Raw genomic sequence first — 72,089 nt, 5'->3', positions numbered from 1 at the left:
ACTTAGCATAATGTTACTGAAGTTCATCCATGTTATAGTATGTATCAGTAGTTAATTGTTTAAATTGCTAAAAAGCATTCCACTGTGTAGATAAACTACATTATTTTTACCCATTCAACAGTTGACAGATACTTGTAATGTTGCCAGCTTGGGACTATTATGAACGACGTTGCTGTGAATATTGCTGTACAAGTCTTTAAGCATGTTTTCATTTCTCCTTGGTAGATTCCTATGAAGGGAATTGTTCAGTCACACCATGAGTTTAAGCTAAATGTAAAAGAAATTGTCATACTGTTTTCCAAAGTGAATGTACAATTTTGTGTTCTCAGCAGTAATGTATGAGGGTTCAAATTTCCCCACATCCATACCAATGCTTGATATAGCCTGTCTTTTTCATAGTATACATTCTAGAGGGTGAGTGTGTATTGGTATTTTATCATTGTTTTATTTTGTATTTCCATAATGACTAATGATATTTAGCATCTTTTTATGTGCTTATTAGCCATTTGTTTATTTTCTTCAGGGAAATGTCTATTTAAATCACTATCCAGGTCTTTAATTGGGTTGTTTGTCTTCTTGTTATTGAGTTATAATAGTTCTTCATAATTCTGGATAAAAATACTTCAGCGGATATATGATTTGCAAATATTTTCCTCCTGTCCAGGCTTGTCCTTTCATTTTCTTAACGTGTTTTGAAGCTCAAATGTTAATTTTAATGAATTCCAACTTATAAATTTTTTTCCAATTATGGATCATTTTTTTAGTGTTGCATCTAAGAAAACTTGGCCTAACCCAAGACTAGGAAGATTTTCTCTTATATTTTTTCTATAAATTTTGCAGTTTTAGATTTTAAATTTAGGTCTAGGATGCACTTTGAGTTAATTTTTGTGTATTATGTGAGGTAACTGTCTAAGCTTTCTGTTTCTAGGCTGTTGAGTGCTTTTATAATGAAAAAGTGATTTATTTTAAATCACTGATCCAATGCTTTTGCTGTGTCTATTGAAATGGTCATATAGTTTTTGTCTTTTAATCTGTGGTTTATTACATGGATTTGCAAATATTAAACCAACCATTTGTGCCTGGAATAAATTCTACTTGGTCGTGATATATAATCCTTTTTATGTGCTACTAGATTCAGTTTACTACTATTTTCTTGTGGATTTCTGCATCCAGATTTATTAGGGATATTGGTCTGTAGGGTTATTTCTGATGTCTGCTTGATTTTGATATCAGGTTAATATTGGCCTCACAGAATGAGTTAGAAAGTGTTCCCTTGTCATCTATTTTTTGGAACAGTTATGAAGAATTGGTGTTAATTTTTTAAAAATGTTTGGTAGAATTCACCAGTAAAGCCATCTTTTTCTGAGCTTTTCTTTCTTTAGAGAGTTTCATTACTAATTTAATCTCTTTACTTGCTTTGTATCTGTTTGGATTTTCCATTCCATCTTAAGTCAGTTTTGGTAGTTTGTTTCTAGGAATTTGCTCATTATCCAGGTTTTCTGATTTGTTTGTGTACATGTTTCATAGTATTCATTAAAATCCTTCTTATTCTGTAAGGTTTTGTTTTTCCCTTCTGGCTTCATTCAAGATTTCCTCTTTGTATTTTGTTTCTGTGGTCTGAATACAATATGCCCAGGTGTGTGTGTGTGTGTCTGTGTTTTGTATATATCTTGCTTTGTGTTCTATGAGCTTTCTGGATCTATGGTTTGGTATCCATCAATTTTTGGAAAGTTTGTAGCAATTAGTGCTTCAAATAGTTTTTCTGCTTTGTTCCATCATTTTTCTATTTCTAGTATTCAGTCACATGTACATTACTCCTTTTGATATTGTCCCAGGATTTTTCCATAGTTTTTCTACCCACTGCCCCACCCTTGCACTGTCAGAGCCATGAAAGGATGTTTTCTGATGCTCACTGTAAGAATATTATGGAGTTCCAGGAGGAAAAGTCCACAAAATTGTGGAATACCCCTAGGTTTGTGCTCTCCAAGAGTTTTTCACTCCCACACTAGTCCACACTTAACCTCCAACAATTTTTCATAATTGCTAATGAATTAAGTAGCCATACTGCTGATGGCTTCCAGAAGGTCTCCTCTAAGTAAGTACATCTGGATGCATGTCTCCAAATTTTGAGGTCTTTGGAGCCCTGCCACCTCAATTCTCTGAGTGCAATAAAAGTCACTGATTTTCTATTTGTCCAGCGTTTTCTTGTTGTAAGGATGGGAATGGCAACTTCCAAGCTTTTACATGTTAAGGCTGACTCCAAGAGTTCCCTGTATATTTTTAATTCAGAGAAAAAGTCTTTTATGTTTACTAACATCTCTACTCTTTTCAATAACCTTTATTTATTCCAGAGTATCTGAGTTTTCAACCAGTACTATTTCCATTTTGTCTGTAGAAATTCCTTTAGCAGTTCTTGTAGTATAAGTCTGCTGATGACTAATTTCCTTAGTTTTCTTATGTATGGAAACATTTTTATTTTGCTTTCATTCTTGAAGAATATTTTTACTTGATATAAAATTCTTGGGTGATTGTCTGCTTTTGTGTTTTAGTTCTTTAAGATTTCATGCCACCATCTTTTGGTCTCCATAGCTTCCGATTAGAAGCCCATGGTCATTTGAACTGTTGTTCATCTTTATGTAATATGTCATTTTTCTCTGGTGACTTTCTAGATATTTCTCCATATCTTTGGGTTTCAGCAGTTTAACTGTGAAATGCCTAGCAAGCAGTGGTTTTCTTGGTATTTATTCTGATTTGGGTTCATTGAATTTTCTGAATCTGAAAATTTATGCCTTTCATCAAACTGCAGAAATTTGGGTGTATTATTTCCCTAAATATATTTTCTGCACCTTTTCCATCTGGCACTCTAATTAATTAAGGCTCTGTCAATTTTTCCTAAAATTTTCTTTCTTCTTCATACTGGATACTGTCTATTGATCTATCAACAAGATTATCGTCTCTTTTTTATGTTATTGTCCTTCAGTGAATTTTTATATTTCAAATACTGTGTTGTTTAGTTCTGGAATTTCCACTTGGTTCTTTTTTATAACTTATATTTCACTGCTGAGATTTTTTTCCTTTTTTATAGACATATTTTCTTTTTATCGAGTATACAGATAACAATTTTTTTAAGAAATCGTTTTCTGATAATCCAACATCTGGACCATCTTGGACTTGGTCCTCTTTATTATCTTTTCTCTTGTTACTGGGACACATTTTTCTTGTTTTCTGTGTGCCAAGTAATTCTATATTATATTCTGGACACATATTATGTCGTAGAGATTTGGATTATTTCACATTTCTCTGAAGAGGATTGATATTTCTGTTTTAACAGATATTAACTTATTTAGATTCAAATTTTGAACTCTGTCACTTTTATGACAGGTCAAATCTCAATTAAATTATCTTATCCTTAACTATTCTTCTTGAAGTCTACTCTACACAGATATAGTTCAGTGATCAGCCAGAGATTTTTTTAATTAAGATTATTATAGTTAACAACCTTGTGAAATTACAGTTGTACATTATTATTAGTCATGTTGTAGGTACACCACTTCACCCTTAGTGCCCTCCCCCTACGCCCCCTTTCCCCTCATAACTACCGATCAGTTCTCCTTGTCTATAGGTTAACTACCAGCTATGAGTGGAGTCATACAGAGTTCGTCTTTCTCTGTCTGGCTTATTTCACTCAACATAATACTTTCAAGGTCTATCCATGTTGTTGTGAATGGGACGACTTGGTCCTTTTTATGGCTGAGTAGTATTCCATTGTATATATATACCATATCTTCTTTATCCAGTCATCAGTTGCTGGGCACTTAGGTTGGCTCCATGTCTTGGCTATTGTGAATAATGCTGCGATGAACATAGGGGTGCATGGGATTTTTGGAATTGCTGATTTCAAGTTCTTAGGATAGATACCCAGTAGTGGGATGGCTGGGTCATAAGGTATTTCTATTTTTAACTTTTTGAGAAATCTCCATACTGTTTTCCATAGTGGCTGCACCAGTTTGCATTCCCACCAACAGTGTATGAGGGTTCCTTTGTCTCCACAGCCTCTCCAACATTTGTCACTCTTGGTTTTTCAGCCAGAGATTTTAACAGAGATTACATACAGACTTTTGGACTCATCATCTCCTTTATGGAATTTTCCTCACACTTTTCAGTGTCAGTGTTTCCCCTAAACTTTGTGCTGTGGTTTTTCAAGCCAGAAGGGGCGTGGGTTCTCTGTTAGAATTCTGGTCTTCCTACTGTATTTGACCCTAAGGCTAAAAGTCATGAAAATAGGTAACTCATCCTATGCTATCCTCTTTTTGCAAGTGTCAATTCCTAGAATCTGCTTGCTTTTGTTCACTCTACAGAGCTTTCAGGTCACTGTTTCTTGTATTTTTCAGAGTTTATAGTTGTTATCTATATGAGGGTAAGAACTTTCTTGACCATATCAGAAATGGAAAACTTTGATCATTGTTTTGAATCTCTATTTTTCCTTTGGTGTTATAATATGACGTAAAACTCATTATGACACCACTTGAGATCATATCAATCTTATGATCTCATCCAGCATGGGATTTCTACTTGCCTCTTTTAACTGATAGCCACAATCCTCTACTATGCTATACTGTGACTTGTCTCTGGGACTTCATCAGTATTTCAACCAGATTAATTTACCATAATGTTATTTTTCTGATCTGTACTATTGTCTTCCCAATTATAAACCCAAACAAGGGTGTGGGAGAAGTTTGTTAAAAGAGTAGTCAGTGAGGGTTTTTGAGTGTGATTTAGGATTCCAAACTGGCTTCAATATGACCAATGAGAGGCCTTCATATTTGTTCGGAATAGTCAATGTGAAACAACTATGAGTAAATAATTTTAACTTTTTTGCTGTTTTTATACAATGTTTATATTTTATTCAAATATCCAGACCTCCGTTAAGTTCTGATAATGTGCCAAGTACTATGCTACCCTGGGACTCTGTATTAGTCTACTTGGGCTGCCATAACAAATTACTACAAATTAGCTGCCTTAAATAGTAGAAATTTATTTTCTTACAGTTCTAGAGGCTAGAAGTCCAAGATCAAGGTGCCAACATGGTCAGTTTCTGACGAGAGCTCTATTTGTGGCTTGCAGATGGCTGCCTTCTTGCTGTGTACTCACATGGGGAAGAGAGATAGAGTAAGCTCTCTGATGTCTCTTCTTATAAAGATAATAATCCTACCGTATCAGGATCCCACTCTTATGACCTCATTTAACCTTTGTTACCTCCATAACAGCCCCAATGCCAAATACAGCCAGATTTGAAATTGAGGTTTCAACAATTTGAATTTTAGCGAGACAAACATTCAGTCCATAGCATACTCCAAGATAAATATGACATAAGGATCACTGTTATGTACAATCTTCATGTACCCAACAGAAATAGGCCAGTGAGCTTCAATAAAGAGACATGTAATGTATTAATCTTAACTTTTAAATTTGATAAAATAAATAGGAAGAGAGGGAACTTAAATTGCACATTGAAGTTTTCACCTGGTTCCCACAGATCATAGCTTAGCAACAGTGCATGTAAAAAATGTAGAGTCAGAAGTCAATACTCATTCAGTGTATAGCCACATTAGCCACAGATTAAAAAGCTGCTATCAATTTAGGTTATATTTATAAGAGTAGAATAGCCAAAATGAGGGAGATGATAATCTTGCTGTTTTCTGTCCTTGCAAGATGAAGACTGAAATACTTTACTCAATTCTAGGTGCCAGAATTCGTGAAGATTATAAATAAATCAGCACACACTTAGATGAGTGACCAGGATGGGTAAGGAACACAAAACTGTATCATACAAAGTGTGGTTGAAGAAACTGGTAAGAATGGCCCAGAGAACAGAAAACCAAAAGGGCTATCATCTCAGCTTTTAAACAAGTAAGTGAATAATGCATAAATGAAGCATTTTACCTTTTGGAGACACAATTAGATTGATTATAAGGAAGAATACTCAAATAATCAGAGTTATCTGAAGATGGAATGGGTTGAGTTGGGATATAGTAAGCTCCCTGTCATTAATGATATTTAAGTACCAAGTAGATGACCACCAGCAGGAATGTAGTAGAAGGAATTCTAGCATCAACTAGGGACTGGACTAGAAAACCTTTCAGGGTGCTTCCAACTTGAAGATTCTTAAAGAGTATGATTCTTAAGATCACCAGAGAATTATCTCTTCTACAAAATAATCTATCAAGTTCTCTCATTTAAATATTAAGCAATTCTGATTAATTTCATATGAAATTCAATTTTCTAATTGGGTAAACTGAGACAAAAATAAACCACGAACCCATGCCTTTCCTGCTATATTTATTTGTTATTTGTACTGGAGCTATTCTTTATCACTAACCATCTTCAAGAGTGGGTATGACGCAAGCCCACCTATAAATCACATTTTATTGCCCCATGACAGTATTCAATTGATTGGCAAGTGTTTTTGAAAATTCATTCTATGCTTTGCACTGGATATGGCCTGGGAGTGGCGCAGCGGTTAAGTTTGCACGTTCCACTTCTTGATAGCCTGGGGTTCGCTGGTTCAGATCCTGGGTGCGGATATGGCACTGCTTGGCAAAAGTCATGCTGTGGTAGGCGTCCCATGTATAAAGTAGAGGAAGATGGGCACGGATGTTAGCTCAGGGCCAGTCTTCCTCAGCAAAAAGAGGGGGATTGACAGTAGTTAGCCCAGGGCTAATCTTCCTCAAAAGAAAAGTCTCAGACAGAGCCCCTCCCCCCAAGGATTTCCACTGTTGTTAGGGAGTCTATAGGAACACAAAGACTCAAGGGAATGGACCAGGCTCTGTGATTTTACATAGGTGGGTGAGAGTGGTCAAGGGTACAAAACATGAGCTAATATTCCAAGAATGAACTTGTATTTATCACACCTTGGACACCTGTTCCTCTTTCCTGTGTCCCTATCTCTGTGAATGGAATTATTTTTCACCAAGTTTTCCAAGCAGAAATTTGAGTCATCTTTCACGCCACTCTACCCCTCTGCCCAAATCATCAAATCTGTTGGCAGATAATGTCAATTGAACCTTTATGTCTTAAATATTTTTTCTGTGTTGTACCTACTACCACCATAGTCAAGACTGCTTGAAAAACTGCAACTTCTGCTAACTGGTGTCCCTGCCTCTCTTTGTCCTGCTTGATTCTCCACGCTATAGATGGAATGATCTTTCTCAATTCCAACATGAGGATGCCACTCTTCTACTCAAACCTTTTCATTGGTACCTCATTGCTCTAAATATAAATTTCGTACTCCTGATACGGTGCAAGAAGCCCTTCATAATCTGGCCCTAGCCTCTTTCTCCAGCATCACCTCTTGCCTCTTTTACCCTCTATGTTCCTGCCATACTTAAATCATTTAAAATATTGAACTTCCTTTTCATGTTCTTGCTTGCCTCCAGACCGTTCAGTATTCTAGATCTTTCTGCATGGAGCACTCATTCCCCTGTGCCTGGAGGACCCCAAAATATTTTTCGTGTTTCCCCTTAGATGTTATTTCCTTTGAGAAATCATTCTTGACCACTCCCTTTTCAAACCTGGGTTTGGTTCCTTTCCTCTGTTGTACAAATAACCTGGATTTTCCAGTATCATATGCCCCTTTCCATACGGCAGTGTAATGGCCTGCTCACTTGTCTCTATATTTCATTAGCCTGTGAGCTCTGTGAAGGCAGAGACTTTAGGAGTCTTGTTAATATATATCCAGTTATTAACACTTTACTTGGCACACAGTAGGCACTCAATAAATAGTTGAATAAATGATGGTAAGGTGTATCAGAACATGGAGGGAGACCAGTATCAGTAAAGACAAATAGATTGAAATAAGCATGATACATGTATTCTAGGGGAGTAAGCGGGGAGGGTGTGTTTCATGAAGTGAGCAGAACTGCCTGATAGTAGTCAAGAGTATATGTGTATATATATATGAATGGTGGCAGTCAAAGTTGGAGAGGCAGAGCAGGGTCAGATTATGGAGGACCTTGAATGCCAGAGTGAAGAATCTCAACTTGATGAACAAGGCAATAAGAAATTCTGGGAACAAACATCTTTAAATCTCTGCTTTAGGTCCCCAAATATCTGCTTTTTACACACTGCTCGTCCTGAAGTATAAGAGAAAAACAAGTGAAGGCAGCACCACTTATTAGTAGGTTGACCTTAGACAATTCTTTTATTTTTATCAGCCATTTTTGAGGTATAATTTAGAATTCACTAATTGTAAGCATACAGTTCTAGGAGTTGTGGTGAATGTATATAGACATATAACCACCACCACAGTCAAGATAAGGAACATTACCTTCATCCCCAAAAGTTCCCTCATTCTCCTTCGCAGAAGTCCTGTACTCCCAACCTCAGGCCTTGGCAACCACTGATCTGTTCTCCATACCTTTAGTTTGCCTTTTCTAGAATGCCATGTAAATGGAATCATATGATATATAACCTTTTTGATCTGGCTTCTGTCACTTGGCATACTATGTCTTTAAGATTCATCTATGTTTGTTACGTGTATCAATAGTCTGTTCCCCTTTTTTGCTGAGTAGTACTCTATAGTTTGGATGCAGCACAGTTTATTTATCTATTCACCAGTTGCTGGGCGTTTGTAATGTTTACAGTTTGGGGCTATTATGAATAAAGTTGCTGTGAACATTCAAGTAACAGTGGTGCTGTGCTTGCCTAACCCCTCTACTCAGAGCAAAGGCTCCTGGCAAGAAATGAATGGGTCCTGGAAGAGACTGTAGGACCAAGCACCCATTAGGACTTGAATTTCTCTCCTCCTCCACCTGGTCTAACTCATCAGAACTATTATAAGGAAATTGTTATTGGTGACCACAAGTTGGAAAAAAAAGTGATTTCTCACTTCTTATTTGAAGATTTTTGTGAATACTGATAAGTTACTGTCACTCAAATTTTGCATCTTCTCTCTCTCCCTCCTGTTTTCTGTATTATCCTATTTGAATTTATTTTTCCTCTATTTCTGTACCTCTTTTCTCCCCTTCTTTCTCTTTTCTTCTTTTCCTCCTCTTTCTATCTTTTCCACCTGTCCTTCCTTTTCCTTATTACCTCCTCCTTTCTATTTTCCTTTCTATTCCCTCTTTCCTTCCCTGTCATCTTCTAGCATACAAATTTGTATTTAGGAAATGTTTAAATCAATCATGTAGCCAATTTACATGAACTGTTATACAACATAAGCATTTTGTGCACTGCCAACTCATTTTATTTACTTGTTTTAACTGTGAGGTTACTAAGCACTCAGTCCCATTTCTATTACATGAGATCACATCAGTCAATTACACCTAATTTCCTATAGTGATTCTGAGAATTTCAGTCAGATAGAGCTTTTATGTTTTGCTTTAAAGTACATAATTGTTGATTCCTATGCTGCATACCACTGCCAACCCTTTCTGCCCCCCATTAAAACTCCTATGTTTTGACAAATTGGAGCCATTAGTATTTCAGCCCTCTGAAATAGGTTTAATCACTCAGGTGGTAATGTTGTATGTTCAAACTTTTGTATTAACAAACTCCCTCATTTCTTTTTCTTGTTAAATAGGAACCTGATATTTAAGCATCCTAAATTAGTGTTACAGGTGCACTTTCAGCCCACCCGTGAAGATCTGCACTCAGATTTCCATGTCTAATGCCAATGAGCATTAGGGGGACTAAAGAAGTTCATTTTATAGCTTTATTAGAACTGCTCCTTTTGTACCTTAGGCCTTTTTTCACAAGGTCTTGGCTTAAGAGCCTGTGCTAGTTAACTCATCTGCTGTTTCCTTTCCCAGGCTCATGAAGCCCTTCCTAAAAATGAAATGTGGAGGTGGGGGCACTTACTGTGGTCCAGTCCTGCTAGCTATGAGTGAGGAAGCTCAAGAACAAGGGGAAAGTGAAAGGGGCTGCAGAGAAATGTGCTGTTTAGGGTATGCAAGGAAATGATACCAGTGTCAAAGAACCAAATTGGAACATCACTATCTTGGGAAATAGCTTTAGGAACAAAAGAGAGGAAAAAGAAAGAGGGAGGAAGAGAGGAGGCAAAAGGGTAGGAGGAAGAGATAATGTAGAAGAATTCAAACCCAACTTACATCTCCTGTTACTCTTCAAGAATTCTTATTTCCAGGCTAAGGAAGCCCAGACCTCTGGGCAGTCCCTCAACCAGCATGATTTCCGGACTCTTCAGCATCCTGCTCCCTCCCTTCTAAATGCAGTTCAGCTTGTGGCTGCTACCCAAATGTTCCACCCATCCCGTTATTTTCATTGAACACTTCAAGTACAGGTTTATCAAGCACAGAGCCAGGCTGTCCTATCACTCCCTTGTTTCTGACTCTATCTTTGTATTAACGCAAATGAAGATGGATTTAGTTCTCTGTGCAGCCACAACACACAACTGAGTAGTATTGAGCTTACAGTTCCTGAAAACCCGTAAATCTTTTTTTACATGTGTTGCTACTTCGCCACATCTCATCCTTTGCTTGTGCATCTGGTTGTTTTTGGACTCAAATGCACGATTTCACATTTATGTTCCATAGTTTGTGAAGATTTAAAAAGTATTTTTGATGCATGTATTGTTAAGTTTATTTCAAAGGTTTTTGAAAATAGCTCTCATCAATTCTGCAGTCAAGTAAATGTCCTATTTTGTTTTGTTTTCATTCTGAAAATTAATTTTCAGAATGAAGGCACAGATAATTAAGCTTTCAAGGGCATTTAGATTTTCAAAATTCATCTTTAAAATGTAAATGTCCTCCAATTTAAACTGTTGACAAATAATAGATTTAGATTTTTCATTTTTCTTTTCTCTTCAGCCTAAGGTGGAAAAAAAAGTGGCATATGCCTAGACTGTCCTTAACCTCCTAATATGGCGCAATGCTGCAAAATAATGGACAGTGTCACAAATCAACCCCCTTCATTTTTGCATCTACTTGTCTACCTTAATGTTGAGATGTTCACAAACAAGGTATTTGTTATATAAATGGGATGGTTAATGTATTTCAGTAAATTTTTAGATCTTACCTAGTGTTTATGTGTACTTTCTGTGTTTTTAACCTTGGAAGAGACACAAGTTATTTAGAGCCAAAATTAAAACTACATTGAAAGAACTCAATCTAACCTTATTATCTTATGATAAACATGAGTCTTAGAAAAAACTATCTGTTGATGTTTTCCATTTGAATGATTTTCAGCATATGACATTGTTATAAGGTGATGGACTTATAAAATCACAGACTGGTCTTCTCACTTGAAGGGAAAATTCAGGTTGTTGGCTTTTATTTCTCTCCCTAAACTCAGAGGGAAACCAAATTCAAAGAAAACTTTCTCAATCTAGGATGAATAATTAGTATATTTTCAGTTCTGCCCAGTTTATGTCTAGTCCTTTATAACTGCTGAGACCACTATTCAAGAACATCTTTCAAAAGTATCATAAGTTGTTATGTCCATTATCAGTTATAGTAGCTATATTATATATGGCCTATCAACATTCAGTCCAAAGACACCATTGCCTCTCAACAGGTTGTTTTTTCTGCAGTTAGGTGCTGTATACTAAGCTAGCTAAGAAAATAAGCATTGGCCCCATGTACCTAGGCTCTATTTAACAGCATTGTTGTGAAAGTAAATGAACAAAATGGATCTAGAGCACTTTAGGGGAAAGGAACAACGGTGCTATACATAGATAAAGAATTATAATAAAAATAATAACAGTCATCAGATGTGACCTAATGGAAATTGGACAGCAGAACTAAAAGCAATTTCACAAACCTTTCATAACTATCTTCTTTTTCTTCGTTTTCTTTGGTTTCCATGGCGATCTGTATTTTCGTAAAAGGCTCACCATTTAGATTAATTGCCCCATTAGTCCAACCTTTCTCTCCACCTCACTCTCCAAAATCCCTCTACCAACTATCTATTTAACCAAATACCCAGGTAAATTCATCTAAACAGCTAGCTAGCTCAGTAGAAATGACCAAAATACATTAAGACTTAACTATCTCAAGATGATTTTGAAGAAGTTGAATGGAAGTTTATCTTTGAAGTGATATTGTAGGTAACATGGTCAATTATGCATACTAGAAATGGGTTTCTTCTGGTACAATTGGCAACTTTATGAAGGATAGGTTGGCAGTGCCAAAAGAAGGAGAATCAACAGAAATAAGTGCTATAGGAAAAGTGGAAATTTTATGATTCTGATATTTTTTCTTTATTATATCTAAAAGTGTAATATGTATACATATGAACTATAAGCTATATATATACATATATATATAGCTATATATATACACACATACACACACACACGTTTCCCCTCGGTTTTTGTACTTTGCCTATTCAAACTAGTGTTTTTCCTAATTTTTAACATAAATTTAGACTTAGAGAAATGTTGCAAGATTGGTATAAAATATTCTCAGATAATACCTTTCACATTCTCTAAATTTTGACATTTTAGTATATTTGTTCTCTCTCTCTCTATATATATATATATTAGTCTCTATATACTGTACTACTCTCTCCATATATATATATATATATATATGCTTTTTTCTGAACCATTTAAGAGTAAATTGAAAATATAATATCCACATCACCCCTAAATATTTAAGTGTATATTTCCTAACAACAAGGAATTCTGATTATTTTTTACATATGCCTTAAAATGTTACACAAATTTTTAAAAGTACTTTTTTTCATCATAAATTATTTGTTGTCACAGTAGAAAATATAGGGATGAAGAAAAAAAGAACAGTATCACCAATAATTCTCCACCACATAAAATAATTACCAGTGTGAACATTTTGTCTGTTTTCTTTGAAGTGCTTTCTATGGGACCTTTATGGGATATCACCATATGTATGTAAAACATATCATAATATTTCTCAAATGCTACATAAAAATAATTCTTAAAAATCCAATGCATGGTAGCTCATGTTTTACAGGGGAAAAATATTTACATTTCTTAGCCCAGGATGAAAAAATGGCGGAAGTTTTGCCTCTCTCACTCATTCTTCCCCAAACAATTTACAGATTCAGTGGTTTCTGTCTTCACAATATCGCTCTTCCTTCCTATTTCAATTTTCATTCACTCGCTTATTCAAAATTTCTGACGCCTTTATAGATAATAGGTACTGAACTATGATAACACAGGTTTTGGAATCAGATGACTTGGATTCAAATTTCAGCTCTACCTCTGACTAACTTGTATTATCCAGCAAAAGTTGCTTAACCTCTCCGGGCCTCAGTTTTCTCATGTGCAATATTAACATATAGCTATTAAGGCAGAGCCTGGCTCACAGTCAGCATTCAACAAATGTTGTCGCTCTTGTTTCTGCTGCTGCCCCTTCTGCTACTGCTGCTGTTGTTATGTAAGCATCTCACGGGAGTGTTGTGAAGGTAAATGTGACAATGTATGGAAAATGGTGCCCAGCAAATAGTAAGCATGTGATAAATAATAGCTATTATTAGCGTTATTTCTGTGTTAGGCACAGGAGATACGCAGATGAGTAAGTCACCCTCTCTACTCTTGGAGAAGTAAGCATCTAGTATTCACAGCTGCCAGATTAATCTGACCATATTTCAGAGTTCAGTTCAAATGTGACCTTATCCACAAGGCTTTTACTGATCCCTCGGCTGAAAAGAATATTAACAATATTGCCCTTTACTAAACTTCCATTACCATTTTTCCTGCACTTTTCTTATCAAACTTTAGCACATTGTACTTTTACTTTTACTTGTTTACATGTCTTTGCTCCACTTCTAGACTTTTAGTTACTAGAATGGGAGTGAATGTGTTATATTAATCTTTGCACTGCCAACGTATGTGCAGAGGATTTTGCATTCTTTTGTCCTTCCTTCCTTCCATCTTTCACCCATCTTATTCCACTAAATATTTGACAGTTCCTTGTTTATAGTGGACATTAAATAAAGGTTAAATGAATAAGCATTGGAATTAACCATTTGAAATTCAAGAAAGTATGTGTTATTAAGTCTATATATTTTCAAAGAGTATAAAATTTAAACTACTTCCTGAGGTCATAAGAACAAATTTCCACTTCAAGTCTGTGCTATGTTCCACTTGGTAACTTTTTGGCGCCATCTTACAGCTATTTCAAGTGGGATTCTTTCATGGTGTACATATTTTTAAAATATTGTCATGCTGTGCCCAGGATAGTCACAGAACTTCCACAGCAAGTGCTCCTTGTTGAAGTACAGAGTTATTAATAATGACAAGTCATTTGGATACTTTAATTAGTGTCCTGCACTATTTCCATTAGTTAATATATATTTTTAACATCATAGTGCCTAACGACAATTGTAGCGTAGATTTCCTTGTCACTGCAATTTCCCCACTGGATTATGCCATCCTACGTTTCTGGAGATCTTGTGAAAAATACTAAGAAAAACTTTTTTGCAGGGAAAGGTTACACAGTCAATCAAAAAGATCTTTAATGCCAGTGGCCAAACCTTTTCCTTTCCTCCTTTCTAAACATGTAGAAGGCTTTTCATAATCTTTCTCTTACTCTCCAACCCTTCCTCCCCTACTCACTTGATTCTGAAAAAAGTGGTTCAGAGAAAGGAGATTTGATAAGGTCATCCAGAAATCTCTTCAGAGTCATTTACACCCCAACCAATCCCAGACACTACTAAATGACGTCCAAAAATTCAGTTAGCATAATTTGCAGCAAAGCCCAGCTGTGTATCTTTAGTAAAGTTGTGAAAATAGCTTCTTATACTCATGCATTAAAAAATTTATTTACCCAGATATTTAGAAAAATTATTCATTGATTTATATGTGGGGCTTTTTCTGTTTGGTTCTTTCACGTATCCTCAGAACCAGAAAGCAAAGTAGATGTGCAATAAATACTTTTGAATCAATGCACAATGAATAAATTCTATTTGCTTAAGATCTCATAGTACCTAAGTATTCTGAGCACTAAAAGCTGTTTTTTAGTTGTTTTCAATGTAGAGGTACCAAATAGCTGTTCTAATTTTTACTAGGCAAATCCCATCAAATGCTTATACTAATTTCCTGTAGCAATTTTGAGTATTACTGAGAATTCAGATGAGAACTTGAATTTGAATTTACGGCACCTTTTGCATTTGAATTTATTGCACCAAATTTTGATTTTCTCTTCCCTACACATCATCTTCCCCTCTAAACTGTCCTCCTCCAAACCCCATTGACAGTTATCTTCTTGGACACATTGGAGTCTAGGACAGACCCTGATTTAAAAATTACCAGACCTCTGAAAAGGGCCAACCTTTTTGTACATGGATATTTAATTTAAGTAACTCTAATTGTAAAGTACCCCATCTCCAGTTTTTGTTTTCTTTTGAAACAGAAACCTGAACTACTAGGAGCCTGAATTAGAGGGACAGGTGGACAGTCAGCTCAAAAAGTGGCCTCTGAGCCCTGTCCCTGAGGATCTGTGCCCAGGATAGCATAACTAACGTCGGGGAGCATTAGGAGCTAGATAAGGTCATTTTCTGCTTGGTTAGAAGCTCTCCCTTTGCAGCTAGATCATGACCTGGTCTTTCAATTTGGCTCAAATAAGAAATTTTACTAAAAAGTACTATTGGGCACACATGGCCCTTAACTATCTGGATCCTGCCCATGTCTCTAGCCTCATTTCCAATCACTCTCCACACACTTTGTGCTGCCATACTTTGCACTTCTTTGCCCTGTATTCCAAAAAAAGTGAATTATATGGTGGAATGTCAGGGAGACATCAGGTGAGTGAGGCAGATGTTTTGGAATAGGAAGCCTCATAGGTGCCCTCACCATGCATAATGATAGGGATGCTTGAGACTGGGGAACTTGGATGAAGAACTTCCTAAGTGCTGCCAATCAGAATGAACTGTTTTCTCCTCTCTGCTTCTGTAATGCTTTGTTTGACACTCTGTCTTTTAATGCTTACCATGCTCTGTACTATATTATACTTAGCTGTGATCATGGATAAATCTCCTACTAGATCATACTCTTGAAGGCAGAGTTTATCTTTATTTTCTTATCTCTCACCACTTTCTACAATACTTTGGATATAATCAAACTGAATACATATTTTTTAATGGTTCAAAAAGAAAGATAGCACTATAGGACCCAAGAGGGTATCCATTTGAGTTCTATTCAAATTTCCTCCTCCCCATCACTGTCCTGTCTCCACTCCCACCATCATCATCAATCTAAACCCCAGTTACCACTGTAAAGAGATTAAAAAAAAAACATAATTAGGCTGAGGATAACAGAGAGTTCTAGATTCAGATTTAACTCACAGTTATTCAATACTCGTTTGACTGATGAGGAGAAGGAGACTTGCCAAATGCCACACAATTACACAGCTAGTAAGTGGCTCTGCCAGGACTGAAATTCAAGCCCCCTGACACAAAGTCAAAATCTCTCTCCACAACCACTGAACATGTAGAAGAACTCCTCTCACTTTCTACTTTATAATTCTAAAGAAACTAGTTGCTAATCAGAAACATATTCTGTGTACCCCCAGACAGGGAGAAGCTAAATATTCTAACTACATGAGGCTCATTTTATGTACATATTTATTTCCATGTTTATATATTTGTGCCCTTATTTATATTTGTATGTGTATATATTTATGTATTCAGGTATTTAGTGCACTTACGTATTTATATATGTGCGTTTATTTTTTATTTATGTATTTCTTTATCTTACCTGTAGGGCTATGAAGCTCTTACTCCCAATGCTATTAGAGGAAAGCACATCAGTAAATCATACCTTAATTTCCTATAGTGTTTCTGAAGATCTCAGTTTAAAATAGGTGCTGAACTTCGATTAAAATACCCCAGGTCTTAAGCTTCTAGAACAGAGGACAGAGAGAACAGCTGTGTGCAGAACCAAATTTCTGAGGTTCAGGAAGCACCTCGAAAGCCAACAGAATCCTCAACTATGAGAGCAGAAAAAAAGAAAACAAAAACTACTTAAGCTTAAAAGAGAATTAGAAAAATGATGAAAATAAGCTTAGGAGCGAGCGAGAAGTATTGTGACACTGCAGAGGAAGCAGGGACCTCAGAGAGTTCAGAGATATAGCTGGACCAGAGGAGCAGCAGGCAGAACCCAAAAAAAGGCCCAACATGCGGGAGCTGATATCTTCCACTCTCAAAGTGATACAGGATCATGCAGCTATTTTAAAATGCACACAGGAAAAGCTCGTCAAAGACTACAGGATACTGATGAATGAGGTCGCAGGATTGGAAGAAATGCTGAGAGAGGAAAATTACCAAATAAATATCATGGAAGAGAGAATCAGTACAAATGAGGACCAAATTGAGCTTCAGTCTCAAAGGACAAAAGTTTTAAGCAAACAACTCTTCACAGTACAAGAAAAGATGATAGATCTTGAAAACACATCAAGGAGGTATAATATTCGTGTATCTGGCACCCCTGAAGGTACAGAAAATGAGAATAATCTTGAAACTATTATTAAGGAAACTACTGAAAAAATTTTTCCAGAGCTAAACATAAATCTCAACTTACATACAGAGAGAATTTACAGGTCCCCACTCAAATATACCTCTCAAACTAAAAGTCCACATAATTGTACAGTTCTTAAACTTGAAAGAAAAAGAAATCATCTTTCAAGCTGCCCAGAAAAAAGAACTGATTTTCAACAAGGTAAACATAGGACTGACACCTGACTATACCTTACTTACAGTGGAAGAGCCAAAATTGGAACAAGCTCTACTACCAGCTGAAGTTCCTGGGTCTGAAGCCCTGAGTGAACCATCCAGCCAAGCTATCTTTCCTATCTGAAGACGAGAGAAGAATCTTTGACAATCAAGATGACTTCGAGGCATTTGTCAGTAAAACTCCAAAACTACTGGCTTTACCACAAACAGCTGCAGCCCTGTGAGAGGGAGCTCCCGGAGATAAGTGACTAAATTGACTTACAAAGCCAAGTTTCTTAATAGAATGTAGATCTTAGTTTTATGATTAATTGCATTTTTGCCAGAGTAATTAGTGAAAAATGAAGTAAAAATGTAATGTTGACCAAGTTGTTATTAAGTGTCTCTCTCTGTCTCTCTGTCTCTGTCTCTGTCTCTCTCTCTCCTGCATGACAAGGGGAAACAAGAAAAATAAAAAAGAAGATGGTAAGGGATGGAGGAGGGATAAATGGGAGAAAAGATGTGAATACAGCAAGAGAATAATTAAAGGTGAGTGGAATAGGGAGACATTGAAATATGATAGATAAAATAAGAAAAAATAATTTTTATGGCAAATATGAAAGCAACAAACTATATGAAATTAACAGACTTGTTATGAGAAAGAAAGCCTTCCACTGCCCTCTGTCAAGGGTACTTGGATCTTTTAGAAAATTTGACCATGTTCTAAAGCATAAAATAAGTAGAACTCAAAGAGATGTATGTACATTGAAATGCTTGCCTGCAAACTGATATTTTTAGAAACAGATTGTAAACAGTGGGTGATGTTGCAGTGATGTGTTTTTAAATTGCTAATTTGTGTTGCTCTTGCAGTTTAGATGTCTCCATTTAACTTTAATTATATAATTGGTAAATCATACAATAAATGGTAATAAAATAAGCCAATTGTTGACTTCTATGCTTTGGTTTGGACAAGTGAATAAAAGTTCCCGAATGACATTCCCCTCCCACATCCTCTTTACCATGCCCATGAAGAATGCCTACAATTTGGACACATTGGAGGCAAGTCAGACTCCGAAGCAGAAAAGAGCTTTCCTGGCACTGGCACTTTAAGGCATCCTACCTGTGTCAGACCTAAACTGCTCATAGGAGCCACTCTGCCTGCCCACCCCAGGCAGTGGAGCTGAGCCCACATCTTCCCTTCTGTGGCCATCAACTTCTTCCAACACAGGAAAAGGGAACACTGAAACACTTTGAAGCCTACCCTCAGAGCCCTCTTTCATTTCATAAGTCTATCCCTGAACTCCCATCCCCGTGTACTCAGATGTACACAACGTATAAGCACACACATATCTTCTCGCTGTTTCTCACATAAGTAAAAGGCATCTTGTGATGCTAGAAGGATTATTATTTGGGGTCAGTGGGCCAGTAGTTTACCTTTTTGGTAAAGGTTACATGGGCCAAACAGAACTTTGTGGCCCTGTTAGATTGGAACACAGCAAAACCTCATTTTCTCTAACCACACATTAACCTTAAGTTAAATTCACCTATGTAATCATACTGTTGGTTTGCTTTGTGACAGGCATCCAGAAGCCTGATCACACAGACTTCTATGCCTTTTGGCTCACAATGAGAGTATTTTGATTAAATAAGTTTCAGTTCTGGTTCATTATTTGTATTTGATTTATTCTAGGTATCTTCCTTCACAGTCCTGAAAATACCCTCAGTTATAGATTCTGGAAGTGACTTAGTGTCCCAACTTGTGCCCTTAATAATTGAAATGTTTGATAAAGGATAAGTTGAAACCCAAGCTCTGTGGGCAGGTCCCCACTTGCCTTTGCACCTCCAAAAGGAGATACTTCCCACCTCCAAAGCTCAAATTCCCACCAAGTCTTGCTGTTGGAACCTAACCTGTCTGGTTGGGCCTCCTCACTGTCTCAGAACACCACTTGTTTAGTCCCATCTCAGTTCCTTACTTTTCTACTTCACCTACCCTCTCCATTACAGAAGATGATGGCTGAGACTTACTGGGGAGTTGGGAGGGTATTGAAACATATTAGCAAACTTTGAATGCATCAAATTGTCTAGAGATCTGACACAGTCCTTAGGTGGCTTACACAGCAGTGAAGTAGGGGGAGGAGGAGTGGACCACAATGCTCCTGACTCTCTTGAATGTAAGAAAATTACCAGGATTCTTGGTAGTTCTTGTTTACCAGTGAGAATCAGTATCCTAAAACGTAAAGCTGGAAAAATGTGGTTTGCTACTAAATGTTTAAGAAACAGCACTCTGGAAAAAACTGATTTGTTGCATTTGCTTATTCAGTGGTGTAAATTCTCTGACCATGGACAATTTTAAGCTACCAGTGTGATATTACTGAATGATGAGTTGATAAGATGCACACATTCAGCTCTCCTGAACTAGTGCTAGCCAGCTCCACCACATCACTGGGAAAAGGCTAGCTTTGGCCTGTGCTTCTCCTGGTTGGGCTACTATAAGATAGATTTAGCTTTAAAAATCTCGTCATCCTACACTGGACTCAGTTATGGAGAAAGGCTCCCCAGATCACCCTTGGTGCCTCACCTCCTTTGAGTTCGACCTTCTTGAAGTTTATTTAGCACTCCTCTGGCCCCCAGTACAGCTTTAGTAAGATAGTTGCTCTTTCCTTCTCTCCAGGCTGAGAGTCTTTGGAGCTTAGAAACCTTGTCTTACAAATCGCATTTAGTCCCAACCCTACAGTCCACCACTCTCTCTACTTCAATGTGTATAGTATGTACTCAATAAAATCTTGTGTTTAACAGTTGTCTCATAATCCATAAGAGGTGATTATGAAGCTTTTTCAGGAGAAACCCTCTTCCAGCCCTTATGCTCAAGGTGTGAAAGTGAGAAGGGGTATGGATCAGGAATATTTTCTGGTATCACCACCTCCCAGGACAGTGAGGGTGGGAACTTCCATAGCAGCCCCCTCCTATTCTTCCCACCAGTTTAAGGGATGGAGAGTCAGAGAGGCCCTGACCGTTAGGAATAAGATGGTAATTCTCAAAATATTTCCTACAAGAAAAGTTGTTTAATATCAGCCAACTCTAGAGTAATAAACCAGAATAAAATCCAGGCTTCTTGGAATGTGTATGCATGAGAGATTCAGAGTCACAGAGCCACAGGCCTGCTGTATTCCTCATGGGGGAAGCCCAGAAAAGCCAATGTCAAGAACTCCATCTCAGCTAAGTCACAGCCCCAGGCCCTGTTGGTCTTTACTACCAGCTTTAAAATATTGGGCCATTCAAATTTTCTCTAGGGAGATCGGCCAGAGAATGTTTCTCCTTCTGTAGGCAGGCTGCAAGTTTCAAGACCCACAAAGGTAGCTTGGAGGTGGAGCTTCTAATATCTCAATTGCCAGCCAGAGTTTGAATGAGGGGCTTCTATGAAGCCTGAATAATAACTCCCTTCAAGATTTTACAGTGTCCCAGAGCAAAAGGCAAGAGTGAGTGATCTTCTCACTTACACAGCCCCAGGACCTTTTTCAGGTTTCCATGGCCAGTTAGTGGCGGAACTGGGCTCTAGATTCAGGCTGCTGGTCCAAGAGCACAATCTTCAGCCCAAAGACTTGCAGAGAGCTGGGGGACACTATCATTGCTTTTTACTAGGCTATTAACAATATATTTGATTGGTGCTTTTCTGTTTCACTAAGCACTTTCACAGCTGTCTTTTAAATTTTTTAGTTTTAGTATTCCAAGCGTCCAATGCAGAGGCAGCATAGGGTAGTGGTTAAGAATATGGGACTGCATTTTGCAGTATATACAAATCAAATCATTCTGTTGTACACCTGAAACTAGTATAATGTGTGTCAATTATACCTCAATAAAAAAAATGAAAGAGCTAGATTGTTCAGTTACTTTGCATAAAAAGTTTTAGAAACCTTGTCTACATAAGACTTTTTATAGATGTATTAAAATCAATAAAGTGGTTTAAGTAGGAAACAAAAGGATTTGGGGCTGTAGTACAGACTACCTGGATATGAATCCTAGCTCTGCCACTTGCTGGCTGCGTTGGCCTTGAGTGGTTTGCTTAATGACTCCGTTTCAGTTTCTTCATCTGTAAATGGGGCTGATAATGATAGCTATCCCATAGTGTTGTTATGGAAATAAAATGAGTTAATATTTATAAAGCACTTAGTGCCTGGTACTATCATAATGATTTCTTTATAAATGTTTTCAAATTGACATGGATATTTCCACCCTGACAGATAATAATTATCACTACTGTATTCCAAATAACCATCATGTTTGGCCAATTTTACCTCCTAAATGTTTTAGAAATCCTGACTCTCCCTTCCTTCTCTGCTTCCACTGTGCTAGTTTAGGCACACAGTAACAGCAAACAGCTTGCAGTTCTCCATACCTTACTTGCTGGCCTTTCCTATGTCAATCCTCTGACTCTCGCCGCACCCCCTTCTCTGGCTATCTCCTACTTGTTCTCTATCACTGTTTATCCTTGGACCACAAACTTCTTAAGAGCAGAAACTACCATTCTCTGAATTATCAGCAAATAGAACAATGCTTGGCACAAAGAAAATGCTCAACAAACATTTATTAAATTAATAGATGCTTGCTGTGTCCCAGGCACTATGTAGTGGTTTATAGGAGGATTTTCATTCAATCCTACCCAAAACTCTGTGTGACGGTAAGCACAATTATTATCCCCATTTTATGAATAAGAAAACTGAGACTTGAAGAGGTTAAATAACTTTCACAAAAAAGTCACATATTTATATTCATATGGCTATTCTATTCCTTATGCGATAATCTGCAGTTTATTATGATGTGTAGGAATAGAGGGTGTCAGGAAGACACAACTGAAAGCACTTGACTCATGAAGATATAGTATTCAATTTGCCTATTAAAAGAACTGTTACTTCATTTTTACATAGTTTGTTTTTAAATTACAGTATTTTTCTTTAGATAATTTTTAATCTTTTATGAGGGTAGAAATGCACATGAAGAAAAAATCTAGCTATTTCTTGCAACAATCAATTGATCTGTGAGTCCATCGGATGCTATACTTTAATCTCATCATATAATGTATTTCAGGAGCTTTGGTTAGTATCTTATCCATACATTATCATTTCAAAAAGCCTTTCATAGTCGGCTAAATTTGTGAAAGGTTGTCCACATCATTGAAATCACCATACTTTAAGGCATTTTGGGAACGCTTTACAGGTTAATAATAATAAGTAGAACTAGTAGTATGGTAGCAGCAGCTGCTACCATTTATTAAGCGCGTCCCATGTACCAGGCCTTCTGTGCTATAAGTTTTATTTGCACTATCTCATCAAACTCCTGTGCAGTAGCTTCTGTTGTTTTCTTTATTTTACAGATGGGGAAACTGGGACTCAGAGAGTTTAACTCACTTACTTGAGGTCACTCAGCAATTGAATAGTAGAATCTAGACTGAACTCCAAATTTGTATGTCTCTGTCTCTAAAGCTTGGGCTTTGGTTCGAAGCTGGACTTTGAAGGCTGTCCAAGTTACTTAACCCTCTCTGAGCTTCAGTTTCCTCATCTGTAAAAGTGTGGGAAGTAACACATCTTGTAAGGTTGCTATGAAGATTAGAAAAAGTAGGTGCCCAGGGCCCAGAGGCACATAGTAGGCATTTAAACCATGGTGGCAATGTTTCTGCATAAGTGGGACATTAAATGGGCAGAGGAAGATCTGAGATCCCTTTAAAGGCATTGGGGAGCTTGAGAGGAGGGATCTACAGCTTTGGCAGTCTTAAGAGCTGGTCCTCTCCTCTCCAGAATACAGTGACCCAGTGAAACTCTGAGCGACAGGCGAGGTGGCAGGGGCCTGAATTTGGCTCCAGCAACCTCTGCAGGGAGTCAGGAGAGAGGCGGGGATCTGGGAGGGGCGTAGAAATCCCGGTCGTCAGAGGACTGCAGGTGTCAGGCAGAGTTGGTGTAGGTGGACTGCCAGAGCCTGGCGGAGAGAGGGGAGGAGGTTGGAGCCGGCCAGCGAGCAGGCGGGGGAGAGAGGGAGGCGGGGCGTGGAGCCTGAGAGGCTGTCCTTAGACAGCTCTTCTCATGCCGGGCAGTTTGCTGCATCTGGAGGAGCTCACTGGAGAATCTCCAACATCGGAGCGGGCCTTCAACTACCGTAAGTACCTGCAAATGAGCGCATAGTCCTGTGGCTGAAGATTAAATACTGGCCATCAGATCCTAAACAAAACCCCAAAATAGTCTCCCTGCTGTAATTAATTGCCGTAAATCAAACTGCTCCCCAGTCTGTCCTCCCACCCCCTTTATCCTTCCCTTTCTCCTTCCCTCCCCGGAGCGCAGCCTTGCCTCGCCGAGAATCCCTGGGCACTGTAGATATCTTCCCTTTTCCTTCTCAGTCTTCCCTCCAAACCCTTAGCGGAGCATGTACCCAGCACCCCGCCGAGCCCAACCCCTTTGATTCCTAGAGCCCTCAAAGCTATTCAGGGGGCGAGCCATTAGACATCTCGGATATGACACCCTCAGAAGCACTGCGGCGCTGCCTAAGGGAGGGGAAAGTGCTTGGGTTGGGGTAGAAGCAGAGGGTAAAAAGGCTAGACAGGCGAAGTTGGGGGTGGGGGTTCGAATGTGAAAGGCCAAAAATGGGCGTGGCCAATTAACCTGAACCTTGCGGCTGCTTCCCACATTCCCTGGGTATAAGGTTCATCATTTTGGCTGAATATAAATGGTATGGTTTCCTTAGTGATTTGGGGACGTGTCAGCTATGCTGAGAAGCCTAGCTTCCATGATTCCACTCAAGCCCGGAGGAGGCAAAACTCTGGTTTAGGGGTCCAAGTGGCAAGGCTGGATCTCAGATGAATTCCTGGGCAGAATCCCAGGTTAAACCCTTCCCTTGACAGTACAATCCAGCTTCCCCAATAAATCCTGGCCCAAAGCCTCAGGGGAACAAAGCAACAGGGTGGCGCCCTAGCCTGGGCCTGGGCCTGGGCCTGGCCCTGAGAGGAGTGGGGACAAGGGGCTCTAGGAGCTGAGACAGAAAGAGCAAACTTAGAGTCCTATACCAGGTTGATGCCTCCTTTGGGAAGAAGAAAAATAGTCACCTCTTTATGAAATGTTCACTTTGCGTCTGGCACTGTACATATGTTATCTCTGATCCAACATGACAACAATGCTAGGTAGATATTATCCCCCAACTTTACAGATAGGAAAAGTTCAGAGAAGGTAATTTGAGCATCCTTCATGTAAATCTAAGTGTAAAGTGAGAAATGCAAAAGGAAACTGTGTCTCCTTGGATCTCTGACTGTCCACTTGCTTCCTACAGCCCAGATGTTTGAAAATGAATCTTGCCTTTTTCCTGCTCCTCCATCCCACCCCATGTTAGGGCTGGAGCAAGTTAGAGGCTGTGGCACTAGGATCAGTTTGGGGAAGAGAAATCAACTCTTTTCTGTTCTGGGAGTTGCCTTTACCCCACTCCACTGAGATAGGATTAAACAGCTGGGGTCAGCCAGGACCTCAGACTCTGAATAGATTGTTGGTGGAGGAGAATTAGCCTCAGTCTGTGTGGTGGAAATACACCTTCCCTTGGCAAAAGGATACGCTGGGTAGGGGAAGCGGGAGGAGAGACAGGAAAGGGTAAGGGGTCTGTGGTCAATTGTGATTTTGGGGAAAATGAGAAGGCCTCCCTGAACTCAATATTTTTGCCAGATTCCCCGAAATTCAAACAATTATTTTTTTCCTTAGGAGCAATGAACAAAAATGCTTACAAATTATGGGTGGCCAATAAGTCGTTTACACCTCATATTAATTAGCTCAAGCAGCTTGATTCCCCAACACCTACTTGAAATGGGGGTTTTGAGCTTTCGGGGGCAAGAAATAAGAATGAGAGCAATATTGGATCTGAAGCATTCCACAGATGGTAAAGCCTGGATGGGACGAAATGGGAAAGGTGAAGGAGGCTAAGAAAGAGGACAAGGGCTGCCTCTGGGAGTTTAAATGCTGGTTTTAGAGCATAGGCATTGGAGTTTAAAAATTTGAATTTTGGCTCTGATATTTAATATCTTTTGACTTTGGGCAAATTATATATCCTCTCTAAGCCTCAGTTTCCTTGCCAGCAAAATGGGAATGATAGGAATGCTTCCTTTGCTAGGTTGTTGGAGGACTCAGACTATATATATATTTGAAAAGGTGACTCTTTATACCTCTCATCTCCTTCAACCCATGGGGCTTCTGCTGGCCTGGATTAGGTCGTCCTCCGGGCCTCTGAGATCCCAGGGACAAACAGACATCTCAGCAAATCTGACACCCTAGATAACAGGCAAGACTTTGGGTGGGAGGAGGGCAAAGTGGGGAAAAGGGGCAAGGAGAGGAAGTAGCAGGTGATCTTGTAATACCCTGTATGCCTGTGAGGGAGTGGAAGGTAGGGTTGTCAAGCGCAGTTTAGTGATTCAGACTAAACTTTAAGGAGCAGGACAAATCCCCTGAGTAAAAACACTTCTGCTTTTAGATCTCACCACCTGCTGAGAGGCAAAGCCCTTCAAGACTCAAAGCGCACATTGAGTCCCAGAGGCCCCATGACCCTGGACAGGCCAGGGAAGGGGGCTACCATGCTGTGGAAATTCACTCTCTTGCTCTTTTGCATTCGTGAGTACAAGGAAGGAGTGAGGGGCAAGTGAGCCTATCATAAGTACCCCTGCGAGTGGGTACCTTGGGGAGGGAGAGGAGAGTATTGAGATTTCAGGGTGGGTAGGGACAACAAGGAGGCACTTTTCTTTTTTTTTTTTTTTACCATACTCTCTCTTTTCAGGGCTGAGTCTGGGTATGACATCAGTGGGTAAGTGAATTCTGCCACCTCAGGTACCTTCCTTCCTGAAGGCTCGTAGACATCGGCCTGCCTGCATGGCCTGGACATAACTGCTTTGCGATCCCAAAGACAATTCCCAGATTGAGTTGGTTGGGAATCAGAGTCCCTCACTTCATGACTTGGTTTCCCGTAGAATAGTAAAGAGCTTTATCTCAGATGGAAAGGAAGCCAGACTTGATAGTTTATTCCCCAACTCACTTGGATTCCTTGAACAAATATCCTGGGTCCCCATCCCACCCCCACACAAGCAGATACTCCTGTCTCCAGGGGAAGACAAAAGGAGGAATCTGGGTAGGGGCTTATTTTAAGGGACATTGAGGGAGCATGTTATGGGGAGGGAGGAGGTTGGACTGCTCATATCTTTGTGATCTTTGGAAATGACAGCGATACAATCTCAACCGGAGCTGTGGATAGAGACCAACTACCCCCAGGCTCCTTGGGAGAACATCACACTTTGGTGCAAAAGCCCCTCTCGGATTTCAAGCAAGTTCCTGCTGCTGAAGGATAAGACACAGATGACCTGGATCCGCCCTTCCTACAAGACCTTCCAAGTTTCATTCCCCATAGGTGCCCTTACTGAGTCCAATACAGGTCTTTACAGGTGCTGCTACTGGAAGGAGACAGGCTGGTCAGAGCCTAGTAAAGTTTTAGAGTTGAAGGCACCAGGTAAGAAGACCGAGAGAGATAATTAAGAATAAACTCCAGCTCCTGGGATTCAAACTTGCCTTCCCAGAGCAGAGTTCATTTAATTAATTCATTTGTTTACCTCAAATGCATGAATGCATGTATACAGACATTCCACAGTTAGTAAATAAGTGCAATGCAGAATAAGGATGCAGACTCTGGAACAGATGTAGAAGGCAGGTTCTCAATGTGGGGGAGACTTGAGCTGGGGGAAGGAGGGGTGGCAAATAAGGATCATACAGGTAAGGTTCATTTAAGTAGAACTCTCCTCTGCTGTTCCCCAAGCAGTACTATCCTTGCTCTACCTGAATTCCAGTTCATTCTCTCCTTCCAGGCCAGCTGCCCAAGCCGATCTTCTGGATCCAGGCTGAGACCTCCCCTCTTCCTGGATGTAATGTTAATATACTCTGCCATGGCTGGCTGCAGGATCTGGTATTCATGCTGTTCAAAGAGGGATATGCAGAGCCGGTGGATTACCAAGTCCCAACCGGGACAGTGGCCATATTCTCCATTGCCAACATGACACCTGAGAGCGAAGGGGTTTACATCTGCCGCACTCATATCCAGATGCTCCCCACCCTGTGGTCAGAGCCCAGCAACCCCCTGAAGCTGATTGTGGCAGGTGGGTGTGGCTATGGCTGCTGGGGTCTGATGATCATTGTCCCTGGGATCATGGCTGGATGAGCCAGGGTTTCTGATTTTACTTTCCTTGGCCAGTTGCTAGGCCCTGCATGGCCCGAGAGCTAGAGTTATTTGACATTTTACTGAGATGCAAATTAGAATCACACATGATACCAGGCAGATGTGTGGGAGCCAATCGCTTGGCTAGCGAGTGAGCCCAGCCAAATGTCCAGCAGCTTCAGTTCATCACAGCTTTGTTAGTCTCTAGTTGTTGAATATCGTGCATTTATTCATTCCTTTGACTAATATTTATTGAGCACTTAATATGTGCCAGGCACTGCCATTGCAGTCTTATAAACTGATTTTTTAAATTTTAAATGTATTTTTATTGTATTTGTGATTATTATTTTTAAGTGTGGAAAATAGAATGAATTGCTAATGCTGGTGATAAAAAATAAAAAATGACAAAGAAAGTGATAGTTCATATTTTAGAAATGGCTTTATAAATTATTTTAGTCCTTTATATATAAATCCAGTAAGGCAGTACCCCTTACAACAGAAGGCTCCCCAAAATGTCCAACTGCCAGACATACACCCCAGCCCAAACTCCCCCGTTCCATGGCCTGGATGCTTCTAGACAGAATTGGCCACATTTGCTTTAGTTCCTCCATTAAGCTAAATACACTTGGGGAAAGCTGTGGCACTACAGAGAGTACCTTGGACTTAGAAGCAGTAATCTTGGTTTCTAGTTCCACCTCTGACACCACCTCCCTGTGTGATCTTGAGCAAGTCACTTCACCTCTGTGTGCTTTGGTTTCCCCTACTCTAAAATGGGATAATGGAATCTGTCCAACCTACTGTATGATGCCTTTCTGTGCCTCAGTTTCCTGATTTGCAAAATTGGTATAATAATAATGCCTACCTCACAGGGTTGTTGTGAGGATTTGCCTAAATATAAAATGTGTACAGTGCCTGGCATATAAGTTCTCAATAAATGGTAGATATTAATTTTATTAGTATAGCTTTTTATTGAGGATCAAAGAACAAAGGGTTGTCTGTTTGAACTGTGTGTATGGATGTTTGTTGTATGAATGTCCTTCCAGCATAGATTCCAATAACACACACTTCTGCAGTTATCTGTTCACTGGTATACCTCACTAGGCCATGAACTTTTGGCTGGTGGGGACTGTGTCATCTTTACTTATAAATCCCTAGGCCTACAGGATGCCTGACACATCCAAATACTCAATGAGTATATGATGGAGGTGATCCTTCCAATAATGAATGGGTGGGTCTACCTGGGATTGGGGCGGGTAAGGAGGAGTAGTATGGGAGTGAGGTTTGCCCTCTATTTTGTATTATAATCTCCTTGGAGAATAATACATGGAAATGAGGGTGTGGCCCCACTAACAGAGATTTCTTTGGGTTGCGGATTTACTGTCCTATCCTTCCTTATTGGCCTCTTCCAGTCTCCTGTGGGAAGTAGGGTCTTATGTGGGCTTAATGTGTTCAAAAGCTGTCCTTAATACTGCAGTAGCATTCGTACTCTACAAAGATGGAATCAAAGTTATTTTCAAAAGTTTGGTTTCCGGAGTGGTCAAAGAACTACATTTGGCATTTCAGGGACCTAAAGATACAGGGAATTACAGATGTAGATATTCCACTGAGACACACCCCTACACATAGTTAGAGCTCAGTGGAGCTGACAGAGTCTGGTGAGAGAGCAAGGGCACAAGTGAATTTACTACCCTTGATTACCTCCTGGAAGAGGCAGAGATTCAAGGAAGAGAGAGGGAGCAGAGGGTAAAATTCAGCTACTACTTTCTATCTAAAGAAACTAGGAAAATAAAACCAGAAGATAATAGGGAAGAATCATCTTACCTCTAATTCAGGGTCTCTTCCCTTTCTAGGACTCTATCCCAAACCAACTCTGACAGCCTATCCTGGGCCCATCATGGCACCTGGAGAAAGCCTGAATCTCAGGTGTCAAGGGCCAATTTATGGAATGACCTTTGCTTTAATAAGGCTTGAAGACTTGGAGAAGTCCTTTTACCGCAAGAGGCCAATAAAAAATGAGGCACATTTCTTCTTCCGGGCTTTGAAAATCCACGACGCTGGACATTACCTCTGTTTTTACTATGATGGGTCAAACAGGGGTTCACTTCTTAGTGATGTCCTGAAAATCTGGGTAACCGGTAAGAGGGGGATGCCATGGGACCTATGTTAGGGGCCAAGGATAGACAACTCCTTCTGGGACCCCAGGAAACCTAATCATGCAGCGAGGGCTAACAGTGGGGAAGGGAGCAGAATTTGTACAACTCGGTTTAGGGTGGGATTTGCCAAGGGTGGACTGGAGGGAGAGGAGGAAATAAGCTCTATGTAGTGGGAAGGGGAAGTCAGACTATTAGCCCTTTATTTTTTGGATCTTGTCCTAGACACTTTCCCCAAGACCTGGCTACTTGCTCAGCCCAGTCCCGTGGTCCAAATGGGTCAGAATGTGAGCCTGTGGTGTCGAGGGCCAGTGGATGGAGTGGGGCTTGCACTCTATAAGAAAGGAGAAGACAAACCACTTCAGCTGTTGGATACCACCAGCATCGATGACAACGAGTCATTCTTCCTCAACAATGTGACCTACAGTGATGCTGGCATCTATAGCTGCCACTATCTCCTCTCCTGGAAGACTTCCATCAGAGTGACATCACACAACACCGTGGAGCTTGTGGTTGTAGGCAAGTCCTAACAACTGTTGTTTGATTTTATCATCATTACAGTGTTCTAAGAATGAGCTAGTGGCCCTGTATCCTCTTGGAGTTATGAGTCAAGGAAAAACACAGTAGGAGTGTGGCATAGAATTTTCTCCAAAAACTTTAGATACCTTTTCTCCTAGGTTTGTTACTTAAGCCCTACCTCTCAGCATGGCCTAGCTCCATTGTGACCCTGGAAAAGTTATTTTCATTCAAGCCAGGGGAAACTTACAGATATGAGGTCTTCCTAAGTGAAAGTAGGCACCCAGGAGTCTTTAGAGCACCAAGGAGTAGGTGAAGGGGTTCTGATGCACATTCAAATTTTGAAGCCACTGATCTTGTGGAAGTGTATTGGAAGAGAAGACCAGATAGGGACCTGAGAAACATTTGTTGGGGGAGGGGGTAATGAGTGCAAGGTCACTTTTCTAACTCTGGTCTCTGGATTGGTTGCAGATAAGCCCTCCAAACCCTCCCTGTCAGCCTGGCCCAGCACCATGTGCAAGCCAGGAAAGGCCATCACCCTTCAGTGCCGAGTACCTTATCCAGTACTTGAATTTTCTCTGGAATGGGAAGAAAGAGCAACATTCCAAAAATTCTCGGTGGATGGAGACTTCACCATCAGTAATGTTGAAGGGAAAGGCACAGGGACCTACAGTTGCAGCTATCGCAGAGAGGCACACGCTAACATCTGGTCACATCGCAGTGAGCCCCTGAAGCTGATGGGGCCAGCAGGTGAGAGGACAACTCTCCATAGGGATGCCCCTCCAAGGCTTTGGCCATGACAACCCTGGGATCCCAGATCAATTCGCAGAAAGATATGGAAAGGGGAGTCAAGGGCTTGTAAGTCAGGGCCCTTGGGTTTGGGCATCCTTCTCCTGGGGTGGTCTCACAATCAGTCAAAGGCAGTGAGCAGGATACTTTCAAGGCTCCCATTATTCATGAAAAAGAAGGTCACTGCTGTCTCACCTTCCCTTCACCTTCAGTAATGTTCACCACCCCCCCCCCATGAATGTGTTTACTGCCCCTGTCCCCATCAAGGCCCCTGCTCTGGTCTTCTCTGGCCACAGGCTTTCTCATCTGGAATTACGTTCTGAATGAAGCTATCAGGTTGTCCCTAATCATTCAGCTTGTTGCCTTGCTGTTGGTAGTGCTGTGGATAAGGTGGAAATGTCGGAGACTCAGAATCAGGTAACTGTCTTGTCCCAGCCCCATGTTCCTCAATCTAGCTAAGTCCAGGCTCCTCAGAGACTCAGGAATGGGTCATGCCCAGTTGAGACAAGCCACAGGGGCACATCCTTTGTATCCCTTACCTTCTGGGCTTAAGAGACAATACTTTCTCTTCCCGGTTGTTTCTCTTTTGCCTCACAGGAAAGTTAGCACCCAAGCCAGAGGGTGGAGAGTTGCATAATTCTCAGAGACTGGAAAGTAATCAAAACCTCATTCACTTATCCCCCTGGGAGAATGCCCAAATCTCCTTCCCAAACCACCCTGCCCCTCAGGGATGATTGATGTCTCCCACATTAACTTGGTCTGAACTTTTTCTTTTGTAAGAAGCCATGCTGTCCTGTCTCCCAGGATATTATCCAATTCACATCCCAACTTTTTACCCTTACCTCTGGCTCTCAAGGGCTAGAGAGCCTTGTGATCCATCCTAGTTGCCATAGAAACCAGTCTCTCTGCCATTCTGGCCTCTAGCCATCCGTGCAGAGCATTCTGAGAATATAATCTTAATCTGGATGGACCTGATGAGGCAATGGATTGGGCCAGGGAATCAGACTTTTTCCTCTGACCTATAAAATGTCAAGCCAAACAGGTTCCCCTACATTTCCTTTGACCTTTTGGTGTCCCCTGGACTATTCTCCTCTCTCCCTGATCCCCATGGCCTGTGCTCAGGCTATTCTGCTTGAAAATAAGAAGAGAAATGGCAGCTCCTAGCCTGATGGGGGCTTCAGCTCCTGAATGCCTTACATACTTCCCCCTACCCTCTGCCTCTGGCTATATACCCCCCTCACAATGATCATAGGCCTTTGTGTGCCTGGGAGTATTCAATACACAATGGATGATGAGTATGATTGCGTGTGTCTGTGTTTTCTGCTGAGATCTGGCAAACAGAGTGCTTGGGTAACGAGAAGGGAGCCAACCACCTAAGTGTTCTGCAAAAACCACCACCCTTTGAGCTTTCAAAAAGTTTCGGTAGGGATCTAGTTCTCCTCAGAATCTGTCACGAGCCCTGCATACACTGGGGTAACCTCCAAGCCAGGGGTTAGAAAAAAATGTAGCTTCAAGGGCCCTACCTCAGCCCAGAACCACTGCATCAAAGAATGAGTTCAGAAACCAGATTTCAGAGAAAGCAGCTTGAAAAGCATGTTTTCCTTGCCAAGAAGGAAGGTCACTGTTTTTTAAGTAAAAATTGTTAAATGGATTTCGGCTTAGTATCATCTAATTCTACAGGACCTGTAACCCAAAGCTGCTGCACATTTCGAGTCATAATCTGGGTCGGGGTAGAGAGATCCCACTCTCTGACAAGCTTAGCTCAGCACTGACAATCCTGGTAATTCACCACGGCTGCCTAGGCAACCTTTTCATAACAAAAGCAGGTGAGGCAGGTCGGTCTGAGGACCAATACTGCCATAATAAAACTGCCTCCAAACTTAAACTTGATGACAGAGAAACACCCAAAATTTCTCCCTCCACCCCCACACCCACCACCCAGAGCTGCCGATCACACTGAGCTCCAGAGGTTCTGAGAGCTGGGGTTACAAAAGCATTTTCACATCTGACATCTCAGTTCCAGCAACAGCCTAATCAGGGGCCATGGGGAGCTGACACATGATATAGGCTGGGGAGGGGGGAGGGGGCAGGGGGCACGTGGGTCATGAAAGAGCAAGAGGTTTGTAGGTGGTGAGGCCCTCAAAAAGAAAAGTCATCGATGTCAGAAAAGATTATATCCCATTATCCTGGCCATATCCAATCCCTATTGGGTGGTGAGTAAGCCAATGACATAAATTGCCGCCCCCTTCTCTCCGCCCTCCCCCTAATCCCAGCAACTCCTCTCATCTCTTTTCTGGTCTCGCTAGAGAAGCCTGGTTGCTGGGAACAGCTCAAGGGGTCACCATGCTCTTCATAGTCACGGCCCTTCTCTGCTGTGGTGAGTACAAGGGGGTGGGGAAGGGGCCTGGGCAGAAGGCCGGGGTGAAGTCTTGTGCGGGAGGGGGAAGAGCCCTGGCAGCAATTTCTTTTGCAGGACTGTGCAATGGGGTATTGACAGAAGAGACTGGTGAGTTTTTTCCTGCTCCTGACTGGGACATTCCTCTCTGGAGATCCGAAATAACTACAGAGTGTCAGTGTCAGTGGCCAGGGAGTGACTGGTTGAGAGGGAAGGACAGCCAGGAAGGGGCACTTGCTAAAGCTGCTGGCAAAATTCAGCCTCCAACTCTGCTTTTCTGCCTGCAAAATTTCCCCCAAGCTTCTGCACTTTTCTGAGGCTCAGCTGAGACATCAGCTTCCCCTTCCTGCAGCACCTGCAGAAGGAAAGAAAGAGTTTGGATTTGGGTTGAAAGGGGAGGTGGGCAGTGTGATCTGGGTAGGGGGTTCAAGGGCAAGGAGAGGGGGAGGGACAAGGGAGGATGGCTTCATTAACTCTGCTGTTTCTAGAAATAATCATGCCAACCCCTAAGCCTGAGCTGTGGGCAGAGACCAACTTCCCTCTGGCCCCGTGGAAGAACTTAACCCTCTGGTGCAGAAGCCCTTCTAGCTCAACTAAGGAGTTTGTGTTGCTGAAGGACGGGACCGGGTGGATCGCAACTCGCCCAGCCTCAGAGCAGGTTCGGGCTGCCTTCCCCCTTGGTGCCCTAACCCAGAGCCACATCGGGAGTTACCACTGCCATTCATGGGAGGAGATGGCTGTGTCGGAGCCCAGTGAAGCACTTGAACTTGTGGGGACAGGTAAGAAAAGGCAGAGGGTCCTTCCAGAGTGATCTCCAGTGCCCCTGGAACTCCAGCACTGTCTCTGGGGGAGGAGAATGCACAGAGACCCAAGCCCAAGGGGTTTGTGCTGCTTGTAGGAGAGGAGGGGCACCTAAATGGGGGAGGGAAGTAGGGAAGAGAGTGAGAGGAGGATGACAGGAAGAGCCAAAAACCAGTCCAGGATGGATTTCTTTTTGGCTAACAAAGTGACTCCAAGTGTCCCACTTGGGCACCTCCAAACCTCGAACTCCTTTTCCACCCTATTTTGTTTTCTAGACATCCTCCCCAAACCTGTCATTTCTGCTTCCCCCCCAATCCGGGGCCAGGAACTGCAAATCTGGTGCAAAGGATGGCTGGCAGGCATGGGGTTTGCTCTGTATAAGGACGGAGTGCAGGAACCTGTCCAGCAACTTGGTGCTGTTGGGAGAGAAGCCTTCTTTACAATCCAAAGAATGGAGGATAAAGATGAAGGCAATTATAGCTGCCGCACTCATACTGAAAAGCACCCCTTCAAGTGGTCTGAGCCCAGTGAGCCCCTGGAGCTTGTGATAAAAGGTAGAGCTGGAAAGGGTGTGTGAGGGGTGAGGGGGGAGGCAAAACTCTGGGTTAGACACTACTCTCTCCACAGCAAACTTTGCTGCTGGTCCTAGGAGCCTGTGTCCAATCTTAGAGCCAGGCAGGCGTGGCGCTGGGAGTGCCAGGGCCTCTGGCTGCACGATATTAATAGCCATAATTGTTATTAATAGCTGGGGTTTGTGGAGGGTGATTTAATTTTTCTAATTATTTTCATATCAATTATCTCATTTAGCTATAGAGCAAATATTCATGGGAAGTGGAGCAGGTACCATTTCCCCTTCTTGTCCAAATGGGCAAACTGAGGCTCAGGGAACAAGCAGAGCCCCAATGATAATTCATTCTTTTAGCTAGCCTCTATTGCCTGCCCTGATGACAGGGAGGATTCAGCCCAAGGAGGTGAGGGGTCAGGGTGAGGGGTTCCTGTCCATCTGCAAAGTGGATTTGCCTTGATTTTCAAGTGCACCTACCTCTGAGTGAAGTACTATAGAACACAAAGCAGCTTTCTGGAACCAAGATTTGCTATATTGGCTATCTTTCTTTCTTTTTTTTCTTGATTTTGTTTTGCATTGTGTTTTGTTTTTTGACTTCTAGAAATGTATCCCAAGCCCTTCTTCAAGACATGGGCCAGCCCTGTGGTCACTCCTGGTGCCCGAGTGACTTTCAATTGCTCCACGCCCCACCAGCGCGTGAGCTTTATTCTTTACAAAGATGGAAGTGAAATAGCATCTAGTGACAAGTCTTGGGCAAATCCGGGAGCCAGTGCAGCTCACTTTCTGATCATTTCGGTGGGCATTGGTGATGGAGGGAATTACAGCTGCCGCTATTATGACTTTGCTTTCTGGTCTGAGCCCAGCGACCCTGTGGAGCTCGTGGTGACAGGTCAGGAGTGGGGAAATTCAGGTGGAGGCCGTACTGACCCTGGGACGGTGGGCGGAAGGGCTACCAGCAGGAGAGGAAGAAGTATTTCCTCTAAAAGTCACCGATAAAATGCTTAGGACAGTACCTGACACATGGTAAACAGTCCATGTAAGGCAGCTGCTAGTATTCTTATTAATACAGGAAGAAGAGACAAACGAGAGGAGGGAGGCAAATAATTCACTTCTGGAGAAAGAAGTGAGGCAGATGGGGGTGTCCAATCCCCACAGCTAAGTTCACATTGCCTTATTTCTGAAATCATTTTGTGGCTTGGCCTTGAGCTTTAGGCTCAATGGCCACTTTTTCTGTAGCTAGACTGTCAGAGATTGGTGGGCTGGATAGCCCTCAGAGAAAGGGCAAAGACCTTGAAATGTCAGCTGCATATTATGCAGCCATTACAAATGATAGTTTTCAAAGGCTGTTTAACGTCATAGGAAAATGTTTACAATATAAAGTTAAGTGAAAAATATTCAACTACACAACTGTGTATACAGTAGGATCCCAATTATGCAAATAGTTATAGCTACAATGACATAGGCATGTATGGAAAAAAGTAAATGGAAAAGAAATATGTAAAAATGTATAAAGAATGATTATCTTTGAGTGGTAGAATTGTATTTTCTTCATTAGGTTTTTTTTGTATTTTATTTTCTACAATAAACATATATTTGTTCTTATAATAACACCAAAAAAGCAATTTGCAGATTGTGGGGGGCAGATGTCTCTCATGTTGTGGTCTCTTTAATTTCAGAATTCTACCCCAAACCCACTCTCCTGGCACAGCCAGGTCCTGTGGTGCTTCCTGGGAAGAATGTGACCCTGCGCTGCCAAGGGGCTTTCCAGGGCATGAGGTTCGCCCTCTTGCAGGAGGGAACCCTGGTTCCGTTACAGTTCCAGAGCACTCCAGGGAACTCAGCTGAGTTCCTCCTCCACACTGTTGGAGCAGAGGACTCTGGGAACTACAGCTGTGTCTACTATGAGACGACCATGTCAAACAGAGGATCACATCTCAGCAAGTCCATTATGATCTGGGTGACTGGTAAGGACAGACAAGACATAGGACTGGGACAAAGACAACTGGAGTAGGAATTAAGGAGGGTAATCCCTCTTGGAAGCCTAGGCTAGGCCACCGAAGGGAACTATTGTGTGTAGAAGGAGAAAGATAAAGGATTAATCCAGCAATTAATGTTTCCATACTCACCACTTTACATCTTTGATTTATTCCTAGACACATTCCCCAAGCCATGGTTGTTTGCTGAGCCCAGTTCTGTGGTTCCCATGGGACAGAATGTTACTCTCTGGTGCCAAGGGCCAGTCCATGGCGTAGGGTACATTCTGCACAAAGAAAGAGAAGCCACTTCAATGCAGCTCTGGGGATCCACCAGTAATGATGGGGCATTTCCCATCACCAATATATCTGGTGCTAGCATAGGGCGTTACAGCTGCTGCTACCACCCTGACTGGACGAGTCCTATCAAGATACAACCTAGCAACACCCTGGAACTCATAGTCACAGGTAAGGGGAACATGCTCTGGAGTGGGCGTGAGAGTGTAGAATGGAGTAAATAGACTTGGAGATGGTTCATGAGAAATTGTTTTTGAAGAGCTCAAGGACAAGCAAGCAATGAACTTCCCTCTTTATTGAACAGAGACTCCAGGGGTGATGCACTGGAAAGTGGACTCCTCTCTCTGACCAGAAGTTAATTTCTTCTAGGTTTGCTCCCCAAACCCAGCCTATTAGCCCAACCTGGTCCCATGGTGGCCCCTGGAGAAAATATGACTCTTCAGTGTCAAGGGGAATTGCCAGACTCAACATTTGTCCTTTTGAAAGAGGGTACTCAAGAGCCCTTAGAGCAACAGAGGCCAAGCGGGTACAGGGCTGACTTCCGGATGCCAGCAGTAAGAGGTGAAGATTCTGGGATCTATAGCTGTATTTATTATTTGGACTCTGCTCCCTTTGCAGCCTCCAATCACAGTGACTCCCTGAAGATCTGGGTGACAGGTAAGGTCCTGGCGACTTCAGTAAGAGTCTGGATTTTGTAGTTTTTAGTAGCTAGCTCTAAGGGTTTAAAGCGCTGGGTTCAGGATGACTTCTTCTAACTCTGTGTCCTGGCTGGTTGCAGATAAGCCCCCTAAACCCTCCCTGTCAGCCTGGCCCAGCACCATGTTCAAGCTAGGGAAGGACATCACCCTTCAGTGCCGTGGACCCCTGCCAGGTGTTGAATTTGTCCTGGAACATGATGGGGAAGAAGCACCTCAGCAGTTCTCAGAAGATGGAGACTTTGTCATCAACAATGTAGAAGGAAAAGGCATTGGAAACTACAGCTGCAGCTACCGCCTCCAGGCCTACCCTGATATCTGGTCAGAGCCTAGTGATCTCCTGGAGCTTGTGGGGGCAGCAGGTGAGAGGATAATCCCTCCATGGTCCTGGCATGACACACCTGGGATCCCAGAGACAGTCCCCATCAAGAGAGCCCAAATATGTAGTTATGAAGGTTTGGGGTCAGAGACCTCAAGTGTGGTCATCTTTCTCCTAGGGATGGTGAGGAGATGGGACCTCGGATTCACTCAGAGATAGTGAACAGGATACTTTCAAGGCCTCTTCCACCTCCAAAATGGAGGGCTGCTTCTGCCTCACCATAAACACTGCCTCTGACCACCCCCTCTGCAGTCTCAACACATGGCTCCCGAGTGAAACCTGGAGGAGGCCAGATGAGGGGGCAATGAGAGATTAGGGGAACACTATGTGTGCTAACCTCTATGGCCTTGGTTTCTACTCTTTTATCATCACAGGACCTGCTGCTCAGGAATGCACTGTGGGGAACATTGTCCGAAGTAGCCTGATCGTGGTGGTGGTTGTAGCTTTGGGTGTGGTGCTAGCCATAGAGTGGAAGAAGTGGCCTCGACTCCGAACCAGGTAAATGCCTGATGTCAGCCCTCTTCTGTGAACCCAGGTCTGTTGGAAAAACAATGATCTGAATGCTCCTTCGGCATCTGAGCCCCACAATGCAACCTATTTTCAGGTTGATGGTTCTGGATCCTCCCTTAGTTAAGTCTTTTTCTCTACACAGGGATTCAGAGACAGATGGAAGAGACCAAACCATAGCCCTTGAAGAGTGTAACCAAGAAGGAGAACCAGGCACCAGCACTAACTCTCCCTCATCAATCTCTCAGGGAACCTCAGTGGAACTGCCAGTCCCAATATAATAATCTCCTCCTTTACAAGAGCTTTCCTTTCCTCTCTCTTATCTTCAGAGACCTGAAAATCTGACTGGTTACCCTGGGAGTCAGCCCTACCTACCATTCTTGGCCACTAATCACCTGAGCTGAGTCAAGGGATTCTGGGAGTTGAGAGCTCTACCAGGGTGAGATGTTTCCTGAAGAGAGTTCCCTGCCCCTGTAACTCCTCACTGTACTGATTTACTGGTGCATGAAATTCTATTAAAAATGTATTCTTCTGAATAAAGAGAGTATTCACTATTTAACTGCAAAAACTATGGCAGTGATTTTCCATTGGTCTCTTGTCCACTTATAACTTAGCAGAAATGGTGTTTTGGAGCTGACCTCCATGACAGAATAAGAGCACAGGGCTGCTAGTACAGAGAAAGGAGCTCAAGGATGGGATGGGGAAGGAGGGAAGGCTCCAAAATAGTACTTTCCAATTTGGTTTGAGACATGGTCACTGAACAGAATGTCCTATTGTCTTTCCATCTTATTATTGAATGAATGGATGAGTGAATGAATGAATGAATAACAATGTTCTCTCCAAGTTATGCCTGAGGAAGGCAAACACTGAAGTCACACCCTTTTCACCATGTTACTTCTAGGTCCGTAATACACCTGCTTTCAAACTTCAGGATTAGCCCTCTGCAGAACTCTGAAACTGGCAAAGTGTGCTTTGTGGCCCTTACCTTACAATCACAGGGTGTACACGAATTCACTCTTAAGTTAGGACAATTAACAAAAGATGAATACTTTGCGCCTCCCTAAAGAGTCCCGTTTTCCCAAAGGAATGGGCCTCTGGTGGTGGGATCTCAGGGAGTGAGTAAGCAGGTGAGATGGTTGGTTTGGAGGAGGGGCCCTCCCAGTGTCCCATGCCAGGACTCCAAATGGAAGTCCTGGCTCACATTCTGAACCCCTGCTCTTTCTCCCTGGATCAGCATGCCACCTTTCCCATGGGTGGGAATTCAGTGTTTAGGGGAATTGGATGGGGGAAGGGGGCTTACCTAATTCCTTGAACCTATTCAAGACCTCAGAAGAATTGACCTATGGGTCCCAGAAGAGGTCATGACCCCTTCAAACCTGATCCTCAAGTTCCTTACCTGCCAACGCTGTTTAATTGTAAGCCAACACTGTTCAATAGAGCCGTGTAAATGGGTGCTGCACACAGTGAGTTATTTATCCCTGGTTACAACAAAGTTTAGAAAGCAGCTCCTATATGCTTACACTAGGAAGCTTATTTACCCAGCAACTTAATGAAAAAAAAAGCATCCCATTTTACTTAATCCTTACAGAATGAAACACTCTGAGTACTACAGACTAATTTGTACTAAGCTCTTTGGAATGTAGAAGTACAAAGTCTCACTCTGATTTCCATTTGATGAGGTTCTATTAGTCGCTTATACTAATTTCTTACAGTGTTTCTAAAAATTGCATCTCAAAAGTGCTTTTACATTTGAATTTAGAAAAACCTAATTGTTGCTTTCTGCTGAACACCACTCTCCGCCTTCAAACTCTCCATCCCTAACCCTCAATCAAGCTGTACATTTTGAACACTGGAGGGAGGCCCATCCTTGGTCCTTGGTTTTAGGATAGAAATCCTTCGATCAGCGCTGATTTTGTTTTCCAATCATTGGGTGTTCCAAAGTGTACTGTCAAGGCTAGCGGTAAGGCTGTGCAAGTTAGCAAGTGATCACTTGATTGCTTCAGCTGTTCACCACGAGAAAGAGTAATAGGAAGAAAAGAGCAGAAGGCCAAGGACTGAAATTTAGAGAAGGCTCTGAGTTAGAAAAGCTGAAAGAAGATGAGGCAAAAATGACTGAAAAAGAGTCTTGTGAAATCCAGACATTGAACCCCGGGTCAAAAAGATTCAGAGATACTCATGCAATCAGAAAATTTTGATAAACCTTTCAATGAGAAACAAATAGTGAGAAATATTGTGACACTGGACCGTTAGTTGGTTTTCTAAAAACACTCACATATACCATTCTTTCACTTAGAGACCCAAGTTCTATGTGTTTTAGAAGGGGGAAAAATAGTTATCAGTTAGCTATGAAATGCTTAAAGAGAGGCTTTGGCATTTAACTTTCCTATTCACTGTCAGAGCTATCTCAATGAATTAAATATCTATTTATAATGCAAAAGTCATCACAAACTATCTCAATGAATTAAATATCTATTTATAATGCAAACGTGGCTTGTTGCTGACAATGCTCCACATGGTATGTTTTTTCAAACTCGTTGCCATGGGAATCAGTCCTTTTACCCCTGGCTGGCCTCTAATCATCAGCCCAGCATCAGGTAATTTCTGGGAAATGGAATCTCAATTAGGGTGGAATGGACCTTTGAGAGGAGAATTTGTCTCTGGGACTCCAGGAACAGAGGTCAAAAATCCTCTCCCCAGTCTAAAAAACAACTGTAAATTACCCCTGACCCTTGGGCTCACTCACCTTTGGCCCCAGCATCTCAGAGCCACAAAGATTTTCAAGGTGGTGTGGTCCAATCCCCAACCCAGTAGAGAATCTCCTTTGTAGCAGAGCTGACAGGTAGGCACACAACCTCTTTCTGTACACCTCCAGGCAAGCAGAGTTCACCTTTTCATGAGACAACCTGAGGTTTCAAATTATTTGATCGATCCCATATCTGCCAGTGTATATTCCCTTCATACTCACCGGCTCTAGCTCTGACTCAAGTTGCAACTCAGATGAAATCTACCTCTTACACGTAATAGTCTTACAATGTTTGGAAGATGAGAGTTGTCCTCCCTGAGTACAGAATATCTCACTCAGTGGTGCTTCCAGATTTGGCCAGGATTTGTTCACAAATGTATCTCTATGTATTTAACTCTCAATTACCCAGGCTTCAAAGAGGGCAGAGTTTATGCCTACCCAACTCCTGCCAGATTCAACTGGAGCGGCTCTTTTTTATATTTTATATACCTATTAATATACAGAATAATATTATATAGAATATTAAACAATTATAAATGATGTGATGAAAAATAAAGCAGCGAAAGAAGATACAGAAGTTTGTGTTTTATGGAGAGATTGTTGCCTTTTAAAAAGGGTGGCTTAGAGGGGCTGGCCTAGTGGTTGGGTTCACACACTCTGCTTGGACGGCCCTGGGTTTGCCGGTTCGGATTCTGGGTGTGGACCTATGCACTGCTCATCAAACCACGCTGTGGCAGGTGTCCCGCATATAAAACAGAGGAAGAGGGGCACAGATGTTAGCTCAGGGCCAATCTTCCTCAGCAAAAAAGAGGAGGATTGGCGGCAGGATGTTAGCTCAGGGCTAATCTTCCTGACAAAGAAATAAATAAAAATAAAAAGGGTGACTGAGAATACCTCGCTGAGAAGGTAACATTTGACCTATGATTTGAAGGATATGAAGGAGCAAGCCATGCAGCTATCTAGGCAAAGTGGGGTCTGGTCAGAGAGAACAGCAAGTGGAACAGTCCTGAGAAAGGAGAATGCCTGGCTGGTTTAAGGAACTATGGCTAGACTACAGTGGCTGGAGCAGATTAAGCAAGGGTGAAAGTAGAAGGAGATAAGGTCAGACAGGCATTGGGAGCCAGGCCCAGCAAGACCTTTGTAGGTCTTTGTAAGGACTTTGACTTACACTCTGAATGAAATAGGAAGCCATTGGAGTGACATGATTAGACTTGCATTTAATAGGACCATCCAGTTTTCTGCATGGAGAATAGATTGAGGGGCAAGAGTGGAAGCAGACAGATCTGCTAGGAGGTTATTGCAATAATTAGGCAAGAGAGGGTGGGTAAGGTCAGCACAGTAGCAGAAAGGTGAAGAGAAATTGTTGGATTATTGATATACTCTGAAGAAAGAGTCAACAGCATTTGCTGACAGATTGGATGTGGGGTGTGTTCTGTAAACATTTTCGTTAGAATAAAGAACTGTTTCAAATATTGTCTTAGTGTTGTAGTTATTTTAATCTCATCCTCAAGAAATGGTTTTCCAATGCCTCCCAAACCGGGTCACTACTTCTGGACTGTTTGTTATTGTCCATTCAGAAACACTGTAAGCAAAATGCAGTCCTACATGTCTAAAGTTATCTGACCAGCACAGAATACAGAGGACAGTGAAACAATCATTTTTCTGGGACCTCAATTCACCATTTCTATTAATGCCATCTAAAATTACATTAGCCCTCGGGCAGCCAAATCACTTGGCTCATGGGAAACTTGTGGTCAACTAAAACCCACAGCTCTTTTTCACACGAGCTCTTGCCAACTCAATTCCTTCTTGTCCTTCACTTGTGCAAGTGATAAGTTATTTTGCAATTGAGTTTTTAACTGAGATTTAAGACTTGACACTGACTTCTATTAAGTTTCATCATATAGGTCCCAGCTTACAGGAAGGATATATTACCACTTAGTGAGTCCCCTTCTATCTGCCATACATATAGGCACTACCTAATTTACTCTTAACAGCAATTTTATGTGGCCTCATGCTATTATTATCCCCATTTTACACCTGAGTAAACAGAGGCTCAGAATGGTTATGTAACATGCCCAAGGCCACCCAGCTCACAGCTAAGGGTAAAGCTAGAATTAGAGTCTAATTTTTTCTGACTCCAAAGGCAGATTCTTCCACACTGAGCCTTGGATAGTACAATAGCTGGAATATAGTAGGTGTGCAATAAATAAATCGACCACCAGGGCAGTCTACTTTTTTATTTTGTTGAGCTGACATTCATATTCACTTAGTATTTGTTAAGCTCTGTTCTAGAGCTTTATATTTATTAAGCATCTTAATCTTTACAATAAATCTATGAGGTAGGTACCATCATTATTCACATTTTTTACACACACAGACATTAAGCAACCTGCCTTGATGACACAGCCAGCAAGTGTTAGAGACAAGATTTGGACCCAGGCAGCCTGGCTCCAGAGTTTGTGTTTGTAATCACTAAGCTATGCTGTCTCAGGCTATTCTGTGATCCTGACCTTTCACTCTCAAGGGAAGGGAGTGCCTCGATCTAACTCACTGTCCACTGCCTAATGCTAAACCTGGGGCCCTCTTGTTGAAATCCAGTTCAGTCTCCCCCTTCTTCTCCATTTCCCTTCCTTATCAATGGAAGCTGGCCTCTATGCTTATTAAGAAGGAAGACTTGTTCATGTCCCCAAACTTAGTCTTGATCTCTCCCCTTCCTTCGCAGAACTCCATGACACTCTGCTCTGCTATAGACCAAATTTTCCAACATTTCAAGCGAATGTGATAAAATGGTTCCCATTCTTGGGAAATCCCCGAAAAGGAAACCACATGACTGGTGGCAGCAGGTCAATAGAGGCCTGGAGAAGAAACATGTTCCCTCAAAACTTTTCAAAATGAGCCAAAGATCCCTTATTTTGCAGGACCATTACTCACGTAGTTGTTCCATTTTAACTCCAGCAGTCAATCCTGAGGAATTCATCAATTGATGCCCAAGATTGGACTTGGTCATATGCATCTGGACACAGTGAAGGAATCCTAGACTTGAAGAATCTTAGAGCTGTAAGGGCCATTAGAGATGATACAACACACAAACTTGATGCAATATCTTAAAGAAGTGGCTGACCAACCTGTACTTGAACATTTCTAGCCAAGCAGTATGGGGCTGTGATGGGGTGGGCAGAGGAGACTTACTTCAAATATCAGGTACTGTAATGGTGAGGAAATTCTTTTATTATTCTGAGAGCTGCCTTCTTCCAGCTTTCATGCCCGTTGGCCCACAGAAAATGTATAATACAAAATCCTTCCTTGAGTTTTTGCTTTTCCAAGTAAAACATCCCCATTTTCTTTAAATGCAGCAACTAGAGTAAAACAATACCTTAGAGATGTTCTGATCAACTTTAGATACAAAACAAAAAGGTAGACCAATGTGATGGACACAATACTTCCATTAATATATCCCTGAGATCTCAATAGTATATTAGCAACAACATAACACCACGGGCTCATACTAACTTTGAAGCTAACTGAAATCCCCATGCCTTTTATAAAAGTATTGCCAAGTCTTGCCTTCACTTTGAGTTTATTCAGTTAATTTTAGAGCTGAAATATACAACTTAATATTTGTCCCAACTACATTAGAGTAAGAGGGTTTTTTGATGTTCAGATTCAAAACTGTTTGTCTCCTTTGAAAATTGCTGAATCGTTCAACTTCAATTGTCATAAATTGTAAAATGGAGATAGTCATTATTCTAATTTTGCAGGGTTGTGATAAGGATCAAAGGAAACAATATTGGGGCCAGCCCAGTGGTGTGGTATTTGGGTTCACATGCTCTGCTTTGGTAGCCCTGGGTTCACAGGTTTGGATCCCAGGCACGGGCCTACACACAGCTGATCAAGTCATAGTGTGGCTGTGTCCCACATACAAAATTGGGGAAGACTGGCACGGATGTTAGCTCAGGGACAATCTTCCTCAAGAAAAAAAAAAGAAACAATACATGTGTAAGTGCCCTGTAATTAGAACAGTATTATGCCAGTATAAGGTCTGATGATGATAACAACAATGATTCTTATTTTTTGTTGTACAATGTGCACAGATATCCCTCCAAGCTTGATCTTAATCCCAAATTTGGTCACTGTCTCATCTTTATCCTTATCAAAGTGTTAGAAAGCACATGTCTTCCTGGGTTTACAATAATTGATTAAATGCATAGATTTTGTGTATGACCATTTAACGAGTTAAACATTCAGCTATCCATACTATCAGCCTACCCCGTTTCTCCACACTGTCTGAAAGGACATGATGAAAGTGTTTGTCAAGATCCTTGCTGAAGCCCAAGTAAATGATTTTTGCAGCTTCCTCTTGTAAGCCCATCCAAAAGGAAATGAGCTTAGTCTGGCATGACTTGCTCTTAATGAACCCATGCTGGCTCCTAGTGATTAGTAAGTCCCTTTCCAAGGGTTCAGAAATCATCTTCTTAATAATCAATTCTAGAAGTTTGCTGGGGATCAACGTCAAACTCACCAGGCTAGCATTTGTAGATTCTCTTTGCTCTGTGGGGGGAAAAATCATTGTTTTATTTAGTCTTTTGGCACCTCTCTCCTTATCCACAAGTCTTTGAAGACTACCAACAGAGGTAGAGAAGCTTATAAGACAGACTAGAAAGAAACAATGCTAGATCATAAGCTGCCTAGCAGTTTTCACCATTTTTCTAAAGTGGGAGAACTCATCTTTGCTAGACTGATAAAGACACGCCCTCTGCAATTGAGGTTACAGAGTTTATGGGCCACATTTTAGAAAACTCAGAATGTCAATGGACAGGTCAGTTGATGATGCAAAAGTGTTCTTTCCGGGGGGTGCTTTATGAGAGCTCACACTTCTTCTAGAGCTGTGCTTCTCAAACTTTAGTGTGCATGTGAATCACCAGTGGATCTTGTTAAAATGCAGATTCTGATTCAGTAGATCTGGGACAGGGCCTGAGTTTAGGCATTTCTCACAAACTCTCAGGGGATATCCATGCTATGGGTACACAGACTATACTTCGTATAGCAGAGCTCTAGATTAATCATTCTAGATGTTGGCTACACACTAGAATCACCTAAAGAACTTTTAAAATTCCCCATGACCAGACTGCTCCCCACATTAATAAATCAGATTCTCTGGGGTTGGAACCTAGGAATGCATATTCCTAAATCTCCCCAGGTTATTCCAACACACAGTGAAGATTAAGAACACTCTTCTAAAACTAGTTAGCTTTAATCTTTTGGCTAATAGTTTTCAAGATGACTCAAAATTTATCCCCTGATTCATGCAACTGCTGAAGTGTAGGTTTCCACCTGCCTATTATAGGCTCAGGCATAAAGCCACTCTTTTTTAGTAAACTGTTATTAACCAAGAGTAGTGGAAGTGTTGTAAGCCTTAAGAGACTATATTTCAATGTGGTGATTTTAGGGTTACTTTTACTTTCCTACTTCTGCCTACTACCATAATCGAGGGGCCAGAAAGGTGGCTTGCATGGTAGGAAGGTTAGGTTAGAAACAGTTTTGTAGCAATAAAAACTCACTTTTCCCAAGTGGGTTATTTTACATAACACTACCACTTGTATAATAATTTAGAAAGTACTATAGAAATGGCCAGGTTGTGGTTTGGCTTGGACCTCCACAGAGAACTCCACTCATAGTAACATCTTCTTCTGCTCAGAGTGAGTATACACATAAAACTGAATATGCTTTATTGTTAAGCAAATTCTGTCTTTATTGATAGTAGGTAAATGACAGTGGAGGGGGGCTAACGCAAGCAACTAAAAGACTTTGAGACACAGAATATTAAACCTAAGATTCAAAGACAAATCATTCAAAGGTAGACTCTTTCACAAAGATTCCCCAACATAAAGGTTAAGGAACAACACTACGAAATAACCAAAACATAACAGAGAGCAAGCATCGGAATTTTACGGAGCTGGGCATTTCTTAGTTGAGCAATCCTGATATAAATCTTCTTCCTGGCAGGCAAGCAAAGGGAGAAAGTATATTGGTTTGTGAGTAGGGTGTGAGAAGGGCAATGGCTTGGCTGGCACTGCAGCTAGGGGCATACCAGAGGGAGAACAGCCAAATGAGTCCAAACTCAAAGTGGTAACAAAGAGCATACTAGATGGTGGCAGGTCTCAAAAAAGTTTTAGGCAAAAATCCTCACTCAGTAGCAATTCTTGCTGGCGCCAGACCTGACAATCTTTTGGGACAACACGGAAAAGGGTTACTTTGAGGTATGCTCAATGGATCACCATTATTACACTACTGACCATTTTACAGCATTAAGAAGGTCAACTTTCAGCAAATCTCTTCTCTTTACACACTGGGAATACATTAGAGAAACTGAAAAGGGAAGAGCTGGTAGGGAGAATTTGTGGTTCCTCAGGGCTCTTCAGCAAGGGCCTGTCAGAAGATTTTCCAGTGACTCATCTTCCCCTGGAGGACCTCCTGAAAACAAAGAGGTGAGACTTCATTTACCTTTCTCCCCTTCAGAATTCAGCTTGTCCCTATTCCTTGATCCCTTCAAACCTCACACACTTCTTCCAACATTCCATTCTAGACGTTTAATCAGCCTGGTAGTCTAAGAGAAAAATAAATCCATCCTTGTAGCTCATTTAAGTTCCAGATGCCACTCAGTGTGGCATCAGTGGTGCACGGGTTACCCTTCTGAAGGAGGCAAATCCAAGCTGAGAGGTGTGCTGATACAAACTCCTGGGGAAATTTCTTAGTCTTCCAACAGCTCACCACTCACCTTCTCTCTTCTGTGAACCCTGGGCATTGTTCTGTGCTCTCTGCTAGACTGCCCCCACTCATCCTCCCAAGGTTAACACACAATGATACATTTATTTTTCCTTGTCTGGACAAAAGCAAGCCACAAATGCTTTTGAGGTGGCACAGCACACAAACAGTTCATTTTATGGTGTGGTAAAGAACATGAGCTTTGCAGCGAGCAAGGCCAGGGTTTGAATCCCTCATTTTGCCACTTACCAGGTGCCTGCCCACGAAAACTCTCTGAGGGTCAGTCTCTGCTTATGTGAAATGGAAGTGAGTAATAATAGTACCCAATTCTGAGGGTTGTTATGAAAATTAGCTATGATGTATGTCAAGTGCCTAGTATGTAGTAGATAAACGGTCAATAAACAGCAGCTTTAATTATTTTTTCTACAGACTTTTCTCTTGGAAACTATAGTGAAAACAACTAGTGAAATTGAAAATGTACTAATTGCAAACAAAAGTTGAAGGCTACACAGTCACAACAATTTAAAAGGAAAATACCAGAGAAAATTATAAAAATCACAACCTGAGGTAATCACTGAAATATGAATAGAAATAACCTTGAGCTGTCTCTGCCCCAGGCTTGCTCAGCTTCAAGTTTTTTTTCTTTTTCTTTAAACTGCACCCTAGGGTACAGATGAAATTCTCTGGCCCAGGAGTCAGACGAGCCTGGGATCACATGCCAGCACTGTCCCTTACCAGCTCTATGACCTTGGACAAGTCCCTTAATTTCTCCTGCCCTCAGTTCCCTCATCTACCGAAGAAGAATCGTTAAGAGTACCCAAGCCACATGAGTTCAGTAAGGATGTCATGTGCTTGTCACAGTGTAAGAGCTCAGTAGAAAGAAGTTGCTCTTGGGGCCGGCCTGGTGGCGCAGCAGTTACGTTCGCACGTTCAGCTTCGGCGGCTCGGGGTTCACCGGTTTGGATCCCGGGTGCAGACATGGCACTGCTCGGCACACCATGCTGTGGTAGGCGTCCCACACATAAAGTAGAGGAAGATGGGCATGGATGTTAGCTCAGGGCCAGGCTTCCTCAGCAAAAAGAGGAGGATTGGCAGCAGTTAGCTCAGAGCCAATCTTCCTTTAAAAAAAAAAAGAAAGAAAGAAGTTGCTCTCGTTAGCTTGTGTTCATATCTCCTGGGTCTCTGAATTTCTGGGGCTGTGTTCATAGATCCCATCCAGATCTGAGGAGTTGCTTTACCGTCTCTTTACTCCTAGACCCTCTTTTGCTTTCTGGGAAAACTTGAACAGACTTATTTCCCCTCAGTGGTTGAGCTTACTTCTTTCAATCACTCCACCAAGAAGGAAAGGAGCAGAGGAGACAGATCCCAAAACTATAGGAGACCCTGTGAACCTGGCAAGCAGAGAAGGGAGGGGCATGATGGGAGGCAGAGAGAGGAAACACTTTCACTTATGCCCTCTTGGGCCCTCCTCTATACCTGCTAAAAGCAAGCTGGGCAGCTCCGGAATAGAGCAAAAGGAGCGGTGTGTCAGCTCTGCTGCTCCCTCCAGTGGTGGGGCCTGGAGAAGTCATGAGGTGAGACAGGGTGAGGAGTCTAATCCTAGGAGGACCCATGAAGGGGAGCAAATAACATCAGTGACAGCCATAATAATGACAAAAAGAACAATAATCCGTGGTAGGCTCATAGGGAGGAAAGAATGATAATAATAAAAACAATAAGAGTAATATTTAGTGGACTTGCACAGGAATAGGACAAAAGTTCTGGGAAGATTCATGGGTAAGAAGGGATAATGATAATTATAACTAATGTGACAAAGATTATGGTAATTCTTAGTGGGTTCATGTACGAGAGAGAGTAATCATGATTATAAAAGCTTACACTTATCAATTACTCCTACACATCAATGCTAAGTGCTTTGTGTGTATTATTTTACACAACCCTTCTAGGGATTGCACCCCAGAAAGATTAAGTAACTTGCCCATGGTCACAGGGCTAGGAAGTGGCAAAGCCGGCATGAAAATCCAGGTCTGTCTGACTCCAAAACCTGTACACTTTCCCCTGTATCATGTAGCGACATTGGAGGAAAACCAGCCGACCTAGCTGGTTAGGACACCTGTTTGCCTTCCAGCTCCTCTCAGTAACAGATGTCTGCAGGATTCTGAGCACAACTGACTGGTTACCATGGGAGCCACTCTCTCTCCCCCAGCCTCTTATTACCAGTCCCGGACAAGAGGTCTTCTGGAAAACAGAATCCTCCCCTACCTTTAGTAGGGTGGCAGGTTCCTAACTGAGTAGAACAGTCTGGTACCCAGACAACCAGGTGTGTCATCTTCTCATCAATGTGCGAATTGAGGGACATGAGGGAGATCCCTCCTCCCTAATTACTGATGCTTGAAAGTGGACCTTTGGAACATTCTGTCCTTTATTAAAATGTAAATACCTGTTTTGATTCATTTACACCACAGTGTGAATCTTTAGTTCATCATTTCCAAGAAAACTAGTCTCTGAGACTTTAGTCTAACGTAGCTAGCACGGCAGGCAAAGCCCTTCATAATATTTAGTCTCTATCTCTATCTCCAGCTTCAATTGCCCCCACTCTCTGTCCTAACACCTTCCACCACACTCCAGCCCAAACCAACAACTCCTAGTATGTTAATGTCCCCTCTACCTAGAACAACTCCTACGTCTCTCTTTTTCACCTAATTCTTAGTCGTCAATCAAAATTCAGTACAGATGCCACCTCTTTCCAGTGACTTTCTCCCCACCACCCACCCACCACTACACACAGAGCTCCATAGTGGCTTAGGTGACCATCCCTGGTGCTACTAGAGCAGTCTGTGTTTTTTTCTGGCTTTCCATCTATCTATATAATTATACGTATATTTTATATGTTATAATTATTGCTGGCATGTATTATATTTCAGTCACATATAAAATACTATTTTAATAAGAATAGCAGTAGTATTAATAATAAATGCACATGGTTAAAATACACAGACAGTGCAGATTATAAAGTAAAAAGTAGAATATTTCCATATCCCTACTAACACAGTCTTAACTCCCAAGATAATCTCTGTTAACAGTTTCTTATGCATTTTTCAGGAAACGTTTGATACATATACAAGAATATCTGCATAGGCATTTTTTTCACAGACAGGATCATACTGTTCTGCACCTTGCTTCTCTCACTTTATATATCTTAGAAAGCTTCACATATCAGAATATATATATTTGTTCTAATCCGTTACATTATATTCAAATTATGGATTTGATGTATCATGATTTCCTTACCAATTGAAGAGACTATCTTTTTTCTCTGTTGTTTTGATTTGTTGCTGTTGCTCTTGCTTTGGTTTGGTTTTGTTTGCTATTAGAAATAATGTTGCAGGGGCTGGCCCAGTGGCATAGTGGTTAAGTTCATGCACTCTGCTTCGGTGGCCTGGAGTTCACAGGTTCTGATCCTGGGTATGGACCTACACACTGCCCATCAAGCCATGCTGTGGCAGCATCCCAAATACAAAAATGGAGGAAGATTGTCACAGATGTTCACTCACGGGCAATCTTCCTCACCAAAAAAAAAAAAGAGAGAGAGAGAAAGAAAGAAAGAATGTTTCAGTGAACATCTTCTCAAAAATGAATATTTGCTTGTTCATATACATATACCCTTAGGATAAATTCTTAGAAGTAGAATTGCTAGGTTAAAGGGTATGACCTTTTACAAACTTGATAAATGTGTTAAATTGCCTCCAAAAATGTACTTCCAAGTTGTACTCCAGCTGATTATGAATGAGAATTACTGCATCCCTACATCCTCAAAAGAATTAGGTTTTATGAAAGTTTATCGTGTTTTTAAGTGTGGTAGGGGAAATTGTCTCATTGTTTTGATTTGTCCTTAAATAATCATTAGCAAATTTGAGTAGAATATTTATGTTCATTGGAAATTTCTATTAAAAATTTGTATCCATTTTTCTGTGGGGTCTTTTCCTTTCATGCATTGTATACAAAAGCTTTTAATATATATGTGTTTAATTATTTTTAAAAGTTTTTAAAGGATTATAAATCCTCTGTTATATGTATAACATATTCTTTCATTTGTCATTTGCTGTTTGACTTAGTTACTTGCTATTGCCATATAGAAATGATAATATTTATGTAGTTAAATATCAGTCTTTTCTTTTATACTATAATATAGTTCTTGTAGCACGCTTAGTTATAAAGGTCTCCTTCATTGCAAGATTATAAAAACAGTCATGTTCTCGTTTAGAACTTTATGGCTTTTCCTCTTTTAAATATTTAAACTGTTGAGCAATCCAGAATTTACTTTGGTGTAAAGGGTCAGGTAGGGATCCAGATATTTTATTCAAATGGCCAGCCAATTGCCCAATCTCTCTGTATTTTTTAATGCTGATTTGTTTTTCCCACTAGAATCTGAACTCTTCCAAGAAAAGAACCATACCTTATTCATTGTTGTGACCCAACATCTAACACTGTGCGTGGCACACAATAGCATTTGCTGAATATACATCAAATGAATGTCACTGTTTCAGTTTCTTCTGTTGGTGAACAAAGCCTGCTTGAAGACAATTAGTAGCCTCTATGTACCACATTTTGCTAACTCTACTGCTAACCCAGTGGGAGCCTCTTCTCATCTGCTACTGCCTGGTACCTATCACCTCTTATCCAAACTGGATGATTAAAAATGTCAGGTAGACGTGACTAGAGCCTAATTAAATATTGCAGGCACTTGGTAAAAGGAAACATAATAAAGCTCCATCTGGCCAAGAAGCCCCCTACTCCATAATTACTAGTGCCTGAAATTCTATCTTTAGGACTTTATGTCCTTTCTTAAAATGCAAATATCTTGTTGAGTTGGGTTTCTTTATTCGTTCACATCACAGTGTGAATTTTTGTTGCCTGATTCAATGAAAAAAAAAGAGCCTATGAAAACAAGTTTTGAGGGGAAGCCTGGAAAAAAAGTACAGGCCTTTGGAGGGCAAGACAGGGATCACAGGAATCGGGGAGCAGGAGGGGTGCATGAAGGAGAGCACTTAAAACTTATGTTCTGGGGCTGGCCCCATGGCCTAGTGGTTAAATTTGTGCACTCCACTTCAGAGACCTGGGTTCGGTTCCCGGATATGGACTTACACCACTCGTTGGCAGTCATGCTGTGGTGGTGACCCACATACAGAGAAGAGGAGGATTGGTGCTGATGTTAGCTCAGAGCGATTCTTCCTGAAGCCAAAAAAATTTTTAAAAAAGAGGAAGATTGGCAACAGATGTTAGCTTTGGGCAAATCTTTCTGAGCAAAAAGAAAAAAAAACTTACGTTCTAACATTGGCACATTAATGTATCAAGCTGCTTAATCACAAAATACATCATCCCACCACCTCTCCCTGAACCTCAGCAATCTAAACTCTAGACTCACTGGACATATTTGTAGGAGACTATTTAGATTGGAGAAGATTATATCAGTCAGTTAGGGGCTAATTTCTTCAGAGTGTTTTTGAGAATTTTATCTTAAAAGAGCATATGAATATTATAGTTTTCTTTAAAGAATCTAATAGTTGATTCTGGTGCCCAAAATGCCTTCTCATCCTCTGCTGACTCCAAATTTAACATCCACCTGATTAAAAATATTCTGGGGAAGGAAATGGCAAAAGCAAAAGGTCAAGATGAACTTTTGCATTCTTCTGATTTGGGGTCTTAAAATGCATATTGTCAAAGTCCCTCTTCCCCATTTTGTCCAGCTGAAAAGAAACCCAAATTTTAAGGATCTTAAATTGGTGTGACTTGAAAGCCTGATCAGCACCTGGGCCTGTGTTTTGGGGGTTGACGTCAGTGAGCAATGGGGGTTAAGAAAGTCATTTTCCTGGTTTATTAGAATCTCTCTCTTTGGGCCCAGGTCATTTCTCACACGCCCTGGTCACATCGGTCTAAGCTTCTTCCATCACAAGCTGTTTTTCATTTCCTAGTTTGTATGAAAAATTGACCATAAAAGTCTGTACATGAGCCACTTGTTTATTGCTAATCCATCCCTGGAGTTTGAAGGGAATGAAATAGCTAATGGACTCTGAAATTAAACCCTTATTAAAAGTGTAAATTCAATGGAAGGTGCAGCATTTAAGTTAATACCCATTCATATGTTAGCATGAATTAGTATTGGAATCTTCCCTACAGAAACTCTGAGACCACAGTTTGTGAAAGGGAAAAAATAGAAAGGGAAACAGGGCACCGGATCATTGGGGTGAGAGAACTGTCAGACCTGAAAAGATCCTGAAACAAGAAGTAAGATAACACCAGAAAGGATCTTCAGTTTTCCTCAGATTCATCTGAAATTTGGTCCCAAGACTGAATGTTTTGGAACTTCCAAGTAATTTATTAACTGTAGAGTATAATAATAATAATAAGGAAAAATGTTAGGTAATATTCACAGTAATGAACCAGAATACTCTAGAAATTAAATTGAATTTAAATAACATTTATGGAGAAAAATATAAATATTTTTAAAGATTCTGTAAAATAAATATATGCACAAAGATACTAACAAATAATAATCACAAAAATGGGGATGCTGATGATATTAGTGACAAGTTATATTTACTGAGCACTTACTTTGTGCCAACCACTGTATGCATAATAACTCATTTAAGCCTAACAATAATTCTTAGGAGGGCACTATTGTACTTTCAGTTTTACAGAGGAGGAAATTGAGGTTCAGCGAGATTAGTAGTTTGCCAAATACCATACAACTAATAACAGAGTCCTCCTCCACTGGCTGAGAACCAAGGTTGAGCCAAGAATGCCTCTTCTGAAGCGTCATGCTACTTAACGGCAGGCTTGGGCTGCTGTTGCTGCTTATCTCCAGGCCCCAGATCCACAAAACTTCCCTCTCTGGATATAATTCTAAGTCAGAGTTGGCCTTTCTGTATCTGTCTTGCCCTGGCTGAGGCCCACTCCTCTAGTTACTTTGAAGGCCATTTCTGCACTCTCCCCTTGGCACCTCCCTCCTAAGTTAACTGATACAAATGAAGCGAGGACGCATTGCTTTCATGTCAGGCATTTTCCTAAATACTTTCATATTTGCTCTTCTCATTTAATATGTCAACCTTTGAGGTAGAGGTCATCATCCCCATTTAACAGATGGGCAAACTGACTAGGATAAGTTAAGAATATATCTAAGGCAAGTGGCAATTTGGATATGGGTCTGTCTGATTCCAGAGTTTGAGAAGACTAGTGAGATATGAATAATCTCTACCTATCAGGAGTATTTGCATGTTAAAAGGTGACTTCTTAAAGGACTAATTCACCAAGTAATGTTGGAATCTCTGGTAAAAGGAACAGACAGATGAGGCCTATAATTTGGGGTACGAGGCCTCTGTCCCAAGGTCCTCTTTACATCAACCCAAACAGGTACTTGCTCCTTAATCTCACCCCCCCACCACACACACACATAACGCTGGCTGGGCTGACCCTGACCCTGGTCCATTCCTTCCCCTGCTAGGATTACTCTGCAACCATGACAGATACTAAGTTCAGGCTCTAGCCTAGCTCCCTTATTCCTAGCTCAGTCTGGCCATTACATAAAAGTAGAGCTCAACATACATTGGAAAAGTTAGATGGAGGTAGTAGGCGGTTTGCTTAGCCCTTCAAATTGGGACAAATGTATCTAGGAAGAATGAATGAGTCCTGGAAGAGTACTGTTAGCTCAAGCACAATTAGGACTCAAACCACCCTTCTTCATCCAGTCAGACTCACCACAATAAAATGACGCCCCCTCCTCTGTCTCCCTAACATTCATGAGTCATTAAATGAGTTCTTTATTTCTAATTTAAATAAATTAGAATAAGAACTCAGACTTTCTAGAATAGACCATTATATTTACCCAGTCACTTAATGAAAAAATGCATCATCGAAGCCTTGCAGTGCCTAAGCACTTGGAGCGCTATAGGTTAATTTTATTCAGTTGTTTTGCCTTTAGGATAGCAAGCACCCCCTCTCAGTTTTATTAGATGAGAACTCATCAGGTGTATATGCTAATTTTATAGTGAACCTGAAATTTTTAGGTGCAAACCACCTCCCCTTTGGTCTTTAATAAGGCCACTCTGACACTACAAAACACTCTTTCCCCATTTCCACCAAACTGCCTGACCAGTACCACTTCCAATATGACCGGACTCCAGTAAAAGTTCTTGCCTTAACACACAACACATGCTGGATTCATGTCTGATCTTGAATTGAAGATCTTGGATTTATGGAAAGAGTTGAATTTTTAAGATTTGGATGTTTATAAGTTTGAATTTTAAAACTACCCTCTTCTTTATTCTGTTTAAATAGAAGCTCTAAATACAGACCTCCTAAGTCAGTGTTCTATGAGGACAATCAGCCTACAAAGTTGTCTAAGAATTTCGTACATTCTGTGATATATCTGGATTTAGCAAATTTTAAAAGTTATTGCAGGTCATTTTTTGTAGTCTATTAGAATTACTCCCTTTGGGCTCAGGACATTCCTCACAAACCATCACCTTATGGATAGTTCAACTTTGCTCACAGTTTCAAAGTTTGCTTGAAGCACTTCCTAGAAAGTTGTTTCTATATTGGAGGTGAGATGTAGTTGGGAGAGAAGAAAGTATGCCGATAGCTGGCCCATTCCTGCAGAAAATGACTCAAGGTGGACTGGGCTTATCTGTCTGGCTTTCCCTCCAGCCCCAAATCCCCATAAATGGCAGAAAATATATATTTGAAATTAATATCTCTACAACAAAAATTAAAAATAAGTATAATTTGCATAACATAAATTTTGAGGAATCCTTTTCGGTCTTAAGGTGGACAGAATAAGATTAATTGAGAAAAGTACAGCCTAAGATGTACATAGTAAAGGATGGCTGAATAAGTTGGATATGAGCCCAGATGATCCCCAAGCCCAGAAATAAGAGATACAGGTAGTATATGGAAGCCATGGGAAAATCACTGCCTGTTAGAGTACCCCATTTTGAGCAGCTGAGTGGTTTGATCCTCTTCTGCCCAACTGAGTCAGGTAGTGGGCAGCACAGGTGTTTGTCCCAGGCGAGAACAATTATTATGGATCCTTGGGCTTGAGAAGCAAGACAGAAATCCAAGTGGCTGGCCACACCCAGGAGAAACAGGAAGCATCCATGCCCAGAAGATAAACTGCTTAAACACTTCACTTAGCAGTATGCCCTGTCCCTCTTGAAACTCTTGATAAGTGTGCAGGCTGTGAGAAGAAGAAACACCATCTGGAGGCAAACAGAGGTTCTCAAAGTCCAAGGTGAGCACTAACAAAAAGTCCACAAACATTTGGGGGAAACAAGCACCACAAAATAGTCGCCAAATTCAAGAATCAGGACTAATGCCCAAGGAAACAGAGTAAATAGGAGTTAATGAGAAAATTGAAGGGAAAATTGAACTAGCAAACAATAACAGTATGAAATTTCTCAGAGGTAAGGAAAGACAAAAATCTGAAAGTAAAAAACACATACCAAATACTGGGAAAGGTATCTTAATGAAAAGGTATCCATACCTAAGACAAATCATGGTGAAATTTCAGAACTCCAAGGACAGAGAAAGCAAAATCTGTGAATGTTTCCAAAGCAATAAATAAGCTACTACACAGGAATGAGAATCAAGCTAGCATCAGATTGCTCATCAGCAATACTCAACGCTAGGAAATAGTTATGGATTGGCTTCAAATTAATGAGAAAAAATAATTTGGAAGCAAGGATATTATACTGAGAAAAACTAACATTTAAGTTGGAGGGTTGGAGGCTGTGAAAAATATATTTTTCATTGGGTATGCAAAGACTCAGTGTTTCACCAACTGCAGTTTATCTTTGAATGAATTACTGGACGATATACTCCAGCAAAATAAAAAAATGGACCCAAGGGGATGATGTGCAGTAAAAGAAACAATACTGATCAAAGAAGCCAGTAAAAACTATAATGAAGCCTAAACAATTACTGATTGAAAAAAAATAACAATATGGAATTAAATCCCTGATGATCTCTACATGGAAAATTATGGGGTTTAGAAGAAAACAGAAAAGGAAAGTACACTATTGCTATGGTTGTATTCTTTTTCAAGATGATGATACAGATAATTATAAACTCTAGAATTTTATGGAAAATAAATGTTTAAATAACTTTTTTAAGAAATTAAGGGTAACAACTAGAATAAGAAATTTAATATAGAACTTCCAAAAAACTACTAGAGAACAAGAAATAAAACACAGAAAATGCTATCTTCCAATAGGTTGCCGGAAAGGATAAAAACAAAAAATCAAGATAATTAGAAAAGGTAAAACAAAATGGCAAGGATAATCACAAATGTCAGTAACCGTATTAAATCTGAAGGAGTCAAAAATTCTTGTTAAAAAGACAGATTAATCTCAGGTTGGACAAGTAAGCAAAATCTAACCACAGCTTGTTTAAAAGAGATACATTTTAAACAAAATGGCACATGAAACTTGAAAATAAATTGAGAAAGGCATATGAAGAAAATGCTTACAAAAATAAAGTAGGTGTAGCAATAATAAAATCAGGCAAAATAAAACATAGACGAAAGTTAAAAGGGACAACAAGGACACTTTGTATCGGTATAATGCACTAGGAGGATATACCAATTATCAGACTATTCACAAAAACGTAACTTTGAAATAAATGAAATAAATATGGAAAAGAAAACAAGAAGAAATTGGCAATCCAAAACATTAACAGGAAACTTTCACATGCCTTTCTCTCAGAAACCCAACAACAGACCAAGTAGAAGCGTGAATAAAAATTAAGAGAATTTGGAGAACACAATTAATGAGTTTGATACAATACGTATGTACACCCACAAATCCAACAAGCAAAGATTTGACATTCCTTAAACACATATGGGACATGCACAAAATTTGACTATGCGTAAGGTTACAAAAATTTCAACAAATTATGAAAAGTAGAGAACATTAAGGCTCCATACTTTGAACACGTATCAATATAATCGGAAATTAGTAATAATGGTTAACCAAGAAAATGTTTCTATTATTATTTTATTAAGGTCATATTGGCTTATAACATTGTGTAGATTTCAAGTGTACATTATTATATTTCAGTTTCTGTATACACTGCATCATATTCACCACCGATAGTCTAAATGATTCTTTAAAAACATTCCTCCTCAATGATTCTTCATTAAAGAAAAATAACAAAGTTAAAATTGCAAACTATTTAGAAATGAACAAGAATAGAAGCATTATATAGCAAAACCTACGGAGCACGGCCCAAAAGGCACCAAACAAAATCTAATAGCCTAAATCAACTTACTAGAAAAGTAAAGACGTTAAGAAAAGAACAAGGTTAACTTAGAGAAAGCAAAAGTGAGTATAAACATAAAAGCATCATTTAAAGAAATATTTTGACAAGAACAAAGCAAACAAAAATGCACAATGCTGATCCATAAAACTTAAAACAATATATTTGAAAAGGCTACTAAAATAGATAAACCTTTGGGGAATTCTGAGCAAGGAAAACAGAGAGAAGGTATAAATAAACAATGTTTGAAACAATACCTGAAGTAAATACATATATGGAGAATATTTAATGTATTAAATGCAGTTATGTACGATTTTATGACAGTAAAATTTTGAAAATCAATACTTAATGAACCATTTTCTAGAAAATCACGTATTGCTAAAATTAACTCAAGAAGATATGGAAAACCTGAATAGACCAATAATCTTAAGGGTAGTCATAAACCTACATCTTAAAAAGGCACGGGGCCCAAAAGTTTAAATAGACAAGTTCTATCAAATCCTCAAGGAACAAATCACTCTTATGCCCTATAAAATATTATGGAGCACAGAGAAAACAGGGAATATTCTTCATTCATTTTGCAAGCCTAGCATAACTTTGATGTCAAAAATTGGACAAATATAGCAGCAAAAAAGAAAACTATGGGGCCAATCTTGCTTATAAGCATAGATGCAGAATACTAAATAGAATAATAGCACTTCAAATTCAGCAGTATATTAAAAGAAAAATACAGCATGAATCATGACCAATAAGGCTTAATATTAGTTGATTTATTAATGCAGCTCACTACATTGAACTTACGATTGTAAGACACATTACCAAGTTATGCTCACCCATGTTGATTTCACCTCATTGACTATTTGAATGTGGTCTTTCTGGTTAAATAGTCTTAAAGATTTTCACTCTTTTCATTTCTCTTCCTCTAATGTTCTGTTTTTATTGTCTTGGAGTTTAGTTTCTGTCTTATAGTTTATCTCTCCACTAAAGTTTTATTAGCATTTCTTTTATGATTCCTCAGAGTTCTTACATATAATTCAACCAAGTTTACACTTATTAAATTTTTTTAAACTTTGATTAAATTGATACCGAAATGTATATAATAGTGTAGAGTCATGTTAAAAAAATTACTTTTCTTTTTTTAATTTTTATTTTTTTCGGATGTACATCACATTTCAAATTCTGGATACATTACATCATGTTCACCACCCTAACACTAATTATAGTGCATCCCCTCACATGTGACCCTAATCACCCCTTTTGCCCTCCCCCCTCCCCCCTTCCCCAATGGTAACCACCAGTCCAATCTCCAATGTTATGTGGGTTTTTTTTGGTCGTTTTTATCTTCTACTTATGAGTGAGATCATGTGGTGTTTGACTTTCTCCCTCTGACTTATTTCACCCAGCATAATACCCTCAAGGTCCATCCATGTTGTCACAAATGGCTGGATTTCGTCATTTCTTATGGCTGAGTAGTAGTCCATCGTGTATAAATACTACATCTTCTTTATCCATTTGTCCCTTGATGGGCACCTAGGTTGCTTCCAATTCTTGGCTATTGTGTATAATGCCGCAATGAACATAGGGGTGCAAGTATCTTTATGCCTTTGTGTTTTCAAGTTCTTTGGATAAATACCCAGCAGTGGAATAGCTGGATCATATGGTACCTCTATCCTTAATTTTCTGAGGATACTCCAAACTGCTTTCCATAGTGGCTGCACCAGTTTGCACTGCCACCAGCAGTGAACAAGGGTTCCCTTCTCTCCACACCCTCCTCAACATTTGTTGTTTCCTGTCTTGTTAATCATAGCCATTCTGACTGGAGTGAGGTGATACCTCATTGTAGTTTTGATTTGCATTTCCCTGATAGCTAATGATGTTGAGCATCTTTTCATATGCCTGTTGGCCATCTGTATTTCTTCTTTGGAGAAATCTCTGTTCAGATCTTTTGCCCATTTTCTAATTGGATTGTTCGTTTTTGTGTTGCTGAGCTGTATGAGTTCTTTGTATATTTTGGATATTCACCCCTTATCTGATATGTGGTTTGCAAATATCTTCTCAATGGAGAAAAACTGAAAGCTATCCCTCTAAGAACAGGAACCACACAAGGATGCCCACTCTCACCACTCTTATTTAACATAGTATTGGAAGTCCTAGCCAGAGCAATCAGGCAAGAAAAAGAAATAAAAGGGATCCACATTGGAAAAGAAGTAGTGAAACTGTCACTCTTTGCAGATGACATGATTTTATATCTAGAAAACCCTAAAGAGTCCACTAAAAAACTTTTAGAAATAATAAAGGAATACAGTCAAGTTGCGGGATACAAAATCAATGTACAAAAGTCCGTTGCGTTTCTATACACTAACAACGAAGTAGCAGAAAGAGAAATTAAGAATACAATCCCATTTACAATTGCAACTAAAAGAATAAAATACCTAGGAATAAACTTAATGAAAGAGGTGAAAGATCTGTACACCGAAAACTATAAAACATTGTTGAAAGAAATCGAAGAAGACACAAAGAAATGGAAAGATATTCCGTGCTCTTGGATTGGAAGAATTAACATTGTTAAAATTTCCATACTTCCTAAAGCAATCTATAGATTCAATGCAATCCCTATCAAAGTTCCACCAACATTTTTTACAGCAATAGAACAAAGAACCCTAAAATTTATATGGAACAACAAAAGACCCCGAATAGCCAAAGGATTCCTGAGAAAAAAGAACAAAGCTGGAGGTATCACATTCCCCGATTTCAAATTATGCTACAAAGCTATAGTAACCAAAACAGCATGGTACTGGCACAAAAACAGACACACAGATCAATGGAACAAAATTGAGAGCCCAGAAGTAAACCCACACGTTTATGGACAGCTAATATTCGACAAGGGAGCCAAGAGCATACGATGGAGAAAGGAGAGTCTCTTCAATAAATGGTGTTGGGAAAACTGGACAGCCACATGCAAAAGAATGAAAGTAGACCATTCCCTTACACCATGCACAAAAATCAACTCAAAATGGATTAAAGACTTGCATGTAAGACCCGAAACCATGAGACTTCTAGAAGAAAACATAGGCAGTACGCTCTATGACATTGGTCTGAGCAGCATATTTTCAAGTCCCATGTCTGACCGGGCAAGGGAAACAAAATAAAAAATGAACAAATGGGACTACATCAAACTAAAAAGTTTCTGCACAGCAAAGGAAACCATCAACAAAACGAAAAGACAACCTAACAATTGGGAGAAAATTACTTTTTAAAAACAGTCCCTATCAGTGTCAATATAATCACTGAATGATTAGAAATTCATTAGCTAGAGTGATTCCATGAAAATTTAGGTTCAGCTGAATCTTTGGAAACATACCTCAGCATTTTACAAAGACCTATTAAACACCCATATTCCTAACGAAAAATTTAAGTAAAGATGGAAGAGAATAAAATATCCTTAATCTGTGAAAGGTGTCTTCCATAAACGTGGCGCAAACATCACATTTAATGATGGAACAGAAGAAACCCGATAAAAGTCAAAAACAAAAAAAGCATGTCAACTATAGTTGTTTTTATTCAACATTGTACTGGAGGTCCAAGTGAATGCAATGACACAAGAAAATTAAATATAAAATGCAAATATTAGGTAAGAAAAGAGAAAAATATAACTGTTTACCTTGAGAAAGCCAAATAAATCAATGAAAACTTACTAGAACTCAAAAAGAAAAAGTCTGTTTTCTTCCTTTTTAATCCCTAGAGCCAAAGAGAGTGTCTGGCACATTGTAGATACTCAAGTAAGATTTGTTGAATGAACAAAGTAAACGAAGCAACCAATTAGAAAATGTAACAAGAAAAAAACCTCATTCACAATAGGAAAAAAAATAGTGAAGTACTTGGGAAGACATGTAATAAGACAATTCAAACTTGAACAAATCTAATAAGACATATTTAAGACCTATATAAAGAAAATCTAACACTTAACTGAAGGTCTTAAAAGAATAACTGAATAAATAAAGAGAGTTACAATATTCATGGATGGGATGAATCACTGTTATAAAAATGTCATTTCCATTCAGATTATTCTATAAATTAAATGTAATTACAATAAAAATCCAGATAGGAATGTTCATAGAATTTGATGCTGATTCTAAAATTCACCCAGAAAAGAAACCATACAAAAAATCTCCAAGACAATTTTGGAAAAGAAAACAAAAAAAGGAGGACTCATTCTGTCAGATATCAAAATATGTTTTAAGAATCTACAGTTATTCAGATAGTGTAGTTCCTGGTATAGGAATAATCAAAGAGATCGATGAAACATAACATAGGTCCTAAAACAGATTCATGTAAACAAATGGAAATTCAGTATATGATTAATAAAGAAGCATCTCAAATCAGTGAGAAGAGGATTAACTCCAATAAATGTTGTTAGGACACGGTGATTGGGAAAAATAATATATGTAGACACACGTACAGAAAGAGATATGGAGACAGAGATGGACAGAGACAAAGATAGAGAGAAATCTCTACCTCACAAGTTTCAGATGGATTAAAAAGCTATATAAAAAAGCAAAACTATTAAAATATTAGAAGAATATATTAGAAAATTTAAAAGAAGAGAAAGACTTTTTAAACAAGACTTAAAATCCAGAAATCATAAAAAATGGATTAATTTGACAGGATCAGTAACTTTTAACTTCTGTACAACAATATTCACCATAAGCAAAGTTAAGAAATGAGACTGTTGTCTATGATTACATAGCTACAATTTACTATGATTTTAAAGTTACAGACATACATTTATATAAGCATAAAAAGTTATCCTCCATATCAATACTAAAAATGTAAATAATACATTAGAATAAATGGACAAGGGATATGAATGAGCAACTTAGCCAAAAAAAAAAAAAGGAGATGCGAATGGACAATAAGCATAGGAAAAATTCTCCAAACTTACAAATAACAAGAAATGTCATTTTCACCCGTAGGATTGGCGAATGAAAAAGTGTTGATAAAGTTGCAATGAAACTGCTAATATGTGTGTAAACATTACACACATATTTGTTTAGAGAGCATCTGACAGTATTTCATAAAACTGAAATATTCAGACCCAGAAATTCCAAATCAGAGCATTTACCCTAAGGAAACATTTGCACATGTGTACAAGGAGATGTCTAAGGTTGTCCATGGCAGAATTGTGACTGTGATCATTTGTAAACAACCTATATATTTATCAATGGAAAAATAGCTAAACAAATGATGGTATACAGATACTATGCAGTAGTTATAAAAAATGAGACAGATTTGCATGTACTGACATGAAAAATCCCCAAGACACGCTGTTGAATGAAAAAAAATCAACTTGCAGAACAATACATACAGTTCGATACCATTTATTTTAAAAATAACCCTCATAAAACTATATATATCCATACATCTGTAGATACATAACAATCATCTGGAAGATTACACTAAAAGTATAATTTCTATCTTGGAAGAGATATGAAGTGGTGGGTTTAAGGGGGACTTTGAAAGGACAAGAAATAACAAGTGTTGGAGAGGATATGAAGAAAGGGAACCCTCATATACTGTTGGTGGGAATGTAAATTGGTGCAGCCACTATGGAAAACAGTAGGGTATTGTTTAATATTTCCACAAGGAGAAAACACCCACATATTACTTGTGAATTTTTAAAAATACATTTAAAAAATAGAGGCCGGGCCAGTGGCATAGTGGTTAAGTTTGTGTGCTCTGCTTCGGCAGCCCAGGGTTTGACGGTTTGGATCCCAGGTGCAGACTTAGGACCGTACATCAAGCCACGCTGTGGTGGCACCCCACATAAAAATAGAGGAAGGTTGGCACAGATGTTAGCTCAGGGCCAATCTTCCTCACAAAATAAATAAATAAAATAAAAATAAACACACACAAAGTGGCAAGGGCAGCAGTCAGAAACTTTACTGCAACTCCCACATTTTATAAGTGAGAAAACTGAGCTGGAGAGAAACTGAGTGACTCTCTCAAGGTTGCACAGTTAATTAGTGGCAGAACTGGAATTGGAATCCAGGCCCCCAGTCTCACAAGCTAGGGAGTGCCACATAGGTAGTTATCTCCATTATTACCTAGAATCTCACTTGTTCCATGCAACAATAGAAGTCATTTTGTGATGTTACCAGGATTGTCATTTTGGGCTTATTAGACCAGTACCTTCTTTGTAAATTCCATATAAGCCAAACAGAACCTTTTGGCCCCTGTAGAATGGAGCACAACAAAACATCATTTTCTCCTACCACCTATTAACCTTAAGACAAATCACCTTGGTAATCACAATGCTGGATGTTTTCTCTGTGACGTGCAAAGGGAAAACAATTCACAACAGACCTCATCTGATGCCTCATGGTGCTGAATGACTACTTTTATTAAATATTTAGTATTTTATTTATATCCAAAATCTTCTGTACAATTCTGAAAATATTTTCACTTGTATTTTCTGCAAACTTCTATAGCTCCTAAAACTTGGTTTTCAATAATTGAAGTACTAGTTAAAGGATAAAGGATATATTCTTTGGATCAACATTCTGTACCCTTCACAACATGGCCCCAGACAACAGTTGCAGGAATTCTATCCTCTATTACCCTACAAGAATTCTTGCCTCTAGTCACATTGGACTGGGATACTTAGTGTCCATGGGGCACATCTTGTCCATTTGTACCCCTAGAACATTGTCCAAACTTGTATCTCTCTCCAGTTTGGAACACTGAACCTTATCCATCTACCCACTTCTATAGAAAGGCAGTACAGTGTATTGGTTGAAAGTACAGGTTCTGAATCAAGACTGAAGTTCAAATCGTGTCTCTTACACTTACTGTGTGATCTTAAGAAACATGTTTAGCATATCCAAATTTCAGTTTCTTCATCTTTAAAATGGCAATAGCAGAACTGGCCCGGCAGCGTAGTGATTAAGTTTGTGTGCTCCACTTCAGTGGCCTGGAGTTCTCAGGTTTGGATCCTGGGTGTGGACCTACACATTGCTCATCAAGCCATGCTGTGGCAGGTGTCCCACATACAAAATAGAGGTAGATTGGCCCAGATGTTAGCTTAGGGCCAATCTTCCTCACCAGTAAATAAATAAATAAAATGGCAATAATAATACCTACCTCATTCAAAGGTTCTAAGGATATATAACTCCCTTGGTACACTGTCCAAAGCATGATAAGCCATTACAGTCATCCCTTGGTATCTTTGGGGGATTAGTTCCAGGACCCCCTACAGATACCAAAATCCAAGGATGCTCACATCCGTTAGCCAGCCCTCTGTATCCATGGATGAAGAACTCATGGATACAGAGGGCCAACCGTACGTATTATCGTTAACCATCTTTAAGCAATCCCCCCACAACCCTTTTATCCCCCAAAACGTGCAAGAGTACATATGGTCACATGTACATGTGAGCTGACATATGCTCTTACCCTCCCAACAGAACTCATGTGTGGGAAGAGGCTGATTCTCCTCCTAACAACCAACCAGAATCAGGTCAATTGGCCAATAGCCCTGTAATAATATCTTCCTCATCTTCATACCTCAAAGATGACAGAGGCCCACCTTCAGTTCTCGACTCCACTCTGCATGGACTAGAAACATTCAACGGGTGACTGCAAAGACATAAGAGATGGACTGAGCCAAAAGTACTCTTGGAAGTGAGAAATTACAGATGTTATTCTAAGCAGTTGTGCCAGAGTTGGGACTTGATAAGGACAAGAAAGAGTTATCACTACTCCAAAATATTTCCCATGGATCAAATTTACTGGTGCCTAAAATTTTCCCCTTAAAATTTTAAGGCTGAAAGACCTAAGATTTAGAGCCCTGTGCTTTAGTTTCTAAAAAATAGATTGTGGGCATGAAAATTTTAAAAGAGGGACTTATGTCTCCAAATTGAGTCACTGGTCTTCATTAAAATGCAAATACCTTATGAAAGGTACAACATTAAGCTGTTTTCATCCATTTACACAACAGTGTGAATTTCCAAATCAGGTCTGTTCCAAGAAAAACAACCAGAGAAAACAGGCTTTCAAAGAGGGAGATTAGAGAGAAGAAAAGGTCACTGCTGTGCGCATCGGCACCCACCCCTAGGGAGAAGGACACAAGAAGAGGGTTGTATAGAGGACAGCACTTAAAGATCATATTCTAATGCAGGAACGTTTATTTACAAAGCACATTAGTGAAAAAATGCATCCCATTTACTTCTTTATGTACCAAGGCAATCTAAGCTCTCTCTAGACTGATTGGATATATTTGTACAGGACTATTTCTGTTAGTGGGGATCGCATTAATCAGTTGTAGGCTAATTTCCTGATATATTTCCCAGAATTTCAGTGGCAAAGAGCATTTGGGCATAATATTTTTCTTTAAAGACATAGATTAATGATTTATATGATGAGCATAGCTCCCCACCCTACCAAAAAGCCCCTATTTTAAAAACAAAGTAGTGACTGAGTATTTGCTACTCATAGGAACTCGGCAAAGGAAAGGGGAGAGAGGTATCTGCAGTCAGGAAAAGTTGATTCCTACAAAGATAAACCCTCACAACTGGCCTCACTCCCTCACTCTGGTTAAAATTTCCATGCTTCAAATCAGTCCATAATTGTATCACTGTTCTTACCATATCATATTGCCATTATCTTCTGAAGTCTCTGAATTCTCCAGAAAACCACAAGCTACAGAGACTATGGCTTCATCATCAATGGATCTTCAACTCTGCATAGTGTCTAGCACCTAAGAGATACTCAATGAAGTTGAATGAATGAATGAATGCACAAATGAAGGAATGAATGACTGAATGGAAATCAAGAAGCCAGAGAGGAGAGAAATCCTGACTCAGGTCATCCAAGGCCTATGGTGGGAACAGGATATTCTTCTGTGGGAGACTGAGAATGAATTATTTATCGTCACCCTGAGCGAAAACATTAGAGGCCCCAAGGTCAAGCACTGCTGCAAAGCCCCTGGAGCTGTAACAGTCAAACAGAATGAGTCTTCAAAGATCCCCTTCCCATGCTCTAGCAGCCTTCAGGAGCGAACAACATCTCCTGGGAGCATGTGGTCCTCAAGGCCCCATGCCCTCCTAAGTGAGTGGGAGAAGAACAAGATTTGGAGCCAGAATACCAGGATTCAAATCCTGATTCTGCATTTAAAGTTCTAATCCCTTGGGGGAAGTCACCTGAATATTGAGAGCCTCAGTTTCATCATCTATAGAATGGGAATAATTAAGAAAGTCTCTTCTGCTGGGCTATTTTGCAGATACCATGAGTGAGCATATGTGGAGGCACATAGTAGGGATTTAGAAAATGTTACATCCTATCACCCACCCTTGTTCTTCGGTGATACTGTTGGCCTAGATTAGGAATCCATTAAGGCCTCTGAGATTCCAGGGGCAGACAAACAGACATTTCATCAAATCTGACATCTCAGATGTTAGCAAAGGCCTTGGGAATATGTGTGGGAGGAAGATGGGGACAGGGAGGAGCAGGGGTAGAGCCACAGAGAAGTAAAAATAGCTGGGGAAAGACAATAACAGAAGATCTTGCAATACTTTACTTATGAGAGGAGGGTGGCAGCAGAGAAAGTTTGATAGGGCAGAAGTTGCAGTTTAGGAGTGATCAGGGAAAGCTAGAAAAGTCCCCAAAATAAGAAGCACAGTTCCCCTTGGCTTCAGCTTTTACCCTTACCTCCTGGTGGCTGCCATGAAATAGAACCTTAATCTATTATAAGGGAGTCAGCAGGAAGCCTTCAGCTATACCTCTTCACAAAAGGAGGTGTAGTATCCTGCCACACCTCTCTCAGCACAAGCACTGTCACCCCAAAGATTCTCCCAATCTCATACTGCTTAGAATGGTTGGTCATAAGAGTTTAAGGAGAAGAGGGCAGACCTGTGCGGAGAAAGGAAGGGTCTGGGTGTGATGGATTCACCTGACATCCACACCCACCATGGCACTGAGCAAGCTTGCAAGAATGTCCACAGATACCCTGCTTCCTTTCAGTTATGGCTCCCCTCAAAGGAGGTTGGAATGAGAGGAGTAATCAAATGAAGGAGTGATCCTGAGGCATCAAGAGACTGGACCAGTGTCTAAGATCTTTCCCCAGCACTCACAGAACAACTCTAGAGGTACTTGCACACCACCTTAATTCCTTAAGCACTCCAGCATGCCCCTAAAAAACAAAGGTGTACTATCTCTTCCCTTTGAAAACCCATATTCGTTCTCAAAGCTTCCCCTTCAGAGGCCTCTTTTTGGTCTGAGATAGCCAAATGGTTGCCATGGGAACCTGCCCCTCATTTGCCTCTAATCACCTGTTCTAGAGGGATAAAGCTTCAACTCCCTTTTCTATTAGATGAGATTACATCAATCAGTTACACTAATTTCCTATAGTGTTTCTGAGAATTTCAGCTGGAAATAGCTTTTATGTTTTGTTAAAAGAAGCCAGTTGTTGATCCATTTATTGCATACCGCCACCACCTCTGCCTGCCCCTGTGAAAATCTCTGTTTTTAAGCACACTTGAGTCCAGTCAGATAGTAATTATAAAATTTCAACCCTCTAGAGTGGTTTTAGTCCATCAAATGTCAAAGTTGAAACTTTTATATTGTCAAACTTCCAGTGGCTTTTTAAAATAGAAGCTAGGGAGATAAACATCTTCAATTAGTATTACAGGTGAACCATTAGCACACAAAGTTGTCAGAGAGTCCCACTCATGTGGAACTTGCCTCAGGTCCCTGTGTGTAACATCATACAGCATTGTACCTGAGGAAAAGTACATTTTCCAGATTCTTGGATTTGGTTTGGAAGGAAGATGGGAAACCTACAACCTTTCTCCCTTGCCATTCTTTTCTGTGCTTTTCTCTCATTACTGGGAGCTTAAGTCCTTATGACAGTATAACTGTGAATAATTTTGTACACAGAGACTTGAGGTGAGATGGAAATTACAGCGCCCTCTCCCTAAGATGGCTTTCAACTCTCCAGTTCAACTCCTTCTGGCTACATGATGGAACCCACAGTACTTCTCCCTGCTTCTCTCCCCATCCACCCACCCTGCTCTTCTCACCCCAATCATAGGCCTGAATAGTGCAAAGCACTCCAGCTGCTGACCCACAGCAGTTCAGAGGCCATTCTGCTCCCCCTACCCCCACCTCCCTGTACTGCCCCATACAGAGCATTGTGCCTAGCACAAAGCCTCTTGTAGAAGCTTAATACATACAGACAACAAAGCAGGCACATTTGCATTTTCAATTGGGGAGAAATTGGGTTAAGGGGAACTTCAATGCCTGAATCTTGGATAAGGAGTAGGAATAGAGTAAGGAATAAAGTACAGGGTCTTCAGGGAGATGCCAGAATCAGTGGCCCAAGGAGGCTAGACTCTGGAGACAGGGAGAAGCAAACAGAGCAGCAAGGGTCAGGAGAGGGGACTATAAAGAGGGGGTGCAGTTTGCATTAAGCTGGCTGTTCCTTGTGACTTATTTGTGATTTAGACAGAGTCCAATTTCCCAGCACTGAAAGAGCTGTGCCCACTCCCCATCTTATAAGGGCACAGGAAAGATGAAGATTGGAGGCAGACTCACAAGAGCTATGGAACACTTTGTAGGGAAGAAACTTAGAGCTACCCGCAATGTGGTGAATTTTATTAGTAAGCATTATCTCTCTTGCTTTCAGAAAATAACAAATGGCCTTAATAGCTTAAGGCATCGTTACCAAGAAAATATATACTGCAACTTCCTTATGACATTTTTCACTATAGAAGAAAACAAGGCAGGTCCATCATGGACCCCATTAAAGGAGTGTTACTTACTGAAGTATCAAAAGCATCTTGCCATTAGGTGTTCCCAAGGCAAGAAACCTGGGGAAAGTATTACTGTGATACCCTGGGTAATAAAAGCATCTAACACAATGAGATACTTTCCTTTGCACCAATGACTCTACCCACTGCTAGCAGGACATACACTGGCCCAGGTTGCCTTATGGCCAATAGCAACAAATCTGCAGAACAAAGGTAAGCATAGTTTGAGTCAAAGTCATTAGCCTTATCACATTAAATCCAAGCAAGGGCACATAAGGAATTTGACAAATCCACAATGAAAGTATCATATATCTATGTGCTTATTTATTCCTTGTCTACTTTGAAAAAAATTGAGGTGGCTTACAATTGGTAAGGTCTTGGTACAATTAGACTAAAATTTGTTAAAGAATAAAAGCAGTGCAAGGGACGGAGATAGGGACAAGCAAAATATACTGACCCCTCTCCCATATTTCTAGAATGTTAAAACAATCGAGTATCCCATGTAGAACTGAGTTTCCTGGCAACTGAAGTAAAAATCAAAACACAAT

General features: G+C 40.3%; 1 protein-coding gene across 2 annotated transcripts; it reads left to right on the top strand.

Annotated features, from left to right (window-relative positions):
• Window positions 1-23,514: 23,514 nt before the first annotated feature.
• On the top strand, window positions 23,515-39,505 carry IGSF1 (immunoglobulin superfamily member 1). Of its 2 annotated transcripts, XM_014857919.3 has the most exons (21): window positions 23,515-23,591; window positions 23,726-23,787; window positions 26,131-26,267; window positions 26,431-26,457; window positions 26,872-27,153; window positions 27,506-27,793; window positions 29,703-29,987; window positions 30,228-30,521; window positions 30,990-31,268; window positions 31,604-31,724; window positions 33,614-33,684; window positions 33,781-33,813; window positions 34,191-34,481; window positions 34,779-35,057; window positions 35,670-35,957; window positions 36,745-37,032; window positions 37,222-37,509; window positions 37,708-37,995; window positions 38,117-38,395; window positions 38,787-38,910; window positions 39,065-39,505. In XM_014857919.3, exons 3-21 carry the CDS (start codon window positions 26,198-26,200, stop codon window positions 39,198-39,200), a joined length of 4,011 nt encoding a protein of 1,336 aa, XP_014713405.1. In that variant the 5' UTR covers window positions 23,515-23,591; window positions 23,726-23,787; window positions 26,131-26,197; the 3' UTR covers window positions 39,201-39,505. The 2 variants fall into 2 exon arrangements, with proteins under 2 accessions (XP_014713405.1, XP_070358746.1); XM_070502645.1 differs by lacking the exon at window positions 23,515-23,591 and having other exon boundaries at window positions 23,662-23,787; window positions 39,249-39,482.
• The last annotated feature ends 32,584 nt before the right edge of the window (window positions 39,506-72,089 follow it).

This window comes from Equus asinus, chromosome X, assembly GCF_041296235.1.
Source record: "Equus asinus isolate D_3611 breed Donkey chromosome X, EquAss-T2T_v2, whole genome shotgun sequence".
NCBI classification, from domain to species: domain Eukaryota; kingdom Metazoa; phylum Chordata; class Mammalia; order Perissodactyla; family Equidae; genus Equus; species Equus asinus.
This window is presented reverse-complemented; position numbering and strand designations above follow the sequence as displayed.

Coding starts and splice junctions, on each gene's coding strand:
- IGSF1 (XM_014857919.3), top strand. CDS start 26,198: ATGACCCTGGACAGGCCAGGGAAGGGGGCTACCATGCTGTGGAAATTC. Junction 26,458..26,871: donor TCTGGGTATGACATCAGTGG/GTAAGTGAATTC, acceptor TGGAAATGACAG/CGATACAATCTCAACCGGAG. Junction 33,685..33,780: donor CACGGCCCTTCTCTGCTGTG/GTGAGTACAAGG, acceptor TTTCTTTTGCAG/GACTGTGCAATGGGGTATTG.